At 39.6% G+C, this 72,089-nt stretch overlaps 2 protein-coding genes across 4 annotated transcripts; both read right to left on the reverse strand.

The window, feature by feature from the left end:
- Nucleotides 1-26,463: 26,463 nt before the first annotated feature.
- LOC131248861 (acireductone dioxygenase 1) lies at nucleotides 26,464-42,053 on the reverse strand. Its single transcript, XM_058249351.1, is given in 5 exon segments — nucleotides 26,464-26,789; nucleotides 27,686-27,925; nucleotides 28,789-28,883; nucleotides 41,603-41,690; nucleotides 41,901-42,053. Coding segments are annotated over 5 exon segments (564 nt in total). The 5' UTR covers nucleotides 41,913-42,053; the 3' UTR covers nucleotides 26,464-26,660.
- A 2,158-nt stretch (nucleotides 42,054-44,211) lies between these two features.
- LOC131248860 (ETO1-like protein 1) lies at nucleotides 44,212-65,390 on the reverse strand. Of its 3 annotated transcripts, none has more exons than XM_058249350.1 (6): nucleotides 65,224-65,390; nucleotides 64,176-64,353; nucleotides 62,337-64,064; nucleotides 61,567-61,858; nucleotides 47,263-47,572; nucleotides 44,212-44,746 (listed from the first exon to the last, which is right to left on the reverse strand). In XM_058249350.1, exons 2-6 carry the CDS (start codon nucleotides 64,298-64,300, stop codon nucleotides 44,526-44,528), a joined length of 2,676 nt encoding a protein of 891 aa, XP_058105333.1. In that variant the 5' UTR covers nucleotides 64,301-64,353; nucleotides 65,224-65,390; the 3' UTR covers nucleotides 44,212-44,525. The 3 variants fall into 3 exon arrangements, with proteins under 3 accessions (XP_058105333.1, XP_058105332.1, XP_058105331.1); XM_058249349.1 differs by having other exon boundaries at nucleotides 64,176-64,530; XM_058249348.1 differs by having other exon boundaries at nucleotides 64,176-65,390.
- Between the last annotated feature and the right edge of the window lie 6,699 nt (nucleotides 65,391-72,089).

A 72,089-nucleotide genomic window follows, 5' to 3' on the forward strand; every position in this document is an offset into this window, starting at 1 on the left:
GGAAGACTGTGATAGGTATATAAACTGATATAAGTCTCCAAAGTGTGAACATGTTACCAGGTTAAGTATATACATGTATACTCCAAAATGAACAAAATGAATATACATGGGTGGTCCAAATGTGCAAAAATAATAAGTGTAATGGGGTCTAATCAGCATCTCTGTAACCCTGTCGATCAGATCACGGTCTACATAGACCCGCTTGATAGCTGCATGTAGGAGAACTCCTCCTCGTCATCGTAAAAGTCCGGCTCTGCCTCGAAAGCATCGCCATCATATGCATCTACAACAGGGTCTAGTTGGTGTTTAAAGCACCATCCCAGAACGTGGGAGTGAGTGATCAACTCAGTGAAGCTATAAGGCAAAGGTTAATATGTTATCAATTCAGTCAAGCAGTAATGAAAAAGCAATACAACAAGCATTCCTAGGTACTCTAGTTAATGCAAGGATGATATATTATAATGATGTATGCCCTCGCCTGCACTCCCTCTTGCGACAACATCTTATGATCGTGACTTGCACCCCTTCCTCTATGCTCAACTCCAATGCCAAAAGCACATGCAAATGCGGTGCATGTACGTGATTAGCCAAGTTCTTAATTAGGTCTATTCATACAGCAGGTTGGGAAGCTAAGGTACCTCCCTTTATATCATCTACCCAAATGATGATCCATCTATGGTCGTCAATCCTAGTTAATCACATACGATAGACAAGTTCTAGGTCGCTACGGAGAGGCTCGTCACCATCAGCGCAGGCCTAGTTCATACTCGAAGCAACTATGGAAAGACTCGTCACCTTAGTGTAGTCCTAATGTATACTCGAGGTCACTACGAATGGCTCGTCACCTATTCGTAGGCCGACAGCTCGAATATCCCATACCACCGTATTCGGTTCACGAGTTTGGGTCGCTCACTGGTCACTACGGGGAGGCTCGTCGCTCCAGCATAGGCCGACAGCATGACCACGGTATCCCATACCACTATGCCCGGCTCATGAGTCTTAGCGGATCGAGGTACTAAGGTTAAACGGGCTTTGCACTGGTAAGTTAGTACCTTAAATTTAAACAGTAGCGTCCATACATGGTGAACATACATTAGGCCAATCGAGTTGCTTGATAAGCTCGACTGGTATAAGCGTACGTCAAGTTAATCAACATGGAGTGCGTAAGCACTCTGCGTGGCCTAACCACTGTCCACTAGTAGCGTACGACTTGGATTCCTTGAACCTATCTGGTGTGGCGAAACTACTCGGCCACTAACTCGGGAATCTTACCGATCGCCTGGACTAACTCGTAGCCCTAAACACACTCCAAGCAATTGTATATGCATGTAGTAGCCAAAGACAGCATGTGACAACTAAAATCAAATATAAATCTTACTTGAGCAATTCAACCAAACACATATTACACATGTTACCGCACATAGGCATTTCATCATTAACTCACATAGTAGTAAGATAGGTTATATAAAGGATACTATAACCATAGTTAAGAAAATTGAGAATCCTATCTCAGCATCCTCATTACATGCGTTTAAACAAGCATTTTCACATTCAGGCATTTTATCAAACACTTAGGCTACACATATCATATACATGCAATAAAGTAGTTATAACAGGTATTATAGTATATCCCTTTATAAAGGGTTCACCATACGTACAACAATCAAGTATTCTCAGTCAATGAACATGGCAAGCATAAATCATAATTCCATACTCATTCAATCATTTCAACAAACACGTGGAATGCATTAAAATCAACATAGTCTACACACACACACATATATATAATATATGAAAAATGTCGTATCTACGTACATGTGACAACAATCAAGTCAGTCATAAATCATTACTAACATTGAAAGCCTTGAAAACCATAACCTAAACATTTATAGTCCACACCTTTCGCCGATAGACTCGTATTAAACTCAGTTTGTACACTAAGTCTTCCCCTACGGTACAACGGCTACCTATTGCATGAAATAGGTTAGCTATTTCATCACATACTCTATTTGAATTCCTAAAAAAGATTAGGGTTAGGATTTTTTACCCAAGTACAGAGTTAGAATCACTGGAATAGCGATACAGTCATGGTGGTTAAGCACGTGGAATGGCAAGGAAGGATCCCAGGAACAATCCGCCACTCTCTCTCTCACTTTCTCTCTCTTTCCTTCTCTTTCTTCTCTCTTCTCTCTCCAGGGTTTGCAAATTCGTATGTGAAGGGAGAGAGAGGGTTTAAGGCCCTTACATAGGCCCAAAACAGAACTCAATGGCCCCAAGGCCATGGTATACTTAAGTTATAACCAAATAGTGGCCGTTTCGGTCCAACGGAGCTCATCTGGAGGCCTCTTTTCTGCATACGGTCCGGAGTAAGTCTCTTGACATTAGATCTAGCTCAAGTTAAGTTTTCGGTCCGATCAGATTTATAGATTGACTGCGCGAACTTGTTTTAATTCAATGGTCACCGGTACTCGATCAGGGTCACAAGTGCATTGACATGTGTTAAAAAATTTTCCTGATCCGAGGGTATAATTGGGTTAGAATTTGACGGTCTGAATCCTTAGATTCGGCCTGCAAGCAAACGACTCAATTCACTTAAGTTTCAGTTCATTTCTTAAAGATATTCGCGTTTCTCACACACTTCGCTTCGGGCTCATATTATGCATTTCTAGATGCCTTTAGGACTTGATTTCCGAGATGGTTGCCAAGTCCAGCAAGGCGGTCATAATTGTACAGTTTCGCGAGAATCAGACTTTCGACGTGTGGTCCAGGCCCGATATGGAGTTTCGCGATGCTACCAAGAGCAACTGGGTTTTGAGATGGATCTTAAGTTCTTAGGTAATGTAGCGTTAACGATTCTACCCATTTTGGGTCTTACAGATCATATTTAAAGTGATTAGTCCTAATTTTACAGGTAATCTAGTTTAACACTTAGTTAATTCTCGTCTGGATTTGGTCCTTAGTGATTTCTACCTGAGGTGGTACTCGGGTCTTTGTTCGAATTTTTCGAGATGTTACACTTGATGATCGTAACGCTTAACCTAAAACAATTTAAACATCCATATTAACTCTAATAGGTAAACCTTTTATTAATCATCCCTAGCCATATGAGCTTTATTTGATAATCCATATATTGGCTTTAGAGGTCCCACATTGTTGAAAATTCTTCATGATTTTAGCAACCTTCAGTCCCACTAAACCCACCTTTAATTTGACCGAAATCGGCTAAAATAGGACAACGTGTTGTGGAAGAATTTCAGGTAATTCGGCTGCAACCGAATGCCACATTCGGTCCCATCGAAGACCATGTTCTACGCGACTGAAGACCACGTTCGGTGTGATCGAAAGTGCCTATGGCTATCCAGTGGCTTCTCTGACTAATTCAGTGTAAACGAACTCCAAATAAGTGCCACCAAGACTAGTCATTTTTGCCCATTTTATGATCATTAAAACTTATTTCCTTTATTTAGAAAATTTGGCCTTTAGGCATTTTAATGGGTTTTTGGTGCAATAGAAGCTTAGGTGATTTCATAATCATATCCCACATCTCAAGCCTTTAAACCAATCAGTTCTACGTCATCTTTCTTGAGATTAATATTCTAATGAGGATTCCAACCTCTAATTTAAAGATTGCTCGAACTCCACCTTTTTTTAAAGTTTAGATCCAACCTATAAGTATATCTTTTTCTAAATCTTCTAAAAGACCCATCTAGGTGAATCGCCTAGACTTATAACATTCCCACTTGTTATAGGAGAATTCATCAACCTCCCATCTCCTTGGTCACCGAAAGAATCTTGACATGCAAGATGGTTGATCTTGGAGCTGAAGCATTAGTGACACATCAACATTATGATAGAGGGAGGAAGAGGAGCTGATTGAAGCACGAGAGAGGATCGATCAAGTAATTCGCGAAGGAGCAACAAAAGGGGCTCAATCCAACAAGTTGTCATTTGAAAGAGTCCATGTACACTCATTCCTTGTGTAGGATTGAGTGTAGACTTTGAAATGCCAAACTTGATTAGGTTTTTGTATAAGACCTAAATCAAAGTCCTTGTGTAGGCCACCAGACACAAGTGTGTACGTGTTAGTCTTCAAGGAAGTCTTCGGTGCGAGTGTTGAGGCACAAAAATATTTCAATCTCATTACATGCACATTGCATTAACAGGGGAATTCCACTGTGCAGATCCTTCCCAGAGTTGTGCGCCCATAACAATAGAGAAGCCTTATGAAGAGTTGCTCCATGTTAAAAGAGGTTGTGCGCTCCACAATCTGGGATAGAAGAATGGACAGATGTCATCTGGGATGGAAGAATGGATGGACATCATTTGATATGGAAGAATGGATGAACATCATTTGATATAGAAGAATGGATGAGCATATTTTGGTATAGAGGAGTGCATGGGCATCATCTAGTATAGAGGAGTGCATCGGTGTCATCTGGTAAGGAGAGGAGGTGCACTGGCAGTTTTGTCTTAAGGAAGGAAGGAGGATTATGTGTTATTTTGTATGAAGGGAGAAGTGGTGGTGATCATCACTATTTAAGGAGGATTGTGTGTTATTTTGTATGAAGGGTGAAGTGGTGGTGATCACCACTATTTAAGGAGTGAGGATCTTGGGGGGCCTATAAATACCCCACTCCTCATTTGAGAAAGGGTTGGAAGACAAGAAGGAAGGAAGACAAGAGAGAGAGAGAGAGAGGGTTTGCGTGACCCCGCACAATGGAAAAGAGAGAGAGAGGGTTTGCGCGACCCTGCGCAATGGAAAAGAGAGGGAGAGAAGGTTTGCACGACCCGTGTAATGGAAAGAGGGAGAGAGGCCATGCGCCACTTTATGTGGATGCTGTCTCAATGCAAGGCTTTTCTTCTCTTGATGGAAGCCCCTTGCGCCACTTCTCTCTCTCCTTTGTCTTAACACAAGGCTTTTCTTGTCCTGGAGAAGAGCCTTCTTGCACCACTTAGTGTAGAAGTTGTCTGGAAGAAGGTTTTTGCGTGACTGCATGCAACCACTTCTCCAGAGAATCTCTTCGCGCAACTGCGTGCAACCATTTCTGCAAAGAAGCCCTATGTGCCACTTCTCTCTCTCCTTTGTCTTAGCATAAGGCTTTTCTTGTCCTGGAGAAGAGCCTTCTTGCCCCACTTAGTGTGGAAGTCTGTCTAGAAGAAGGTCTTTGCGCGATTGCGCACAACCACTTCTGCAGAGAATCTCTTCTCGCGACTGCACGCAACCATTTCTGCAAAGAAGCCCACTTCTCTCTCCTTTGACTTAACATAAGGCTTTTCTTGTCCTAGAGAAGAGCCTTCCTGCGCCACTTAAAGTGGAAGTCTGTTTGGAAGAACCTCTTTGCGTGACTGGGTAACCACTTCTACAGAGAACCTTTTGCGCGACTGCGCGCAACCATTTCTGCAAAGATGCCCCATGCCCCACTTTGTGTGAAGATTGTCTTAATGCAAGGCTTTTCATGTCCTAATGGATGCCCCATGCTCCACTTTGTGTAGAGCATTATCCTAAAGACTGGCTTCTGGGCCACTTTGCATGGAATCATGTCCTGAAGACTGGCTTTTGCACCACTTTGCATGGGAACATGTCCTAAAGACTAGCTTCTGCACCACTTTGCATGGCTTTTGCGCCACTTTGCATGGAATCATGTCGTAAAGGCTGGCTTTTGCGCCACTTTGCATGGAAGATTGTCCTGAAGGAGGGCTTTTGCACCACTTTGAATGGAATCATGTCTTAAAGACAGGCTTCTGTGCCACTTTGCATGGAAGATTATTCCGAATGAGGACTTTTGCACGATATTCCATAGACTCTTGTCTTAATGCATGGATCTTGTGCCATTCTCCATGGATGCAAGCATTGTGTGTCATTCTCCATGGACTCTTGTCTTGAAGTTCGTGAAGTTTCCAAATACTCCTAGATTGTGCACCAGTATTCTTGCCGAAAATGCCCCTTCTTTAATCAAGTGCGCCAATTGTCGGATTCATGAAGAGAAAGTAAGGGAAATGTGAAGCATAGAGAGAGCTCCAGGAGAAAGAAGGATTCGTCTATACGACTGAAAGAATGAGTGGAAGGGCAATCAATGCCTATCACACAACCCATCTGCCTTTGCAATGAACATTAAAAGCGCCGAAATGCTGCTAAAACCACCATTAGACTACTTTCTCTTTCATTCATGCGTTGATGGGTTGTACTCTGTTTTCAGAATCAAGAGAATGCGAGGATGTAAATGAACTTATAATAAATAAAATTTGGTGATCATTGTTCTCTCATCTTTTCTTTGTTATTATTAAATAATTTTCTCAAATCGAATGCATTTGTTTCTTGTTGAAACAGCGAGTGAATGTAGGTCCTTGAAATATGACTGAGGTTTGTGACGAGCCTATAGAAAACTATTTAAGTCTCCGAGTGAGCCGATCCTTGTGTAGGATTGTAAAGGTTAGATGTGAACCTGATTTAAAACCTCCAACAGTGAATTCTAATACACTCATGGGTTGAGTGATTACGCCGGGAGTGGAGTAGGAAAACTGAACTACTACACATGGTTGTATTTGTGAGTGTCTTTGAGTACTTGTTTAATTATGTTTATGTGATTAAATGCTCAATTATACGTATGCATTATTAGATGAATGTTAAGAGTTTATATGTAACACATCCCACATACACATGTACACTATCATTTATAGACTAGTTGCTTGAATACCATGTTATTTGTAGTCTATGTGATTGTACCCTCTATTAGTTTGGAAGCCTTAGAGTTAATTGCTTTAGTTTAATTTGCATATTAGTTTAAGTAAGCAATTATATTTAAAGGACGAAAATTTTATTGTCTTAATCACCCCCCTCTAGGACAACCTTTATTCTGAAGCTCCACCAAACTTCCGCACACATAACTCGTGGTATCCTATTCTACACGTAATTTTATATTATATCCCTATAGACTAGTTGCTTGATTGGCATATCATTTATAGTCTATGTGATTAGAACCACTTTGGCTTAGAAGCCTTAGTGTTAATTTGTTTGATTAGTTTTAAATTGGCAAATGATTTTAATTAGGAAAAGAATTTTAAAGTGGTCATAATCACCACCCTTTAGGACATAGCAATAATTCTAAGCTCCACCAAGCTTCTGCATTTGCCATGGTAGACTATTCCATGTAATTTCATACCATACAATAAGAAAAAGTAATGATCGACCATTAATGGATTGCATAATTTTGGATCAAGCTAATATTTATTTTTTCCCTTCACTTAGGTATATGTGACCTTATCAACGTGTTTAATGAAAAAAATACATTAGGAAAACATTATGGTGGGCCTTGGAAGTTTTTGGTGGTAGTGCATTCAATAATCATTGTTCCCTATATAGTATGATCGACTTGAGATTTAGATCTTCTTAGTTTTGGGGCTCATGTGCTAAAATGATATGAAAAATGGATGAACGGTGTGGAATAGAATACATAAATAAGGTTGGCCCCGCAGTAAGGGCTGCACCATCTTGGGTGAGGTAGGGTTGTACCTAATTTGCTCTAGTGCATCGATATATGGAATGTGGCACATTAATTCAAATAGTTCAAATAGTGGGTCTCGCCATTGAATATATGTGGATTGCCACCCACAACATATTGTAGGAACTTCCTACAATAAGAAGTTAAATGGGTCCCATCATGATGTTTGTAAAAAATTCATCCGTCCATCCGTTTTGCCAAATCATATTAAAACATGGGTCCAAAAATGAAGCACATTCAAAACTTAAGTGGGCTACTGTGTTAGGTCTCTAGCATATAAACGCAACAGAATATAGTACAATACAATTCCATTACGGGACTCATCCCAAGAATCCTTATTTGTAATAGCATTAAATTTCTACAATATAATAATATATAAATGGTGGAGATCATACCCACACGTGATGTGTATGAAGCAGATGTCTGCGATGCCGACCTATTGATATTAATCTCTTAAACCAAGGAGAATCTATCCTAGTACTAGAGAATCAAGATAGCCCAATGTCTAATTCTCTTATAGGTGATGAGGAAGACGTATAACATCCACAAAAGTGAGCCACATGTGAGGATAATAAAAGATGATGGAGTGAATCTCTGCTCTCTTTCAAACTTTCTCTCACACTTACACGTCCCATGGGGTGGGGACGTCCAAGGCTAACTATACCTTCTCCTCTGAGATAAGATCATATTAATAAGTAGGGGTTAGGGTTTCAAGAGTGCACTCGGTATGGTGGTCTGCTATCCTACAGACTTCGGTGTAACCACTGTAAAGAAAGTTTGTCAATCCACTTCATCTATGCATATACTCATAATTCAATCCCTCCACTACCATGACATATCTACTAATGATCATATCCCATGACAATTAGAAGTAGACCATCAACTTATCATCAAGTGCAATCAAAGTGGTTTTGATGGTTGAAACAAAACTTCAACAGTTAAAAACCTTTAAATATTTGATTAAAACATTCAGAGTGTTATGCCCAATAGAAAAATCACTAGATGAATCTTTGAACTATCTATATCAAATCCATAATCCCTTGTTAGCCCTTGCAAGAATCAATAGCTCTTGATGAAAGTGCCTAGTTATGTTTACTTTATTGGCCTATGGATGGACCTCATAGGAGAGGCAAAGCCGACTAGTCAAGATCATGACCTTTACATGTCCATAGGTTTAAGGATCAAATTATCTTTCATGCATCATCAAGTCTTGAACTCACAACCATATTCCAAGCTAATGAGCCCTCAGACCGTTGACCTGATCTCGATTCACCAATATGAGTGACTAAAGGTCCAAACCTGAATCCTTTATTTATGCCACACTCACACTCTTATGCAGGGTAAGGGCAAGGCATAAACCAACACCAAGTTGATTCTCACAGGAAGAGCCAAAGCCGACTGGTCGAGATCATGACCTTTACACATCCTCAGGTCTAAGGATCAAACTCTCTTTCATGCATCATCAAATCTTAATCTCACAATTATAGTCCAAGCTAATGAGCTCTCAGACTATTGACTTGATCTTGATTCACCAATGTAAGTGGCCAAAGGTTCAAACCTGGATCCTTTGTTTATGGCATACTCTTACTCTTGTGCAAAGTAAGGGCAAGGCATAAACTGACACCAAGTTAATCATCGGTGTTGGAGATTGTCCATCCAGACCTAAGTCAGTTCCCTCACACGAGATGACCGTGCATTTCATGAACCAATGTCCATAGGTGTGTCCTACGCACCTGTGGTGATCATGGACTAACTGTGTACTGAGATCCATGAACTGCAACTCTCCCAGGTAAATAACTGTCATATCTAATCTTAAGTTCCCAAGTACTATCAAAGGAATCACTTCTCGACAAACTTAATGGACATAAGAGAGAAGCAACACTAAATATTTCTAAGGTATATCATATTTCCAATCTAGGACCCATAGTCACCATGATCAATGATTAACATCCACATAGCTAATAGATCAAAGTATGGATCATTTTTTAGGACACTGACGGCAACACACCATGATGTTTATGTGTCATTCATACTATTCTTAAGGTCATTCTTACTAGAATGAATTGAAAACACAAAAATATTTGCCTGATCTCCTCATTGTTTCTTATCATGCGACCCACTTGAGTTTTAGATCTACCTCATTTTGGCCCATGTCTTAGCATGATTTAGAAAAATTGATGGACATGGTGGATTTTTCATAAACATCACGACAGGCCCCACCTAGCTTCCTATTGCAGGCAATTCACCTCCCTATTGAATTGGCCACCAATGAATGACATACATTTGTTCAATCTGTACTATTGCCTTTTCATCATTTCAACTCTCCCATTTGATGGCCACCAAATATATAGCAGAACCAAGCGGTCAATGCAAAAATTTTAGAAAAAATTACCAAAAGTCCCCTAAAACATTATAGTATGACAACAAAACCCTAAGTTTATTTTTATCATAAAAGAACCCATCTTCGTGAATATTTATCAAAAGACAATCCCTGTCATGAGAAGGCCCGTACCTACTATTGCAGGACACAACGATTGAATTTAGGGTTATGTTTCAATGATCCAAGCCATTAATTCGATGGGCTTCCTTGTGGTTTCTGAGAGAGTTGCTCCAATGCTCTTAGAGCACTATAAGTTATAGCACTCCTAGTTGCATTGGACACTTGAACACTCTAATTAATTGATCTAGACTATTCATTAGGTCTATACACATTCATAGGCTACCATGTAAATATCACATCGATACTATAATCTTAACTATCCAATTAGAGGCCTCTAATATGGATGGCCAAGATCATTTGTATGAAACTATGTCCAAACAACAATTCATTCCATATATTTGATACCTCCATTGTGCATTGCTTATCATTATAAAGAATTTATCTATTTGATGGTTCTTACCATGATTTTTTTAAAGCAAGAAAAAATACTCTTACTGAAATTGTGAGGATTATTTACCACGGCACGCGGAAGCTTGGTGGAGCTTAGAATTACGGCTAAGTCCTTTGGGGGGGGGGGGGGGGTGAATAAGACCACTTAAAAATTCTTGTATAATTAAAGAATTTACTAATTCAAACTAATAAAATACTTAACATTTAGGCTTCTAAGCCATTTGGGTCCAATCCCATAGACTATAATAAATGCATCATTATAAGCAACTAGTCTATAAAAGAGATAATGATATTGTGTGTGACAAGTAATCAATTAGATGCCAACCATTTAATCCATTCAAGCATTCACATAATTCAATCAATCAAACTCATAAGCACAAATGTGCATAAATAACAATCCCAAACGCAAGCATATATAGTGGTTCGGCTACTTGCCTATTTTTCGGTGGATGTACTCATACCGAAATTTTATTATCAGAAATTTTAAATCAGGTTCACATCTAACATTTACAATGGTTTCTCCTAGGCTTACCATTAGCTTGCACGTGCATGTTGAGACTCAAATATTGCATATTTATCCTCTAAGATGTATTAGTTTTTCATGCATTGAAGTATTAATTTGATCTATTGGATATGTTTTATGCATGCGAGGTGATTTTGAACCTAAAGATGAATATATGCTTAAAATAATAAATTAAGGCTGAAAGAAATACAATTGAAGAGTTGATGATTTGGAAGCCGAAATTGAAGACTTGAAGATCCAAAGACTTAAGGAAAAGAAGTACCAAAGTGAAGAAAATAACTGAAGATTAAAAGACAATCAACAACAATCGATTGATCGATCAATCGAGGAGATGCATCGGAAAACATCAAATTATCTCTGGAGTTCATCGGACATTTTTTATACCCATCGATTGATCGATGGATGGAGTTCGATCGATTGAAAATCCTTGATTTATTCGAAAAGCTTACTGGACATATTTTGCTGTCTTCGATCGATCGATCCAATATCCAATTTTAAAATGAAGTTGTTGTACGTTATTTAGATTCATCGATCAATCAAGCATTAATCGACGGTGTCGGCAATTGTGTAAATTTGAGAAGATTCTGAGGCAGTACGAGAGTTGGGTTTTCAAACCTATAAATTAAAGTGTTTTGGACATCCCCTATTATCACCATAGAGTTTAGAAGGGATAGATAGTGGAAATGAAGCTTTTCTGACGCTAATCTTTTGTCCAAACTTCGGTTCTAGTTTGATTTTCTATTTTTTCTCTTTTATTTTGTTTAAGATGTTAGTCATGCTAGGCTAATCTCTTAACTAAGGCTAATGGATGAACCTCTTAATAGATTTTGATATTTAATTCATTTTTAATTAAGGCTATTGGTTTGTGAAGTTGAATTTTGATTGTGTGTGATTGAATTCTTAGATTGAGGAGGGAATCAATTTATAAAATTGATTGATTTATTATGAACTTTGGGTACAATAGATGCTTTTGATTACTTATGATTGATTACCTAGATCTTCATAAGAGATCACTCTATCTCGATTCTTATTTTATTGGATAATTGTTAATTGATTTTAATGAATTATCTTCCAATTAGAACTAATTGAAATCCAGTTCTAGTTGAGTTATCAACTTGCGAAGACATTAATTTTAGATTCTATCAAGTGAGGATTCCTGAATCCTTAAATTAATTATTCAAACTCTCTTTTTACTCCGCCGGATCAAAAACACGGACCACCCAGTTAGTTCTTATTATGTTCTCAACTACTCCCTGTGAAACAATCTCAGTCTCACCAAGTTATTACTATTGCGCAGTCCTGCACTTGGGATTGTCACAACAAGTTTTTGGCACCGTTGTCGAGGAGTTACTACACTGAAAATACATTAGGTTTAGATTAGAGTTTAATTTTTTTTTCCTAAATTTTAGTTTTCTAACCTAGGCTTTTGTTGCTTTAAGGTTTTGTTTTAGAACTTCTAGTTAGAGTTTTTATAGATTTTTTCTAGAGTACTAATATTGAAATTTAATTTCTGTTTTATAGAATTCCCCAATCCCTAGCATCCCTAAGTGCGATCTGAACCGTTCATCCAGCTTGGATGGGAATTCTGACCAAACCCACAACCCATTCACACAATTTCACGCACATGCATGCACACAACAACGTGCACAAGTGGAGTGTGTACTTGGGTGATTTCTGAAAGCGAAAACTCCGTTTTCCTCCTTAGCTGGCAATCCAAGTGTGGAATCCTCTCTCAATCTAGCCTTTCATGCAAGAAAATCCTAGCCATCCACTCTCTTTGTGTGGTTTAGGGTTTCCATCGTTTAGTAAAGCCATTGCAGAGAGTATCTTTTGGTTATGGCTGGCTGGAACAATCCCAACTGTTCCCTCCCTTCTAGAAGCCTTCTTAGCTTATCTCAGGTATGCATTTTAGGGAACTCTAGAGCTCCATTTATAGCTATCATGAGTTCTCTTGTGAGATCTAGTCAACTCAAGATGGATCGCTCATAATTGAGCATCTCGTTCACCATTGAAATTTCGTTGATTACACTCCATTAGGTGCGTACCATAATGATCCCTGGACCGATGTAGACCACCCACGTGACTCAGATTGAAGGATGGCCCACTCAATCAAAATCCACCATGGACAATCAATTCACCTTCCTCCATTCAGAAAAACCCATCATCGTCTGGTGAGCCTTGTTCTCTAATCAAAAGCTTTCATTTGGTGGCCCATAGCACCTTATGTTTGTTCATAACAATGGATTATAGACATGCAATCAAAAGCCCCTATTACCATTTCAAACTCTCATGATTAAGAGTTGTTAGCTCGTAACCAATCCAACTATTAGAAGTATCTAGAGATTGGTTAATAAAGCCCTATTATAGGTTGCATTTTAGGGCAGCCAATTCCCAAAAATAGAAAGTAAGAGAGAGAGAGAGAGAGAGAGAGAGAGAGAGAGAGAGAGTTAGCTTGGGCTGTGTTGCACGGGTCAACCCGTCGAGTCTCCTAGGAAATTCTGTTCGAATCGGGTTGTGTCTGGTAAACTTCTAGATGCAGAAGAAGAGAAAGAAGCATATGAAAAGTAAAGAAAAGAGAGGAAGAGAAATTGAGTTATATTGAGTTGCAACTCACTGACTCATTAAACGGAGTTGTAGATCCAGTGATTTATTGCCAGACATGTTTGAGAGAGAAAGAAAGGGAGAAAGACTCCCATAAGAAAAAGAAAATCAGAGGAAGAGAGAGAGAGTGGTGTCTATGTGGTGCCACACCAACCTGTTGGAACAAGTCCAGCTTGCTACTGAGTCAAGCATGACTTGGGTTCTAGTTTGGTCTAGACTCCTTGCTGAGTATTTCTAATAGTGAGAGAAGTAGAAGAAGGAAGAGAAATGAGGAGGAATAAAACAAACAAGAGAGAGAGAGAGAGAGGTTCGAGTTTAAGAGTGAGTCGTTGACTTAACTCAGCTAGGGGTCGATTTGAGTGGTTGGGTTATATCCAGCAATGGCTAGTGTCTCAAAAGAATAAAGAAGAGATTGGAGAGAATAAAGAAAGAGGAAGATGAAGGAAATAGGGAGACTACCAAATTTAGGCAAGTCGACTTGGTGATCGATTGAGTTTGAGATATATCAAGTTGCACAACCCGGTGCTAAGTTGCTCATTTACTGCCATGATATGCTAGGTAAAACCATTTACTAACTACCTCTGTCCTTACTCAACAGGTTGAACTGATAAATCGATTTAAAACTAAGTTGTCTATCTATTTTCCCATCTAACATGTCATTGTTCTATTGAGTTGATGAATCGGTACCTTGAATTGTGACGGGGTTGGGTTTGGTTTAGCCATCAGACATTGTAGTCGGGTTTACACCGAGCCGAATCTGGGTCAACACCAAGTTCGATCGAGTCATGAACCGAGTTGGATTCAAGTTAAGTTCAAGCGAATTTAAGGACTCGATCTAAAGGATCCTACACACATTTTAACAAACCTTAGAAAGGCAATTCATACTTCCAAGGTGAGGTTTTTCCATTTAAGCTTTTCACTTAAGTTTGTTAATCTTGTTCTAGATGATGTTTTAATTCCTTATATGTAGAACCTCTTGAGTTACTTGATTAGCCTACTTGTCTCATTATATGAATATATTAATTTGTTGCGCAATTGCCTCTTGAATTGAATAATTGACATGCCTCTTTAATTCTAGTAAGAATGAATGATTTAATTGCTACATGTTATCTCAAGTTGAAAATTGACTAATCAATAAGATGTTTACCACTTGTGATTGCTTGATGATATTTTTGGAGGTCCTCGAACTAGTGGACATTTCTATCTAATGGCTTAAATGGAATTTTTTGTATACTTACCATCTTATGGATCATTTGTTCCTATGTGACTTTTGGTGGTAATCCCTTTTTATTGCATCCTTTAATGGACTATTTGCCCTATGTGGCTTTGATGAAATATTTGTCATTTGTGGCTTTGATAGAATATTTGCTTTTTTTGGCTTTGATGGTTTATTTTATATAAACTTATTGATTTTCGTGTCATTATATGGAGTTCGTTATGATTTCCAAGTGACTTCGAAGTTCACATGCTGATTTTTTATTAATATTTCGAAGTTCACTTGTATTGTGATTTCTGGGTAAAGCTGAAGTTCACTTATTGATTTTCTAGTTACTTTATGGAGTTCTATATGATTTCTGGGTAAACCTAAAGTTCACTTGTTGATTTTCTAGTCACCTTGTGGAGTTTCATATGATTTCTAGGCGAAGCGAAAGTTTACTTGTTGATTTTCTAGTCATCTAGCAGAGTTTACATAAAACGTAATTTCCAGGTGAAGTAGAAAGTCACATATTAATTGTCTGATTATTTTGATATGTTCACTCATATTATAAGTTATAACATATTTTCTTAATGATGGAATTATATTGGTTGGCTATATTCTTTGTATATATCATCATGAGTTAAAATTTCATTTTGAATATATCTCTTTCTATGTCTTGTGAACTATAATTGATTATGAATGTTAGTGTGTAATCTTAGAAGGTATTTCTCATCGCGATAGCCATTGACGCTATCAAAATATATCAGTTGATGCAGGTGTAAAGCGATCTGACGCCATGGAAAGGATCGAATAGTTAGAGAACTAGATGAGGCCCCAGTGGAGTATGTTGAGTTTCATTATTAGTTGATAGATTTTCATTTCAAATTAATGTACTTTTGGTATTTGGGTTGTGTAAGTCCTGTATGAGCACTACATTAGTAATGGTTATTATGAATGAAAAATTTTACTCAATGCATGGTTTATTCCGCTAATAATTGCTGCTAACTCTGAATGTCGACAAAATTGTTTAAATTTAGACTTTCAATTTTAAGGTTGACACTCGGGATTTCGAAAAAAAAGTAGTATATTCAAGTTACAAAAACCAGAGTGTTACACTCGACCCTAAATCAAGTAGTGTATGCTTAATCCAATGGTCCCCAATCATCCATGAGATGGTTGGGTTACCAGGATCTTTGTATTTTTGGGGAACATCTTGTTTAATGATAGCACTCACTTTTTATCAAAAATATGTTTTTCTAGACATTGTGTCATCTCTTGGTCGTATAAAGATCTTCTAGGAATTTGGCATATGATGGGATTTGTTTTATGGCATCTAATAGAGAGATGTTGATTTTCACGCTTTTTAGAACCTCTAAGATATCCCGAGTGCTAGGTAAAGGTTTTTGTGAGATCAACCTTTGTGGGAATGGAGCAATCGACTTGTATTCTTTTTTCGGTCATTTCCCATGTGTAATGTCATTAGGCCATCATCTCTCTTAGATTCTTCTGAATCCTTGGGCTTCTCAGCCTTCGTCAGGATGTTCTTGTCGATTATTTTTCCACCTCTAAGAGTGATGATAGACTTTGCTTGGTCAACATGTTGAGATGAAGAGCTCGGGTCACTTATCTCGCATTGTGGCTTTAGGTTAGGTAGAGGTTGGGCTGGAAGAGTCCCCTTCTCCCTAACAATAAGTTATGATTCCAACATTTGAATAGACAAAGCAAACACTCCCAAGGATGTTTTAATATTCTAAAATGCTTGTGAGGTATTCTGATTGAACTACTCTTGATCGTGCATAAAATTTTAAACCATACCTTCTTGGGTTCTTTTCTAAGTAGCGGAATCAGCATCGAAGGAAGAGTCCTTGAGAATTTTTGTCTGCATTAACTGTTGGCCCAATCCTCCAACTGAGATTTAGGTGATTCTGCCAACTAGAATTGTACATGCTTGATATGGGAGCACTGAACGACCTTTGATTATTGTTTATGGCATTGTATTGCTTGTGTAACAATTCTTAGAACATAGGTATTGTAGGACACTCCTACATTAAGTGTAAATTACGTGTGTAAATACCGCAAACAGTTTCAACAGTCTCCTCAGGCTTAATGTCATCCTTTTCTTTTAAGACGTATATTCCTCCGTTCTCTTTGTACTGAGTCGACTTGGGATTAGTTGGCTTTGCTGAAGTATCCTATGACTGCGCGTTTTTAGCTAGCATATCAAAATAGTCACACACGTCATTGGGATCTTTTTTCATGAATTCTCCATTACATCTTATCTCTATGAATTGGCGCATGGGTGAAGTCAGTCCATCATAGAAAAGGTTTATGACCCTCTAAACTTCATAGATGTGATGTGGGCATGCACTTAGGAGATTCTTAAACCTCTCTTAGCATTGATAGAAGGTTTCTTCCTCTTTCTACGAGAAGTTCATAATGGCCCTTCTAAGGGTATTGGTTTTATGAACCGGGAAGAGCTTTTTAAGAAACTCCCAGGTCATTCCAACCCATGTCTCGATCAATCTTGGTCTCAAGGAGTGAAGCCAAGACTTAGCCTTCCCCTTCAATGAGAAAGGGAACAATTTTAATCTTAAGGTGTCGTCTAACAAATCATTAAAGTGTAAGGTCGCAACGATCTCGTCAAACTCTTTGAGATGTAGCTATGGACTCTCAGAATCTAATCTATGGAATTTTAGAAGTAGTTGAATCACTCTCGGTTTAGAATCCATGTTTCCTGCATTATGTGGAAAGATCATGCATTAAGGTGTGCTCATCCTAACTAGTTGTAAATAGTCACATAAAGTTCTACCTGGTGGGACGTTTTGCACCTCGTTATCATCTTGTTGCTCAACGACATGATATATAGATTCTTAGTCATATTCTCAGCCAATTCAGAGGATCTTAGGTGTTGTCTAATCCGGCGATGGATAAACAAACATTCAACTAATCCTCTTTTACTTAAGAGATAGAGAGTGTTATCACGAACCCACTTGAGCATGAACCACTCTCAATCTTAATTCTAAAATTAAACCCACTTCTGCTGAAATAAAAACTACAGAAAAATAAGAAATCTGAAATAACTAGATCAAGAGGATTGGAAGGATAGTACCTGATTTGTGATTTTAAGTTAGATTCTACAAAATAAAAGAAATAAAAGCAAGATTAGTATCTAAAAATTTCAAAAATCCTATTGTAGAAATGTAACAAAAACTAATTCTAATCCTACACTAATTCTAATACTAAGGTATTTCAGAAAGATGCGGCCAAAGTCCCTGACAACGACACCAAAAACTTAATCAAGACAAACCCCAAGTGCAGAGTTGTGATATATTAATAACTTTGTGAGATCGAGGTTGAGCCCAGTTGGACTTGTATAATTTCTAGAACACTTTAAAACTAAAACTAAAACTAATTTATGAATTTTGATTTAAGAAGTAATGATGTAATTAAGAATGAAATCAATAAAGATAAATCATTAGAGCGTCAATGATCCACTTATATCCATTCTTAACGTTTAATTCACTTGATTCAATTAAATTACTCAATTGGAATCAAAGTCTTATCCTATCCAGCTGGATAAAAGAGATCTTAGACCATCATTCACATACTAACATAGATTTAAACTTCAATTGAATTGATTCGCCACATAAAGTATCAAAGTATTGATCGCAGGAAATGCAAAGTATCTATTGTGCCCTTAATCTACGATAGATCAATGAATTTTACAGATTAATCTCTTGCAAAATAGACAAGCAATTACTATTAGCTTTCATAAGCATCCAATGTGCCCGGAGTCGACAATGGATCAAAGTCAACTAAAAATATAACTTCATTCAAACCAAGTATTAATAATTGTTTAATAATTAAATCAATTACTTGAATCAAAGTAAACTAAGACATTAAAAACACTATAATTTTCACCCCTTAGCCATAGTTAAGAGATTTAGCCAACCATATACATGATTGAACTAAATTCAAAGGAAAAACATGAAAACTGAAGAAGAACTGAAGGATTAGAGAAGAAGAAGGAATCTGTAAAAGCTCCACAACCTCTTACTCTTTCTTTTCTATCCCAATTTATGCTTAGGAAGGCTAAATTCATTCTTTTAACAGGAAAAATTCGAACCGATGATAGCTTTCGGTTATAGCCGAACATACTTTTGGTCACATCAAATCCTCATTCAATTGCAGTCGAATTTCACTAAAATAAATCTAAAGTCTCTGTCTCCCTCAAATCGCACTGAACTCTCCTTTGGTGGCACCGAACATGGCTTTGGTCACACCTAAGTATCGAGCCGAATTTTCTCTGAAAATCACAGTTCCTTGTTGGACTGTTATGTGCACATTCAGTCGGACCGAACCAACCTTACGTGGGATTGAATAATTTGTTATTTCTGTTAATATATTTTGTGATTTTTTTAGTCTTTTCTATCTCTGTTGCACTTGATTTTCTCGGATCTTTGGCAATTAAAATCTTCATTAATCACCTACAAATCTCCAATTCTTTACTCGGTCATTTTTTTAAACATTAAATCTCCTCTTTAATCATTCTTTTTATCTCAGCTCTTTAAATCACCTCGCATAGCAAAATATACATAAATAGATCAATTAAACACATCTATACATGTAAAACTAATGCATAATAAAGAGAAAATATACACTATTTCATACTCAACAAGAAGAAACCCACACCCCAACTTAGGAAAAGGTCACACACATCATGAATTGCTTATGATTTTAAAGATTGCTTGTGTGAGGTTATCAGATCAATGGGTTGGAAAAAGAATGGCTACAAAAATAAAGCCAAATCTAGGATGGATTTGATCATTCTATCGTACTTACTTTTGCATGGTAGCCCTTGAGATGCGGAGAGTTTAAATCAATCTATTTGAACTGTCCAAGTTATTTGATGCAACAAAGAGCACTATAACTTCTGATTAGAGCATTTCTCTTCTTTGAAAGTTTACAATAATCTAATTGAGATTCTCAAGATAGCCACCTTGTCGGTTGAGTCTGATTTTCAAGTTGACTCAACCAAGACTTTGAGTTGACTTGACTTATTTGGACTTCTAGTGGAGTTGATTAAGCTTTGCAGTCAGCTCGCAACAAAGAAGATAAATAAAAAATAAAAAATAGAGAGATCTTGAGCTTCTTATTTTTTTCTCCATATCCTGGATTTCGAATTCGAGGAGGGTCTCAAAACATATTTTCCAGCATGAGATGCATTATCCGATTACTGTTGCACAAAGCTTAAACACCAACCCAGACCCTTTTGCGAGATATTTTTATGTGTGTCCATAGCTTCGAGCCTACTAATTAATGCTGAAGTACAAAAAAACTTCTCTCTCGACATTAACGATCTTACATGGAGGAACCGTCTCTACCCCTGCATCCCTTTCTCCCTACAACATAAGAATTTCTTTGTCTATAGCTCGAGTCAGGCCCTGAGAGTCTACTTTGATTTTCTCGAATAGTGGCGGTTCGCATCAGAGAGTCTCATGTGAGCCATGCAACGTTCCGAGGTAGGAACTACTCCTTTCCTTAAGCTCCCTCAGTGGGTTTGATCTGCAACTACTACTTCTCCCCCTGTTGATGCCGATTCCCTATCCTAGCATGTGGAAGCTTATCTCACCCACACCATGGATGGCCTACCTAATAAAGTTTTCGAGTTTTTAAACTATGGTATGGACGATTTGGATAGACTAGAAGATTTTCAAGGTAGCCACCAATCTCATTTTATGAAAGACTTGGATAATTGTAACATGACCTTAAATCCAATGCTAGAGCTCTTCTATGTCTTCCCAAACGAATGAGTGCCCCTTTGGCTACTTGTATTTAGAATGTATTGGAATCCAAATCACAACTACACTGGAATTAAGATGATTTAAATCCTTAATTGTGTTTACAGCTTGTATTTGGATTACAATGGAATTCAAACCTTCCCCTTGAAAGATTGCATTGGAATGCTCTGGAATTCTTTACCATACACACAAGACCTGAAAATTAATTAACTAAATTAGCGTTAATATTTCAAATTTGTATACATATGTAATATTTGACATACTTTGGCGAAAAAATGAGGAAATTCTTAGCCTAAGGTGGGCCACAAATATAACGATCACAAACGAGCAACTCATTTCTTACACGTGTGACTCTCTAGCCTTTAAACAATTGAATTATTCTGGAGTATCATCAGTGTGTCATGTATACAACATATCAATAGCCAAGCAAGCACCTTTCTTACACGTGTGACTTTCTAGCCTTTAAACAAGAATTAAAAAGAAAGGGTATTTCGCTCCAAGTGCAGAGTAAAACGGTTAGATTTCAAAATTATTAAAATTGTATATTTTAAATACCTTTAATTTCATTTACCTCTAAATACAGAGTAAATTTGAGGCAAAGCCTCCCCAAATACACTCAAATATGTGACAAACAATAATGAGAAAAAAATTAATGGAAATTGGTAGAATCTCCCTCTCTCCACACATGAAAACAGTTACTTATTTTGCACTTGCCAATATGGCACACAGATAGCATAGATGTGGGCCACTCATTGGGTGGTTTACCATGGAAGCGGATTGCCTACTGAGTTAACTCTGTAGGGCCCACACAGGATTGTGTCCCTTATCCATGCCGCCCATACTTTCTTTTTCTTCTTCTTATTCTTCATATCACTTTACGGCATGAACCCTAAATTGAACCATGTCCAAGTCTCAAGTGGACCACACCACATGAAACAGTAGGGATAATGACGCTCACCGTTGAAACCTTTCTGGGCCCACAGTGATGTTTATTTATCATCCAACCTACTCATAAGGTCATACAAACATGGATGATGGGAAAACACAAATATCAGCTTTTCTGTGGCCCTCAAGAAGTTTCCAAACGGTAATGGTGTGAATAGAATGCTATGGTTATATCCACTCTGCCTATCTATTTCTCTGCCTCACTTTAGAACATGAGCCCAAGAATGAGGGAGATCCAAAACTCAAGTGGGCCACACCATAAGAAACAGTGGAGATTGAATGTCCACCATTGGGACTTTGGTGGCCACAATCAAACTGATGGATGAGCATCTATATGACGTGCAAACAAACACCATAGAGGACTATAGAGCTAGTGCTTAAAAATCAATACCGTTTCTAAATTAGGTCAGGCTTAATCCTGGCCCAGCCCATTAGGGTCCCTCTCTCCCTCTTCTAAAATGCCTGTTTCTCCCTCCCTCTTCAATTCCAATTCTAACTTCCAATCCATTTCTCACTTCATCTCTTCAATCCCTAAAAACCCAGAACCTCCTCTTCAAATCCCCTTTCACCGGCATTGTTGAAGAGATGGGCCAGATCAGTTTTGCCAAGGACGGCGGATTCGAGATGAAGACAACATCATGGCGTCATAGTTCATGGTTGGCTCGAGTGTCGAAAATGATTGATCAGGGAGTTCTTGCAGAGGGTCTTGGAACCCTGTATAAACATGCCGGGCCAGGCTCAGGGTAGACTATTTTGACCCATCATAGGCCCAGGCCAGTGAGGACTTATATTAAATAATATGGGCTAGGCTTGAACAGAGATTGGCCCGGCCCCAACCCAGTCCTCGTCCAGTGGGCTCTCTTTCTCTTGTGCAGATTGTATTGGGTTTTAACCCTGATTTGAAGGTTGGTACTGGGCTCGGGTGGTAAATCATCTACCCAACCTGAGGTTTAAGGACTCAGGCAACTCACCTTGTTTGGTACACATCCATCCTTTCTACTTTTGGAATACAAAAGTTCTACCATTGAATTACCAAACAAATTCCCAAAGGTAGGAAAAAGAAAAAAATTAGCAACTGAAGAGTCTTCAAAGACATGGAATCCTTCAAGATCTAATCACAGTGGGCCAATCCTACTCCACAATCTCCATCTTAAATAAGAACTTAATCTCCTCCCTCAAATAGCAAATTCTGTAAGTTTATTTCCCCATTGGGATTCTAATCTACGCTAAGGGTGTTTGATTTTTAAATCCGTCTTTGGCTCTATTAGGAAAAATAAATAAGAAAAAAAATGCAGGAAATAAGTTATTAATTACTTTGTACAAATGTTTAAAATGGAGATCAGTGAAAGGGCTGACTAAAAATTATGGGCCCCGCTGTGATGTATGTGACTTATCCATGCCGTCCATCCATTTTACCATAACATTCTAGGGCATGTGCCAAAAATTGAGGCAAATACAAAGCTCAACTGGACCACACCACAGGAAAGAGCAGTCTTAAAGATGTCCACCATTAAAAGCTATTTCCTTCATCTAACCTGTTCATAAGGATACATAGACATGGATAAAGTGAAAACACAGATATCAGCTTCATCCAAAACTTTTGGGGCCACCATGAAGATTTCAACGGTGCCTTCAAATCCCACTGTTTGCTGTGGTGTGGTCCACTTGAGCTTTGGATTTGCCTCATTTTTCAGCTCATGCCCTAAAATAAGCTTGCGGAAGGGGTGGACGGCATGGATAAGTCACATACATCATGTGAGCCCCACCATTTTTACGTTTTCCACCTGATTATCACATTCAGATTGCTGCTGGAATTACAAAAGTAAATAATTTTACACATTCATGGGTACCCCCTTAGGATTTTTGGTCCAGGATTTCATGTTTATGAGCCTTGTTTGAATAGCAAGTGAGAACCTAATATTATTGAGACAACGGTCACATAGTTTCTTCTTATATGGAAGAATACAAATTATGGAAAAGGGCATTCATTGATTTGTGGATCCTCCTTTTTCTTTGCTATCCAAACATGGAAAACCTTTGCAATTTACATTGAATTCAATGGAATTGGTGATATCCAAACATTGGAAACCAATGAAAGAACCTTTCAGAGCATCAATACTCCCATGTCATAGGCCTGATCTGAGGCTCTAATGGCTAATCAATAGATGGTTTACCACAAGAATAACATCTGCTTGTATTTTATTCATTTATTTATTTTTAAACACACGCACACACACCCCACACACTCACGCTGGTGGAATTTCACCACCTATGGGTACTCAAACCCTTGACCGGGAGTTGAAACTCCTGAGAGTCTACCACCCGAGCAAGAGTAAGGACCCTAAACATCTGCTTGTATTTAAACTACCAGTGTAAGTTCAGGATCATCTTTGTTTTTCCGACCAGACCCTTTAAAAAAAAACAACAATCCATATGTCCATCCCCAACTGTGCGTTCCTACTTCCACAACAGTGTTCCTAAGGTCTCAACTATTGTTGCAGGAAGCGTGAAGCGAAGCAGCAAAAGATTTGGGTGCAAGAGCAGGGAAGCATCTGTTTTTTAACATTTTGGCAAGTATAAATGACTAGGAAATGGGAATGGGAGCATGATTCTGAAGCACAATTCAAAGTGGAAGCAGCACCTGATTAGCAGGAATCACAGTCATAATCTCCTAAGACTATAAAACAATCCTACATGCACTCTATCATTGTACACCATATATGTATGAGATCAGACTTTAACAGATGACCACAAGGTCATATTGATCAGACAACACCGAGCACCTGACTAGAGGAAATTTATCCATAGAATATGAATAACAAGGTAGTTCCTTAATTGTACTTTCCTAATCCTCTAAAGTCCTCCCATCTGATGGTTAGGAACATAGGATTGCTTGATTTTCTTTTTATAATTTTCTAGGCCATACCATCCATGGTAGGCAAACCATAGTTTATAAACCCAAAAACCCAACTCAACTCGATGTTCATGCAGATCAGGCTCAATTCAACTCGATATTTATTAAAATTATAAATTAAAAATATCTGTTATACTAGTCAGATTTCAAATAGTCATGTATAAGTATTATAGAATAAGAGAACTAACAAAGTAGAGCATCGTCTAGTGGTTGAGAGCATCACTTCGCCTTGAAGAGGTTGTGGATTTGAATTTATTATATCCCATATTGAAAAGACAAATAACTTGGCTCGAATCACCGTGAGTCGCATCAAGTCAATAGACCTTTTTTTTTGGTAAAAAGTCAATTGACTTTGCCTGTCAACTTGACAGGTCTTCCCGAGTCTGGCCCGAGTCAGTTACAAAACTGAGTTTCCTAAGGACTCAACACGAAATCTCGCTGAGTTGACTCAGCCAAGTTTTGAGTCGAGCTAGAAAGTTTTAGAATTATGGTGCAAACAGTGAGACTCGTGTCCATCATCCCACTGTAATACACCACAGTAAAATTTATATATATATATATATATATATATATATATATATATATATATATATATATATATATATATATATATATATAAAACTACAGTGATTGCATAACCATTATTGTTCTAGTGGTTGCTTGAGGATGGATGATGAAGAAAGGTTACAAGTCATTCACATGGACTACCCTATCTAGGTGGAATTGGAAGCTTGGTTGCACAGACTCCTTATCAAAGTGCCACTCCCACTTTGAGTTGTGGTCGAACTCCTGCTCCTGCTTCATAGCTAAATTTATAACTGTGATATTTTGAACAGATGCTTCCCCAATCCTACACCCGAAGCTTTTCCTCACATTTTGTGTTAGCTGTAGTTAAAGGTAAATACTCAAGAGACATAGGGCTGTCAACAAATCCATTCAGATCAGGAAATGGTTTGCCTGTATCTAGACTTGACTAAGGGAATTGGATACTGTTCAAGTCGGATCTTGACAAAGGTAGCCAAGATGAGGTACTAATCCAAATCTTATTGGATTCGGGTACCACCATAATGTCTTATCGTGTTTGAACAAGTGTACCCTATATGAGGCACTAGATCCAACTCCCAACTAGATTCAGGTACCCCGACAGGTCCCGTCGCGTCTAGCTTCGACAACCAGTTAAGAGTTCAAATGGAAAGCATCCAGAATCGGTCTTCTGTATCCCTACTACAAAAATGCCTTTTGTACGGTTTTCATATAGTAAGTACAATTAAATAAAGGAAAAAACAAGAAAAATCCATATTTGGGTACCTGTTTGACTCAATTTCTACTTGGATCCTATTGGAAACCGTGGAAACACTCAGTGACGAATTAAGCAAAGTACACACAATTGCACAACCAAGCCCAAACAAGAACAATCCGAATTTTACGTGGAAGAACCCTTGCGGGAAAAAACCCACGGTACAAAGCGACGAGTAATGCACTATGAAAGCAGAAGTTACACGATATAGTAGCTTACCGATTCAAACAAGCCTCGAATCTCTTTTCACAAGCCGTAAGTATGCCCTTGAACCCTTAGAAAGGATTTAGAAAGCCCTAATACACCTCTCTCTATCCCAAATCACGATTACACTTGGTATATATAGTGTTACAACCGAAATAGGAAACAACTTGCACACTTACGCAATTTTGTGCACATCTTCGATGGGACCTTTGATGGCATCGACACCCCATCGAGGATTTTGTCGATGGCATTGAACTCCTTCAATGCCATCGAGTAGCAACTCTAAAACGTTCCAGCAACCAACATGGATTTTTCAGATTTTCTCGATGGGATCGAGCATCTATTGATGGCATCGACATCTGCTCAATGACATCAAGACATCAACGACAGATCCAACTCCCATGTACTCCAACCCAACCGAATTATTGAGCAGGCACAGAATCTTGATCCAATCTAATTAAATCGGATCAGATACTTCCAGTATCCATGGATCTGGGTATCCATTGACAACCCTCAAGGAGAAGTGAACTCTATATCTTCTAACTTGATGATGGCATGTTGAAAACAAATGAATTTGAGGACATTTTTAAGTAATAGCTAATGTATTTGGTCCATAGTTATCAATTAGATACTAATGGAGATGACCATGCATTTATTTTAAAATGGCATCAATGTACATATACAGACAAAGATATAATGGTAGGTATGCATGCTCACTAACACAATCCATTGAAAATACATAAGCTTTTATAACTTGGTCTATGTGGTAGGCTTCACCAATATCCAAACTAATGAGCCTCAAGAGCAAAACCTACCTTCTCTGATAGACTCTTGATATACTCCTTCCTTGCTGGATGATCCTCTTGAGGACGGTTATAAGCAGTCCAAACAGGCTCTCCGACAAACAAGCGCATCAACTGCAAGCATACATATCAACACATGAATCCATGGATGAGCAAGCATGCATACGCACATGGAAACTCAATTTCCGCGCACTTAATCTTGCAAACCCAAATACTATTTGTAAAAAAAAAAAAAATCAAGTTGCACAAGTTTCATACCCCAAAACTATCATTGAAGCTATATAAAGAACCCTTCCTAAAATACAAAATCATGGTGCATTCACAACCTTATTGGATCATTTATTTTCAGTAATGACCTCATGGTCTCACCACTTGTATAAACAAAATCCACTCACACCCATTGTAGTCAAAGGCGACCCAGGCGCACGGCTGGGTGTTTTGGGCATGTTGCGCCTTGCCTGGACTATATGTGTGTGTGTATGTGTGCGCGCGCGCACTTTACCACGGATGGTGTGCTTATCCTGCCACACATGCAGTATCCACCTTAATCAGATGAGAAAAGCCGCCTGGTCATCCCAACCTAGCGTTGTCCACCGCCCAAAAGTCACTTCCATTATATGCTACAAACATCTGATTAATCAATTGTTTTGGCCATTGGAGTATGGATTATAGCCTATATTTTTAATTTTTGACCATGCGTTTAACTGTATTATATGTATCAGGATCAAACTGCAGGTCAAGGACTCCAGCCCACTTTATTGTCCAAGCAATGCATTCTTGCAGAGACTCTTGTCACTTTTTGTTTCAGCCATTCATTGCCAAGACACTGATCAAACAGCCAGGACTGTCCAATCATTGTGAACTTTTCACCCCTGGCCCAACCATAGTGGTGCCACAAGAGAGATGGTATGAATCTCTACATTTGTTCCTGCTTGTAAGCAGGAGTGGGTGGCATGTGCAAGGACATCCCTGAAGTATAGATGCATGCAAGCTTACATGCTATGACTCACCTTCACATAGTTCCCAGTGTCTAATGTGAAGCGATGGTAGATCCCGGCCGGCAAAACAATCATGTCCCCTTCCTTGATCCAGATTCGTATCCACTGGTCGTCTTTGCCTCTCACATCGAAATAACCGCTGCCTTCCAGACAGTAACGTATCTCTTCGTCTGCATGTATATGCTCTCGAAAGAAGTTCTTCAGCTTCTCCTCCTAATTTTCCACTTTCTCAGGACACAAGTCCAGAAAGTCCTGATACCATGCAACCACAAAAAATAAACAAAGCTAAACTTGAAATTTCTACACTGAAATTTGGTGTATAAGCCATCTCCACAGACCAAATGGTGTGCGTGCATCAATTTAGGCCGTTCAATTCTTCACCTCTTGCATGGGCTCCACCAAAAATTACAGAGAGTAATCCTGCACCTCCAAACTTCTAGGAACACAATGTATTTGAGAACTGTGATGGCTACTTGCAGGCTGTGTCCCAAGCTAACGAGTGAGCAAGACCCAGCATGCTCATCATGCGGGCTGCACCTTGTGTATTCCACAGCTTGAAATTTAGGCAGGTCTTCTCATTAGGTGGGCCACGCTTGTGCTATTAAATATTGACCATTATCCAATCCTTTTTAACCAACCACTGTCCTCCTAAATGTGCCCCACCTGATGCTCAGACTAGCCTGATGTCCAATGCCGCTTATGCACTGTGTAACACTGTGCCTCATAGATGATATGATCCATCTCAAGATGCCAGGATCCTCTACAACTGATGTACATGAAGCTTAGCCTACTAAAAACTTATTCATATGCATGTAGACATAAATGCCTGATACTTATTCATTTGCCTATAAAACTTATCCACATGTTTGGGTGGTTGTACATTCTTTTCGATGGTGTGGCACACCAGATGATAGGATTGGCCTGATTCTTGGTGTGTCACATTTTAATGGTAGGATGACCCTGCTAGACAGGTTTGATGCAATACACAAACCATGGTGGGCCCCACATGCAGCTATTTGCACAAATTCTCACCTACAACAGTTGTATAGGAACTGGCCTCTTATCTAAAAATATAAAAATTACAAAAGAGGAAGAAAGCAAGAGATGGAGCCCACCATATAATTATAGCCCCTGCTCTCTCGGATTTTCCGCAGCTCCTCATCATTATCATAATCTTTTGGATTCAAGTGCCAATATAACACCCCCAGTTCTGCAAAAAGAAAAAACAAAAAAAAAAAAAACATATAACACCCCCACCCTTCGATTGTTAATTTGGTCATGCTAAGATTTTTGTATCTATAAAATATAGCAGCCAGAAATGATTTAGTGCTCTTATACCATTGTAAGTTACGGTGCACCTTGCCGCATGTGGACATCAGTTCACCCCAATCATTTTATCTGAACTGTCCTTCAGGTGCAACATGGGCTACTTACTAAAAACACAAGAAGTAGACAAATCTAAGCATCTGAATGATGATCAATAGAATGGATGGTCAAGATCACTTATGGAAATGTGGGTCCAATGATCTGAACCATCTATGTGCTTTGATTTATTATGATCGCTCATGGTTTCAAAGATTTCACTTCAATCAGACCACCCTAAGCATCACATGACTCCCATCCATAGCTTGGGAAATGGATGGTTATATAAAATAGGCAAATTACCGATGAATCAGATAACCCGATCGGTGTAACTTTTTCTTGGTAGCCGATGAAACCTGTGATGCACCCAATGGACAGCCCAGACCAATTAGCCCAACCAATGGCTCCCATAAAACTAGGAGCACAATAATTGTAATGCTCTAAGAGCAGTGGATTATTTCTCTATATGGGCACACTCAAGTGGTACCTTGATTTGGTTCCAGGCAGATGTGGGTCCCATGTGATGCATGCATAAAACCCAACATCCATCATATTCAGCACATGTTACCTCTACGGCCTTCAAATCAGGCTGATCCATGAATCAGCTGGGGCCACCCCACAGGGAACAAGTTGGGAGGGATGTCCGCCCTTGATTTGGGTGGAGGGCCCATGGTTTTGTTTAGGAAATCCAGGCCATCAGACCCTTAATCTGGTCAGGATGAAGGGTCGGGTCAAAAAACAGGCTGTTTCGAAATTCAGGCGGTCCCCTGTGTCAATCAAGGGTGGGCAATCCATCTCACATTCTTCCCTGCATTTTGGCCCACTCAGTGTTGTATCAAGCTGCTTTTTGCCATTTTGGACTAATATGAGGTGACCAACTGATGGACAGGTTGGATAACATTCATACATCATATGGGGCCCAAATCAACCCAGGACCACCATAAGCCCATGATACTGATTTTTAAGTTTGAGAAGTGATCCAGTGCTCTCATATATAGAACCATTAAGTTAATAGTTGCTTCTAGTTGCATTGGGACACTTGAAACTCCAGTCGATTGATCTGAACTGTCCATTAGGTGCAGCATACATTTCGTGCATACCATGTAAAATTCAAACCAATTAGACATCCTAGCATCCAATCAACGGCCTATAAAATAGACAGCCAAGATCACCTACTAAAAGTTAAGCCCAATAAATAATTCAAACAATCTATCTATTGCATCTTATAGTCAACACTTAAAACATCCTAATCTTCCCATCAATGGATTCAAAATTGAATCTCTATTAAATAAAAAAAGCCAAATTTCATATGGATCTAATAATCCAATCAGTGTGATTTTTGCTCCATGAAACGTATGTTGTGCCTAATGGGCAGTCCAGATGGAATGATTGGACCATCCAATGGTTTAGGAGCACTATAAGTTTGATGAGGACACCCGGCCATTTAGAGTATACCAGAGGAGGAGGAGATCGGCCCATCCTTCACTTTGGCTTGATGACTTGTACATGGGCCCGGGTGGGCCGCACTGAGGACTTGAAGACCCAACATGTATGATTGTGCATCTTCAAAGACCCTACAGTAGGAAGATGCATGTGGGTTTCTTATTTGAGGAGTTCTGACCATTGGATCGTGAAGATACAACGATTGGACTATTGGATTGTGTCGATCCTTTGATCGAGTGGTTGGATCATTGTGATCCTTGATCACTTTGCTCATTAGTATTAGGATTACCTGAATTTATATTTTGATGGTTATTTATAGTTCATGATGAGTTATTTTCAGTTATTGCATCATGGGACATCTAAGGTGTGTTTTTATTGAGGGGTATTTTTGTCAAAACATGTGTTAAGACTACGTAAGGGGGGACGTCCAACACTAGCTCATGATGATGGAATGAAAAACAACTCTTTTGCTTGAAAAGGCTCCTCTCATGTGATTTGAGATTCTCTGGTGAAAAGAGACTACTTGGTGTGAATCCAAAAGTGTGAAGCCTAGTTATCCTTTTTATCTAGTTATCCTTTTTATCTCTATCTTATTCTCTTCTAAAGTTTTTTTTTTTTTTTTTAATCCTCATATTCTTCTCAAATCCTTCTTCTCTTCCACTTTTCTTCTAAAAACCCTATAACCCGAATTCCCCAATATATTATGAAATCCTAAATCCTTAATTCCCAAACCCTAACTCTCGCATGTTCCCCCAAAATTCCCAAAACCCCTTGAAACCCTAACCATAGAATTGTGCAAATCTGCCCATTGAATTAGAACCATACATATGCTAACGTGAGAGTTCGAATCTCTCATTGGGCCTTAGATTTTCATACTTACGTGGTTTATGCTTGTGTGGGATTGTGATTTAACGAAAATCTGAATTTTTTTTATCTAGTTGGTACTCTTTTAATCATGGTAGAATGGTATGTTATTATATTTGATTTACTTTGATTAATCCATTAATAATCCCCTGCATACAAGTGGTAAGATCATGTCCTGCATCAAATTTTGGTATTATAGCAAGGAGTTTAGCATACGTATGCATAGGGTTACCACATTCATCACATCTAGAGTCTTGTTAGTGCATTCATTACATACAGAGTCTAGGTTCGTCACTTTTCCTTTGTCATAACATAGTACTTAAAGTCTTAAGTTTTAGGCCCCTTAATTTGTCCCTTGTGTATGCCCACACGTTTTGGGTGAGGTTTTGGTCTTCACCCTACCACAATGAGACAAGATTTGATTCTCAATACTCTTAATGCCATAACTAGATGAATGGAGGCCCTCAAGGCTCAAAGCAGAACCATAATTAACCACCTGACAGCGACTAACAATCATATAGCTCAATTGGAGACTTCCCTTCAGGCAAACCCAGATAATGGAAAAGATGGTCAGTCTCAAGTGGGACGTGCAGAAGAAGTTCGTGTGGGAGTTCACGTTGGAGGACGTGGAAGAGGTCGTGGCCGAGGTGTTGGCCATAATGGGGTGCGTACCCAGCCACCCCTTGGAAAGTATCATGCTTGTTATAATACAGATGAGGGGATTTTGAAAAGAGTCAAGATCGAGACCCCTAGTTTTGATGGTCATCTGGATCCAAAGGTTTTCCTCGACTAGCTTGCGGATATGGACCACTACTTTTGAGTGGTATGAGACGTCTGATCGTTATCGTATGAGGTTCGCCAAGATGAAGTTGGGGGGCCAAGCTAAATTGTTGTAGACCAATCTTGAGCGCACGTTAGAAAGGTCTGAGCAAAACCCAATCGTAAATTGGGTCGAGATGAAGGAAGTGCTAAAGGAAAAATATATTCCTCTCATATCGCTAGAAATTATTGAATTAATGGCAATCCCTTCGCCAGGGAATAATGCTTGTGGTGGAATACATCACCAAATTTAAAGAATACAATGTGAGATGTAATGTCGAGGAGGATTCACTAGTGACTCTTTCTCGTTTTAGGATGGGCCTCCGATCCGATATTCAACGTGATCTACTCTCTCGGGATGTTGGCACCCTCGAGCATGCCTATCAGTTGGTGCAAGAACTTGAGCAGCTTTAAAACCGCAATTTGGGAGAGGAATTGGCTTCCGTGAGACCAATGTTAAGACTACTCCCCAGGCAACTAAGTCTTACTTTAGGAGTCAACCCAAACCCTTTTCTGGCATACAAAGTAACCAAAAAGGCTTCAAGGGTAAAGGAATCACTAGTACCAGTTCATGAGAAGGCGAACCTAGGCGGTGCTATAATTGCCAAGGATATGGCCATTTCGCTTATGAGTGTCCCACAAAAGAACGACCTAAGGCCCTCGTGATTGAAGAGCATGACGAAGATGAAGATAACCAAGATGACTGTGAAGAAGAAGAATATCACCTTGTAATTGGTGCTAGTGATGTAAAAGAAGATGAGGAGGTACCACTTGCAGTTGTTAAATGCGTCTTAGCTCAGTCTAAGGGGATTGGCGATTGGTGCAATAATACCATTTTCTATAGTTATGCCAAGTGTGATGAAAAAAAAAATATGCAAAGTGATCATTGATAGTGGCAGTTGTACAAATGTGGTCTCCAATAGCACTCTCTCTCGTTTAGGCTTGAAGCCCACTCCTCACCCTCAGCCTTGTAGAGTTTCATGAGTTGATGAGTCCTCTATGCCAATCTCACAACGTTGTCTTGTTCCCGTCTAATTCACATCTTATAAAGACTCATTGTAGTGTGATGTTTTGCTTATGGATGTCGGCCAAATCATCTTGGGCAAGCTTGGCTCTTTAATTGTGATGTAACAATATTTGATCGCTCGAATGTATGTTCCTTCATGCATGAGGACAAGAAAATAAAGTTAAATCCTCTTTCGCTCAAGAGCACCTTGGAATTTAATAAAGATGGTGTTAAAAATGGTGGACAAAAGGATGTGAGGAAATCACAGCCCAAGTCTCTCCACATATTGAACACCAAAGAGTTTGGGCGGGAGACTAAGGAGGATTCGATGATGTATGCCCTCGTGGCTAGGGAGGCTACATCCGAGGTTAGTACAAAGTTGTCACCCGAGGTGAGTCCGGAATTAGAGGAGTTTAATGATGTTTTTCTTGAGGATTTACTGGACAAGCGTCCACCTATGAGGGACATTTAGCATACCATTGATCTTCTCCCTGGGTCAACTCTAATAAACCTTCCTCATTATCAAATGAACCCTACAAAGCATGTGGAGTTGAAGAAGCAAGTAGATGAGCTCCTTAGGAAGGGTTTTATTCAAGAGAGTTTGAATCTGCGTGCCGTGCCAACGTTTCTTACACCTAAGAAATATGACACTTGGCACATGTGCGTGGATAGTTGGGCCATCAACAAAATCACAGTCAAGTATCGATTTCCCCATACCGCGACTTAATGATATGTTACACATGATGGCAAGTGACACGATTTTCTCAAAGATAAGACCTCAAAAGTGGGTATTACCAGATTCATATTTGCCCGGGGGATGAATAGAAAATGACCTTCAAAATGAAGGATGGGCTCTACAAGTGGTTGGCCATGCCTTTTGGTTTAACTAATGCTCCGAATGCGTTCATGCGTGTGATGACCTAGGTATTGAGACCTTTTATAGGGAAGTTCTTGGTGGTGTACTTTGACGATATTCTCATTTATAGTACCTCCAAGGAACTACACCTACACCATTTGAGGTAAGTTTGCAAGATCCTTAGGGCGTGTTTGGGCGGTGGGATTAGAAGGGATTAGGTGGGATGGGATTCAAAAAACATAATTATTACCCATGGCAGGGATTGTCCCCTGTTGCCATGAGATAAGATTAATGTCATGCTTTATTGGTAATACGGTGATACATCGAATGGATATACCCACCATCATTTGAAATTACTGAGAATAACACACGTGTTATATCTAAACTGTTCATTTGTTTTGTAACCTCATTTTATGGCATGGGCTAAAAATGAGGTAGATCCAAAACTCATGTGGCCCCAAAGAAGTTTTTAACGGTAAGTATTCAATCCCCGTTGCTTTCTATGGTGGGGTCCACTTGAGCTTTAGATTTACCTAATTTTTTGGCCGATGCTCTAAAATAATCTTGAAAATTTGGTGGACGGTGTGGATATAGCCCACACATCATGGTGGGACCTACACAATTGCAAACATTGGGTGAAATTGGCATGAGACCCAATGCAATTCCATCTAATCTAATTCCAAGCTTTTCCATTCTTCCCAAACATGGAGTGGGATTGGCATAAGACCAGATGAATCCCATCCCACCTAATCCCTTCTAATCCCACTGCCCAAACACGCCCTTAGGGAAGAAAAGTTATATGTAAACCTCAAGAAGTGTTCGTTCATGTCAGATAAAGTTATCTTCTTAGGTTTCATATTTTATCAGAAGGGATGTCTGCGAATCCGAAAAAATCAAGGCCATTGTGAGTTGGCCTAAGCCGCGAAACATTTATGAGGTACACAACTTTCATGGCTTAGCTACCTTCAATAGGCGGTTCACCAGAGGCTTTAGTTCCATTATGGCCCCCATTACAGATAACATAAAGAAAGGGGAGTTCAACTGGACTAGCGATGCGTCAAAACTCAAAAGCATTTAAGGAGATCAACGACAAGATGATAGAGGTTCATGTCATGTGCTTTCCTAACTTTTCTAAAGTCTTCAAAGTTGCTTGTGACGCCTTTAGGGTAGGTATAGGTGGAGCAGGAGGGACACCCCGTTTCTTTCTTTACTGAGAAGTTGAATGAAGCAAAGCAACGATACTCACTCTACTAATGACAAGGAATTCTACACGGTAGTCCAGTCATTACGTCATTGGTGGAATTATTTACTATCACAAGAGTTCATTTTGTTATCAGACCACGAGGCCTTATGTTATCTTAACTCCCAAAAGAAATTAAACTCAAGGCATGCCAAGTGGATTGAGTTTCTTCAAGAGTACTCGTTTGTTCTGAAACACAAGGCCGAGGTCGAGAACAAACTTGTTGATGCCCTTAACCATAGAGTGACATTACTTCAATCTATGAGCATTTGAATCACTGGATTTGAGAGTTTGAAGGACGAATATCTCATGTGCCCAGATTTCAATAAAGTATATGCTTCACTTTTGGATGGTTAGATGAATGTTGGTGGTTTTGTCCTAATTGATAGTTGTCTATTCAAAGGAGACAGACTTTGCATTCCCCGCACATCCCTACGAGATTTCCTTCTTTGGGAGCTTCATGCCGGTGGAGTAGCCAATCGTCTTGGTCGTGAAAAGACTATTGCCCTTGCAGAGGACAAGTTTTATTGGCCAAGTCCAAAGCGAGATGTAACCAAAATTATAGGGCAATATCGGACTTGTCAGCTAGCAAAGCAGAAAAAGTAGAACACAAGTTTATACACACCTTTGCTAGTGCCATACGCTCTGTGGCAAGACCTCAGTATGGACTTCGTGCTTAGGCTTCCCAAGACAATTAAGAAGCACAATTCCATTTTCATGGTAGTGGATCGTTTTTTTCTAAAATGACCCATTCCTACCATGCTCAAATGCACCCGATGCCTCCAACATCGCGAAACTATTCTTTGCAGAGGTAGTTTGTTTACATGGTTTGTCGAAAACCATCGTGTCTAACGAGGATGTTAGGTTTATGAGTTATTTTTGGAAGACACTTTGGCACATGATGGGCACAAGATTACAATTCTCGTCGACATACCATCCTCATACTAACGGTCAGACAGATGTAGTCAATAAGAGTTAGAGAACTTGTTACGATGTCTCGTGGGTGACCATATCAGGACTTGGGACGCAATCTTACCTGTAGCCGAGTTTGCATATAACAGTTCAATCAATAGGTCAATGGGCATGAGTCCCCTTGTGTGTTTGGTTATAAGCCCAGAACACCTATAGACCTTATTCCCATGTCAGTCTCCCATAGGCTTTCAGAGTCTGTAGATGCATTTGCACGCCACATTCATGACTTACATACGGAGATTCGAAAATGTCTTAACATAAGTAATGAAAAATATAAGAAACTAACGGTTCAAAGAATATCAGATAGGTGATAAAGTGATGATAAGGATAAGGCCTGAACAGTTTCCACAGGTGACCTTTAAAAAATTACACGCACATAGTCTAGTCCATATAAAAATTTGAAACAATTAGGTCCCAATGCGTACTTGGTGAATCTTACACCTAGCATGGGTATTAGTGCTACATTCGATGTGGAAGATCTAATGCCTTTCCAAGACCCCTCTCCTGACCCAAATGATAACACACCTGACTTGTCCCATCACCCATAGACCTTACCTGACCCCTCTTCTCAGCCTCCACCACATTTACCATACATACCTATAAGCAAAGTAGATATAGATGATATTTTGGACGAGTAGGTGGTTTCCACTTGACATGGGGGTTTGAGAAATATCTAGTCAAGTAAAAACATCAACCAATTTCATATTGCACGTGGCTCACAAATAGGGGTGTACACCGAGTTGAACCGAGTCAAGCTGACCTCGACTCGACTCAGCTCGGCCACTAGCTCACCCCAGCTCGAACTCGGCTCAGCTTGGTCCTTGAGCCTGACTAGCTAGCTCGGTTCGGTCAACAACTCGGGCTAGTTCGAGCCAAGTTCGAGCCAAAATCGAGCCTCTGCAGCATTTTCACAAACAGTGTACTTTCAATTTCTCACTGTATGTAAAATAGCAATAGCTGTTTACAAGTATTTCATCAAACAACTTACAGGCAATATCAAAATTAAGAAAAAATAGTATTTGTTTCATATACATTCCTTCCTTGCCACTAGCCGACACTTCGTTGAGTCATTTCATCAAACATTTGGTGAGCAACATCAATATCAGAGTAACCGAGTCACCAAACTAGTTTGATTCGAGTTCGTTTCGAGTTGGGGTTCGATCCGAGTCGAGTTGAGCTCGGGCAAGCTCGAACTCGGTTCGAAATTTTTTTCGAACTCAAAAAATCAGCTTGGCTTGGCTCGAACTCAGCTTCGAACCGAGTTGAATCAAGCTTTTTCAAGTCGAGCTAACTCGGTTCGTGTACACCCCTACTCACAGAGGAGAATCTTCAGCGACTTAACCCGAATCTTTTGAAGCGGTATTGCAGCTTTATTTCGCCAAAGGTATCTTCTCAGTTAGGGGGGAGATTATGAGGACATCCAACCATTTAGAGTATACTAGAGGAGGAGGAGATTAGCCCGGCCTTCACTTTGGCTCAATGACTTGTACATGGGCCCAAGTGGGCTGCACTAAGGACTTAAAGACCCCACATGTATGATTGTGCATCTTCGAAGACCTTACACTAGAAAGATATATGTGGGGAGTTTTGACCGTTGGATTGCGAGGATACGACGATCGGACCATTGGATCATGTGGATCCTTCGATCGAGCAATTAGATCTTCATGATCATTGATCACTTTGGTCATTAGTATTAGGATTAACTAATTTTCAGTTTTGATGGTTATTTATAGTTTAGGATAAGTTATTTTCAGTTTATTGCGTCACGGGACATGTGAGGTATGTTTTTATTAAGTGGGGGGTATTTTTGTCAAAACACGTGTTGAGACTATATAAGGGAGGACGTCCAGCCCTAGCCCATAACGATGAAATGAAAAACAACTCTTTTGCTTGAAAATGCTCTCTCATGTGATTTGAGATTCTCCTGTGAAAGAGACTACTTTGTGTGAATCCAGAGGTGTGAAGCCTAGTTATCCTTTTCATCTCTATCTTATTCTCTTCCAAAGTTGTTTTGTTTTTAATTCTCATCTTCTTATCAAATCCTTCTTCTCTTTCACTTTTCTTCTACAAACCCTAAAACCCTAATCACCCAATTCCTTACGAAACTCTAAATCCTTAATTCCCAAACCCTAAATCTCCCATTTTCCCCCAAAATTCCCAAAACGCCTAGAAACCCTAACTCTAGAATTGCGAAAATCTGCCCATTGACTTAGAACCATACCTATGCTAACGTGAGAGTTCCAATCTCTCATTGGGCCTTTCATACTTATGTGGTTTATGCTTGTGCGGGATTGTGATTTAACGAAAATCTGAATTTTATTTTTTATTTGGTACTCTTTTAATCATGGTAAAATGACATGTTATTGTATTTGACTTACTTTGATTAATCCGTTAATAATCTCCTGCATCCAAGTGGTTAGATCACATGTCTTGCATCAAACTTACAGTGCTCTAAGAGCATTGGATCATTTAATAGAGCTTTTTAATTTTTAATGAAAGATTTTAGGTGCATTTGGTACCAAAAATACACCCTTTGGTAATGAACATAGTTCTAAAACCCAATAACTCGACTAAGCAAGATTTCAAGTTGAGTCATAGTGAAAACTTAGTTGTAAGCCTGACTCAGCCTCAACTCGACTCAACATGACTCATATTTTTAACAGAGTAAAAATCTGGATTTCAAACACAAGACCTCAAGCAGAAGAAGCAACACTCTAACAAACAAGATAAGAATCATTTTTTGGCTTTCCCTTGGGTCTCTGGTCATGCCCCAGTGGTAGACTCACAAGAGTTTCAACACAAAGGCCACGGGTTTGAGTACCCATTGTAGTGTGTAAGAGTGTGGGGAAAAAAGGCTTTCCCTTCTATTATTTTTATATTTTTATCAATATCAGTGTGAGAAATGCTCCAATGCTCTCAGAGCACCATTAGTTATGGTGCGCCTAGTTGCCTTGGGACATCTAGATAGTCATATACATCTTTCCAGACTGTTTGTATGTTCAATGCAAATTTCATATGCTAACATGCAAACATCACACTGATCCAACAAATATTAATCATTTCATCATTGGACTTTAATATGGATAGGGTCAAGATTATTTACACAAAAATAGGTCCAATCAATAATTTGATCCATCCATTTGTTAGGAATTGGGACCCATCATGGATTCTAATGATTTCAAGGAATCACTTTTGTTAGGCCATATAACCATCCCATCCATGGTTTTGGAAAAGGGTTGACTAGAGAAAATAAGGCCAAAACAAGGATGGGTTGGATCATCCTTGATTTGGGTGTGTGCGCATGTGAAAATAAAAAAGGGATGGATTGGATCATCCAATCAATGCAATTTTTGCATGGCAGTTCACGAAATGTGTTCTGGAGTGAATAGACAGTTCAGATTGATCGACTGGACTGTCCAAGTGAACAAATGCAATCAGGAGCAATATAACTTAGCTGAGAGAGCACAAGAGCATTTCTCTATAACTATTTAAAATATTTGATAAAGATAAATGATCCATTGGTCTCAAAGAAATATAAGTTATAGTGCTCCTAGTTGCATCTGCCACTTGGACAGTCTAATTGATCAATCTGAACTGTCTATTAAGTCAAGAACACATTTTATGGGCTACTTTGCAAAAATCGCACTGATCGGATGATCCAAAACCTCTCTGGTTTGTTCTTATTTTTATAGCCATCCTTTTCCTGAGCCATGTATGGGATGGGTAGGATTGTCTAACAAAAGTGACTCTTTGGAATAATAAACAATCTATGATGGGCTCCAGCAAATAGATTGATCAAATTATTGATTGGACCTATTTTTGTGTAAATGATTTGAACCGTACAAGTGAAAGGCTAATTATCAGATAAATCAAATTGTCATATCAGTGGGATATTTGCATGGTATCCCATAAAATTTGTGTTAGAGCTAATAATGTACATTGTGAATCAAGCAATTGAATTGTCTAAGTGTCCCAGTGCAGCGAGAAACATTATAACTTGTAGTCCTTTGAGAGAAGTGGAGCATGCTTCATTTATAATTTATAGGCAATTTTACAAAAAAACTACCTACTTGGCAACTTAATATAGAATTTATATTATGGTAACCATTAATTTAAGCAATTTTCATTGGAGTACCTTCCATTAGATTTCTTAATGGAAGTTGGGGTTGGCCATGCAAACAAAGGGGGTACTGGCTCAGGTGGGCCCTATCGTGATGTTTATATGAAATCTACTCCAACCACCAGGTGCTTCAGCCCATGTTAGGCAGGCCCAAAAATCGGACCCATTCAGGTGGGACCACACAATTGGAAACAGTGCAAAGGACAATGCTCACCCTACAAACAGTTTCCCTTAGCATGGCCCAGTCTTAATCATGAATGAGCCTGATTTTTGAGCCCCGGGGCTAAATTTTGTGTGGCATCTAACGCTTGGAGTGGATTTCATATAATCATCAAATGGGCCCTGTAAAAATCAAGGATGGACATCTCTCTCCAAATTGTTTCCTTGGGTTTGGTCCACCTGAATCACAAGTTAGCCTCATTTTTTTGCCCTATGCCTAATGTGGGATTCTAATGGTGGGAGTGGATTTCCAATGCATATCACTATAGGCCCCTTCAAAAATCAAGGGTGTGCGTCCCTCTCCCAACCGCTTCCCATATTTCGGCTGATATATTAGGGGGGACTTGATTTTTGGCAGGGTCCACTATGATGTTTATGTGAGAGATACACTCTAATCATTAGACTTGTAGTCCCACGTTAGGCCAGGCTGACATTTGATTCAGGTGGGCCACAACAAAGGAAACGGTTAGGATAGAGACGCCCACCCTTGATTGCACATCATGATGATTATATGAAATCCCCTCCAACCATTAGATGTCATACCAAAATTTAGGCATGTGGCCCAAAAATCAGGCCCATCCATGATTCAGGTGAGCGACACCAAGGGAAACAGTTTTGAGGGTGAGCATGGCCATGTACACTGTCTTGAATCATGTGGTCCACCTGAATCACAGATGAGGCAGATTTTTGGTCCCTAGGCCTAACATCAAGTGACACACCTGGTGGTCAGGGTGAATTTCACATAAACATACTACTTAGGTAGCTAATTGAAAACCTTTTCGAAAAAGGCACCAGAATCTAAATTCTATATTAAGTAGGTTTTTTTTTTGTAAAATTTCCTGATTTATATAATTTAATTATTAAATATCAAGTCGACTAAAGTAAAGACTCGTTCGAATCTTTGAGGCAACCTGACCCAGCTACACATCAGTTCTAAAACTATGGTAATGACCAAATTACCCTTTTTGGGTGGTGGAATTATCAATTTTTAGGGAGTAGAAGTTGAAGATAAGATGAGAAAACAATACCTGCAAGCTTTTCTAAGGAGACGAACTCCTTCGGGTTTCGGTGGTGAGGGAGTCTTTGATCCTCATCGCTTTCTTCCGTCAACCAAGCCTGGAATTGTAATTACCGTCATGTACAGGGGCAATATTGCAATGGAATTTTAACATCTACACCCTCCCCGATTGACTGTGCATACATCCATTTTCCATGTTGGGAATTGAAATGGTGCAACCCAATTCCCAAAATGGGTGTATGCAAGTAAAAAAAGGGGTGGGGGCGCATGTTAGCAAAAGGTTCGGTGAAATTGATGAGCATGCGCACCTCGATTGCCATGGTAGCTAATCGTGCGCCACTGGTTGCCTATTGTGAAGATGTTATCCTGCAACGAGGCTTCCAAGAAGGAAGGGGGCGTATTTATAGGAGAGTTCGAAGCCATATTCTAGTAGTTTCTTCTTCGTTAATGTACTGTGACTGCTCATTTGCTGCCACGTGTATGGTTTTGTTTGCGATGGATATGTGTGGTACGTTTCGCTTGGGACAAATCTAACCATACAAATATCCAGCTTGTATCTATCTTACGTGGAAGTGGGAACTATCCAATGAAATACTCAAATGGGGTAGGCTGGTTTATGAAGGTTCAGGATCATGGCCCACTTAAGGGATGAATTAGAAAGATTGACACTTATTAACATGGATTTCATCAATTTTTCAGCTGGGAAATGGGAGGCCTGGTTTAAGCCAGGTCAGTGATATGTGTATTTAGATACACTAGTGCCTTGAAAAGCTAATGTTCAGGATACATGGTTGCACCTAATTGAAGATTAGAATAGCATAAATTTTTTTAGAATGAAAGATATGTACATATGAAGTGGGGCCGCAGGTTAGGCTGAGCTGGTCAGGCTAAATGACTAAAGCCTGAGTCCATCCCAAATTTTGATTAGATGATAGTCCTAGAGCTATACACGAGCCGAGTTAGCACTCAGTTGGAAACTGAGTTCGAGTTGAGCTGATTTTTGGAACTTGAAAAAGTTTCGAGCTGAGTTTGAGCTCGGATCAAACCTCAACTCGATTCAAACTCAGATTGAACTAATTTAGTGACTCGGTTATTTTGGTATCGATGTTGCTAACTAAGTATTTGATGAAATGACTCAACGAAGTGTTGTTTCAAACTCAGCTCCATGTGTTTGAGAAAATGCCGCACAAGCTTGAACTTAGCTCAAACTAGCCTGAGCTGCTGACCGAACCGAGCCGAGCTGGCCAGTCAGGCTTGAGGACTGAGCTGATCCGAGTTCGAGTTGGGGTCAGATGCCAAACTCGACTCAGTTCAACTCGTGTACAGCTCTAGATCACACAGCCAAAGCTAATAGAGCTGGTGGGCCACGCTTACTACCTGGCCCATGGCCAAGATGGAGAGGCATGTAGGCTAACTGCAGTAAAGACATCCGAGTCACCAGTACTCTCCAAAGACTAATTGGGTTGGTAGAATCGTCGAGATGCCGGAAGAGTACCACATCACAGGCACCTATATATGTTTCCATGCAGGTCGTTATCTTGGCCGTCCAAACAGTTGTCCCCCACAATGATCAGGTCATGAAGCAAAAGTTCTAACAACCGGACATGATTCCACAAAAAGGAACCATGCTGGTAGTTCATGTGTTTGGTACCCCCATGAAGAGGTTGTCTGGAATAATCACCCCCGGTAGAAACAATGTGAGGACCGTCCACATATAGAGGGAGAATTTTTGGAACGGTGGTTCTCCCACCAGGGGATGGTCACACTCACTATGCGGCCATAGAAGGATACATGCCCCACGTTCAAAATACAACCAGAGCATCACCTTCGAAGCCTCCAATAAAATTGCAAGACGATCCTCAACCATCAGATCTTGAATAGAGTTGTCAGATACTTAGTAATTGGTGGGTCCATCCTATCCATGGATCAGACTCATCAAGAAATTAAATTACAATATCGATGTTTCAGTTTCTGGGGCTCTCGGTTAGATCTAGGGGTGCACACAGAACCAGTAAACTGGACCGGAACCGACCCTACCGCACGGCTTGGTCCAGTTCTAAAGTGCACCAGTTCCTGTTCTGAAAATCAAAGAACCAGTTAGTTTAGTTCGGCTTGGGGTTCTGTGGAACCGGACTGGCCGGACTGTGAACTTGACCGTAGAACCGAACCCAGAACTGAACCCCTCGGTCAATAAATATTAAATTATTTTTTAAAACATGAAAAACCAGACCATTCATCAAATGGATCACAACATGAATAGACGTTGGTAGCAAAATCATTTTGGGAACCCAAAAGGTTTGAAAATTCAGTAGAGAAGCTTGGGCCAGATTATAAAAACAAACTATGCAATTGGGCTGGATTACAAAAAGCCCAGAACCGTGGAACCGAACTGGTTTTTTACAGTCCGATTCCAATTCCCGTGCAAATGGTCCGGTTTTCACCCCAAAACCAGACCAAATCGAACCATGTGCACCCCTAGTTAGAACAAGTGTCACCCATGGTTCAGTGATCATAACCTTCAATATGATAAGCGCCATGCCCCAAAAAAATCTCCCAGACAAAATCCTAACCGTCCATTAGTGGCCCACCAACAACAATTACCCAAAAAAAAATAAAAAATTAGAGCAACTTTTGGTATTATTAAACCAGAAGAGGCCTAAAAGGAACAACAGTTAGGATTTTTCCATCTAGAATATTCTCAGTACATCAGAATCCATAGGGCCCGCCATATCAACGGTTTGGATCACTGAACCATGGGTCCACCAGTTGTTCTTCAAACTGGAAGTCATATCATTCATCATTTTGAGAAAGATTTGGCAAATTGAGCCCACATCGATTTTAACTGGAAAATCTTAAGACATGCATAAATTACACAAAAATCAAAAGAGACGCGACAATGACAATAGGGAACTACATCAAACTAGTGTACATTTTCAAGGTTCTTGGCTGTTTACACGGCTGCGAAGCTCGAGCATCTCTTGGTGATTGGGATCAACAGACAGCGCGGCCCGGCAGTCCCGAAGGGCACCCGTTACGTCCCCTATGTGCTCATGGAATGCGGCCCGTAAATGGAGGAGATGAAGGTCAGCTTTGAATGCAATCGCCCTTGATAGCTCTGCTATGGCCTCTTTCTCCTTGTGGCTGTCCATCAGCACTGCATCCGCACCAAGTTCCATGTCAGCATATAGAGGAAAACTTCATATAGATTATGAGCTGATTGGGGTAATTATAATGCAATTTCATTATAACATCGAATCCAACTCGACATTGGTTGTGATAAACTCAGTTGAATCATGGTAACGTTTTCTTTTGTTAAGCTAATCAATTTAATAATTCATGGCAATATTCAAAGATAGACTTGCATAGAGATCATGAGAGAGGTTAAAACTTTCTCGGGTTGTGTCACATCTGCATTCCTTCCTATACACGTAGGACACACATCCGGATTGTTCATTTGGTGGGTACTACCACGGAATGGCTCTACCCCAAATTTTCATTGACCAGACCATTGTTCTAAAACTCATTGACACGATTCGAAACTCAACTCGGCAGGATTTCAAGCCAAGTCATTTGGAAGCCCAGTTGTGTGAGTGACTCAGCCTGACTCGCAAAGAGTTGCCAAATCCACTTGCTAACTCAGTCTGGTGACACAGGCTGAGTCAATCATCTTGTCAGACTGCTTGTTCATTAAAATTTAAAAAATAAAATAAAAGAAAAGAAAAAGAAAAAGAAAAGGAGAGAGAGAGAGAGAGAGAGAGAGAGAGGAACATGCGGGAGTCAAACATGCAACCTGTTGGGTGTTCCATATCCGTTACGATACGCCCGTAAAGGCTGATACGTATAGGTAACGACCATGACCGTCACGCGATACAGGGGTGAAACGGGATGGTTTTTTAAGACCATATCAGCCGTTACGGTGGTCGTAAAGGCTGTTACAAGGCATAACGATCGTTACTTCCGTAAAGGTCAAAAAACGACTGCTTTTTTTTTTTTCTATGTAAATAAAAATTTCTCATTTTTTCTCTTTTCTCATTCCAAAAGCTCCCCTAGATCATTTTACAATTGATTCCGACCACTCTTATTATAGTTTTTAATATTCAAACTGTAGATTGAAGTGATTTGAACAAATAGAACCTCCAAAGGCCATTTTTTTAATTGAAATAGTATTTATGCATTTTTCTGATTTCTAGTGTGCTTGATTGTGATGTGTAAACATTAGAGACTTATAATCATGTTCACAAATTCACTAAACAACCCGATACTCTCACCAAAGAGTAGACCATTACACTGCCATAAATATGTTCAAAACAAAAAATGAATGCGTATTTAGAATATTTACATTATTCTGGATTTTCTAAATAATTTTTCAGAATTTTTCGGACAAATCTAAATTTTCAACCATTACGATCCCATAACGGTCGTTACACCCCCGTATCAGCCATTATGACCGATACCTGTATCAATAATGGTGGTGACCGTTACGGCCACCGTTACCGATACGGAATACACGTTGCTGCCAACAAGAGAAGCGGATTGCGTGGTGTGCCACCCCACACACCACTGACCTTGGCGGTACCCAATGGTGGGCCCCACCATGATGTATTTGTTATATCCACGCCATCCATCCATTTTGCAAGATCATTCCAGGGCATGAGCCCAAAAATGAGGCAGATCCAAAGTTCAAGTGGAACACATTGAAAAAAAAAACAGTGGAGATTGAATGACTACCATTGAAAACTTCTTGGGGGCCATAGAAGTTTTGGATCAAGCTGATATTTTTTGTTTTCCCTTCATCCAGGTCCGTGTGACCTTATGAACAGGTTGGATGGCAAACAAACATCATGGTGGGCCCTAGGAAGGTTTCAACGGCGACCGTCATTGTCCCCACTACTTACTGTGGTGTGGTCCACTTGAGCTTTGGATCTGCCTCATTTTTGGGCTCATGCCCTAAAATGATCTTGCAAAATGGATGGACGGTGTGGATGTAATAAATACATCATGGTGGGGCTCACAGAAATTGGTGACATCAACACACCACCGAGGTCGGTGGTGTGTGGCACACTGCACACCACACAATCCACTTCCCTCAACAAGCAAGATATACAGTTGTTTGCTGCTTGTTTTCTTATTTTATAATAATTGCCAATTTCTAACTATTTCATTAGTTTTAACTGTTCCTAATATTTTTAGTTTATAGTCACCAACTATCAAATCAAGTCAGTTGAGTCAATCCAACCCGGATGAACAACAAGTTGAGTCCAATTTTCAGCATTTTTAACTATGGCACACAAAATCCTAAACTGCTGAAGGGAAGATTTACCGCTAAAACTGGACTGCTGGACTTTTTTTCTAACCATCTATTTTCCAGTCCTCGAAAGTCCACTGACAAATGATTAAGGCCATTCACTGATGTGATTTTGGGTATGGTCCACTAAATCAAGAGTCCAGACTGCTTCCATGTAGGAGTGCCAGATATCTATAAGAAGTGACACACCAAATCCTTTACCATTTTGGCAATTGGGTCTTTCACCTATAAATAGCTAAATCATGTATGTAACAATAACAAAATCTGAGGGGAAAAAAAAAAAGAAAGAAAGAAAAAATGCAGCTACTTTTGCAAATATTTTAGGCACAGATTGAAATAGAGGAAGATAAGGAAACGAATGTCACCTGCAGCTCGGTATCTGTACGGATAAACTCTGAGTGGATCTAATTGAGTTACCCTCATCAGATCTTCCTTTGTAAGATCGCGATCACAGTACTCGGACCGCTTCTCGTACGCCGATGCATTATTCCTCGCCTTATCAATCAACTTTGTCATTTCCGCGTATGCAGCACTTCTATCATGCTTTAGGAAGTGGACCCGGGCAAGGCCCTGGTGGGCCCTGGTGTGCCGGATTTTAAGGGCGCTGATGTAGCAATCGGCCGCCAAATCTAGTTTACCACAGTCGACGTAGACACTGCCAAGATTGTTCAAGGCCTGATAGTGGGAATTTACAAATAAATGGAACATCAGAAATATGATTTCACTAAAAGAGACTGTTGAAGGCCTCACAATTATATTGTTTACAGACAAATGACAAAGAGACATGCTCCAATGTTCCCAGAGCACTACAAGTTATAGTGCTCCTAGTCGCATTGGAACACTGGGACAATCCAATTGATTGATCTAGACCATCCATTAGGTCTAACATGGATTTTGTGTGCAAAAATGCAAATATTACACCAATCAGACAAACATAACCATCTGATCATCATTAGCATTTAATATGTATGGTCAAGATCATTTACACAAAAAATAGGTCTAATCAACAACCTAATCAATTTGTTTGTTGCGGCCTACCATAGATTGCTTACGATACTAAAGAATCACTATTGTTAGGACATCCTAACCAATCCATCCATGGCTCGGGGAAAAGATGGCTACAAAAGTAAGTACAAATCAGGGATGGATTGGATCATCTGATCAATCTGATTTTTACAGTGGCCCATAAAATGTGCTCTTGACTTAATCGTCAATTCAGATCCATCAATCAGAGATTCAGAAGTGACCAAACGCAATACAACTTATAGTGTGCTCTGAGAGAACTAGAGCATTTCTCAATTTAATAAAAAAAGGCCAAATGCAAGATATATTTCATTATATTTTCTTGTCGGCATCTTTTAGACAGCGCTCTGCATACAAAAACTGCTGCTTTTTCTTTCTTTCTTTCTTTCTTTCTTTTTTTCTCTCTTCTTCTTCCTTTTTTTTTTTTTTTACAAAAACTGCTGCTCATTCATTCATTTGGTGACAAGGAGTAGCTTAAAAATCTACACGGTAGTACCACAAACTTCTGCTTAGAACTGCATAAATAGGCTGCAAGAACCCTGTTAAGGGTGCTTGTGTGAATGTAGCACATGTACTTGAGATCCAGACACCTTATCAGGTGGGCCCCACCAGGTATGTGCTTTGGCCCAGAAATAGGGTCAGTCTGACCATCATGGCCACAAATGTACATGTTGAATGTGGAGATGAGCCAACTGAAATCATACCCCTAGTAGCCTTCACATTTCACAATAAACATAGCTGAGCAACTCAGCTATGAAGAGTCCCAATCACTGGATACAGATCTAGAAGCCGGAAAATCTTAACGGAATCTTCAATTAAGCTTAGATTGCAATCTATTTATTTTTATTTATTTTTGAAAGATAAGCTTAGATTGCAATCTTTTTATTTTTATTTATTTTTGAAAGGTAAGCTTAGAATGCAATCAGCAAGAATCAAGAAAAAAAAATGCCAATCAAAAGAAGCAAAAAGGAAGATGGCAATGCAAGTATCGGTCCAATGTGGGTTACAAAGTTAGCAACATCTCCAAAGCTTTTAATTGACACATGGGATATTCGACCATCAAATTGAACCTTCCATTCTTTTGTACAATTAGGGACAAGCCATGGTGCAAATATCATGCCAATCGGATCATCCTAAGCATCCAATCAATAGCATGGAAAATGGGCAGTCAAGATTGAGTGGAGAAACAAAATAGGTCCGATCATCATTTTGAACCATCTATCTGATAGATCCCACTTTCTATTTCCTTATTATTCCAAATAGCATTTTGATTTGATGATTCCAACTGTGCAATCTATTGCCCTCAAAGACAGACGGTTGGAACAAATTGGCCTCATTCATAGGGTTAGGATCATCCAATCAGTGTGAGTTTTGTACCATCGCTTGCTCCCAATGGTACTATTAAATGAACCATCCTGATTGACAATCGGGTGTCCGATGTGTCATTCAGAACATTAGCAAAATCCTTATGTGTCACACACTGGGTCAGCTAGTCCCAGCAATTTGGGATTGGCTTTAGGCATCCATATTTTGCCAATCAGTCCTAAGGCGCTATCCTCAGTAGGTGAACAAGCCTTGATATTCCTTCTCAGCACCTCAATCCAAGTCATTTTATGTCTTCCACTCATCCTATTTTCATGCCCTTTAACCCCAACCAAAGTTCCTTTTTATCAGAACCAGCCCCAGTCCTCGTTCCACATGAACGAACCATCTCAATATGCTCTAAATCATTTTTTTGTTATCATTCATTGTCACCACTCCTAGCTAATTTGAATGACCTCTTTGTTAATTAGTCTTTCCTTGTCTTCCCACACATCCACCTCATCGTCCTCATTTCTGCAATAAGTGTTGCCTGAACACATGGCATGGACACCAAAGACCCGTTTGGATACCACCAAATAAGTTAACTTTTCTACTTACAGCAGTAGATAAGTAACTTATTTCAGATAAGTTTGGTTTATGATTAGTTATAAGTAACTTTTTTACTTATTAAGTACTTAATCACTTCAGTTAATTTTTTTAGCTTTTCTACTTTTAATAAGTTGCTGAAGAGAGGCATAGAAGAGACAAAAGAGAGGAGAAGCTGATAAGTAGGTTGTTTACCAAACGTACTTATTTTCTTAATAAGTAGAAACTAAGATAAGTTACTTGTGGCATTAGTAACTTATGATCCAAAGGGACCCCAAGTGCCAAAGTGATATTTCCTTGGTAAGTGAACAGGTCTTTATATCCCTTTCACCGCCTTGATACAAGTCCTTTTAGGTCTTACACATAACATGGATGCCAAGTGCGAAAGTGATATTTTTCCTTGGTAAGTGAACAGGTCTTCTCCTTGCTTGCCTTCAGATGCCCTCTCTCTGTCTTTCGTTAGCTTCTTTTCTTGTCTTGTCTGGCTTTTCTTGTTTTGCTGAGCTACATAGTCTTCTTTCCACATGACCAAACCATCAGAATATGCTCTCCATCATTTTACTTTGTCCTATGAAGTATAGTGGGTCAAATAGGTTTCTAATAGAACGTTGTCACAAGTTTATCGCATACAACGATCACACAACACTCCAGGGACACATCTCCACTTCATTCACACAAACCTAATTCTATCAGAAACATCCTCATCAATCTCGCCATCCCTTTGAACAATAGTGCCAAGGTAACAAAACAAATTGCTTTTGAGGAATCTCTTGGCTATCAATTTTAACTAAAGCCTCAACTCTTATAATCTATTCCTCAATAAAGTTTGCCTTCAAGATACTCAGTTGTTCTTCTAACTTTTAAGCCTTTAGACTCTAGAGCTTTCCTCCAAACCTCCAACTTTGGATTTGCCCCTCACCATTGATCAACACCACATCACTCACAAACAACATACAACAAGGAATCTCAGGCAAGTTGAGATTAGTTGTTAATTCATCCATAACAATGTGATCCTTGATAAAGACGCAATGCTACCAGGAACTCATCAACTCACCACAGGCAATTCTCACTATTGAACAACAGCTTGATACATGCATTTAATGACGTCAGCATAACTTTTCTATGAATAACGAAGTTGGTGTATTTTCCACAAACAACATACAACAAGGAATCTCAGGCAAGTCGAGATTAGTTGTTAATTCATCCATAACAATGTGATCCTTGATAAAGACCCACTGCTACTAGGAACTCATCAACTCACCACAGGCAATTCTCACCATTGAACAACAGCTTGATACATGCATTTAATGATGTCAGCATAATTTTTCTATGAATAACGAAGTTGGTGTATTTTCCATGACTCCTTTCCTCATAACCTGGCACAGAACCACCTTAGGTACTCTATCCCATGCTTTCTTATATCAATAAAAACCATGTGAAAATTCCTCTCTTCATTTTTTCAGTCAATTATCTAAAAGTAGAAATTTTCCACGCTGATCTCCATGGAATAAAGCCAAATTGATGTTTTGATATCCTTGTTGATTGTCTTACTCTTTGTTCGACCACACTCCCCCTAGAGCTTCATGGTGTGAGTCATATGTTTGATTTCCAATAGATGGTGAACTGTGCGTCTTTTTTCTTGCAAATATGTACCATGATGCTTCTCCTCCACTCACTGGAAATTTTGACTATAAAATTGTGTTGAAAAAACTGATTAATTAACTAATGTGGTTTCACCTAGAATCTTCCACACCTCTATTGGTATAACAACTACCACATCCTTTAGTTTTCAAACCCTTGCCAGGGCTGCCTTTACTTTGGTGCCATCACAAGGAACACTTTTTTTGCAAAACTCAGATATATCCACACATCGAGTGGACCACACATGCTTTTCCATTTATCAATGGCTAAAAAAATTTTGATGGTGTGTAGCCCACCTAATGACTAGATATGGATGGTTTTTGCACTAGGTGATCCTCATTTTGGGGCCAATCTATTGGAAAGGTTGGATTTCACATACACTTAACCAGTTGGAAGTTATCTGCTCAGTGGATGGAACCTTGTGGTCCAACCAGTTTAACTTGAGACCACTTCCTTTTCCTTATATCATACTCTAGTGGCATGTGACGCTCCATATGCTTGCACTCTAAAAATTGTACATGTGGCATAAATGTACTCAATTAATTAATTAAATTATGGGACCCGTTGTTGCTAAGCCACAGTCCCAAAATCAAATTGTTTAAACAATCTTAACTGCTAATTTGTGGACACTTATTTTTTGAAATAGGACCATTGAATATTTTTCAATTCTTCATCGTCCAATAAATGTCCACCCAATTTGGGGCCAATTATATCAGTGGGATGAGTGCCAATAGATTGCATGAATTTGAGGCTGCTTTGGGCATCGAGTGGTCCCCAAATCAAAGACACCATTCATCTAAATTTAATTTCAATTTTTTCAAAAAATTTATTGGAGAAAATGATGTCAAATGGTTGAGGATGTGCATTAGTGGGATGGGTGTCATAGCTTGCATGAATTTGAGGCCAATTTCGGGGGGCATTTGAGGGGCCTCCCAAATTAGCAACACTGTAAATTTTATTTTATTTTTAATAATTACTCAAGGGAAGTTGTGTCAAATGCTTAGGGATATGCATTAGTAGATTAATGACATACATTATATAAATTTTGGGACAATTTGGGGGCATTCAAGTGGCCCCTAAATCGGCAACATTATTCATCTAAATTTAATTTCAATTTTTCCTTAAAATTTCTTGGGGGAAATATGTCAAATGCTTATGAGCATTAATGTGATGAGTGATATAACTTGCATGAATCATGGACCAATATGAGATCAATCTAAGCCTGTCAAATTAGTAAATCATCAGACAGGCCCAGATAGCATTCTTACCGACGAGTGGAACGTTACGCCACCAAAAACATGGTCAAAACCAACAAAAAAAAAAATACATATTTGGAATATTTAGAATATTTGAGGTTTTTTCTTGCAATTTTTTCGGATTTTTATGTGTTAAAAATATTTTTAAAAAATTAAAAATTAAAAAAAGACCGATACAGGGGTGTAACAACTATTACACCCCCATATCGGTAGCAACGGCGACCGATACAGCCACCGTTACTAATGCGACACACCTTGGCGGTTGCTCAGTTAGCGATAGAGTGTTTGACAAAGTGGGTGATGGAACTCAGGTCAAATTCTGGGAAAGATGCATGGAGTGGGGAGTTCTCACTTTGTTCAGAATTCCTAGTCTGGCTAGACTTTATTCTATTGCAAATGTATCCGTTGCCCATTGTTTCTTAACATTGGAGGATGGGAGTGTGTGGGTCCCTCCTTGTAAGGGCCACATGTTCGATGTGGAGAATGAAGAAATGGTGCGACTCCTTTCTCGATTGCGGGGGTTCAAGCCATCTGTAGGCATAGCAAATCGGAAGTCTTCTCAATGAGGTCCTTCTATACTCATTTTTCAGTCTGAAAATCATATTAACTGCTACTACACTAGTTTTGTCTGATCCTACAGTGCCCCTCCTACAGAATCAGCTTTTGCTTAGCTTGTTGGCAAGAATAGGGTCCTTATCATTAACAACCTTTGCAAAAAGGTTATGCTGCCGCAGAACATCTATATCCTCTGCTTCAAAGATGCGGAGTTGGTAGAACATATGTTCATCCACTGCCCCTTCGCCAGGGGTGTCTGGCCTGGGATTCTAGTTTCTTTTAATGTATCCTAGGTGATGATGAGCTCCATTTAGGGGTTGTTCTGTTCTAGGCACATTGGCGGTGCCAGGAAGAAGGGTAGGCCAAGGCGAAGTTTCACTCTGCTCGTCTTTCTTTGGATTCTGTGGGGCGAGAGGCATAACCATTGTTTCCATAATAGACGCAGCTGTCTGTTGGGGGCTATTAGTCGGGCTAAATTGTGTATCAAGGAGTAGCTTCCCTGAATGGCAGTCCATATTTTGTTTCCATTTGCTTTGTCCTTGTTGGCCTTTTGGCTTTCTTAATAATTATCTTTCAAAAAAATATACAGAAGTATGGTGCACAAGAGGAGCAACAAAGATAAAACACTCTCCCAATAAAAATCCCCTACATGCACAAGTAAAAAACAGAAATATACACACGCAACATTCTCTAATTCATAATTTTTGTCTTTTTTCTAATCATGACTAGATTGATTGAATAAAATGTTTATATCTAAAGATTGGTCAAAGCTAAAACTGTGAAAATGCTAAATGTGATGGAAGCTAAAATAGCAATGACAAATGCTTCCTTTAGAAGAAAGTAGGATCAAAACCCCCTTATGTAGGTGTTTACAATTGTAGATAGCAACTAGAAGTAGCCAGCAATGGCTACATATACAATGCTATGAACAAGGAGAAGATGACAATTGCTAAAGTCAACAATAATGACAAAAATGGTACCAAAAACATTGGAACATCATCAATCAGGGGTGAAATTCAGCTTTCCACTCTCCCCTGCATGGTTTTTTATCTACCCATGCATTTTTTTTTAAAGGATAACCCATGCATTTGTTTCGATCTGATGTTTCAAAAATTCTGGAGATATAGAAATTCATCACCATTCTTGAGGGATATCATATGGATGGACAGATTGATGCTTTTGAAGCGGAATATTAAGATTGATAACCTGAACTTTTGATTTTACAGTTTTTTTTTTTTTTTTGAAGCGTTCTTATTATTTGCATTCCATTATCATCATTCATAGCCCTGTCCCATCTTAAATTTCTAAATAATTTTGAAGTTTTGGGAAGTGTTTTGTGAGATTGTTGCAATCAAGGACCTTGGAATCAAATAGTGGAAATCACATAATAAATCCATCAGGTCATTCAAATACCATTTGTACTTCATAGTTCAATAGTTAGCATTTTTATTATATCATCATCAACAGCATCATCTAAAAGCCTTATCACAACTAATTGGGATCAGTTAATGGTTCTAAACGTCGTAATCAGGGCTTTACTGGCCTCATCAAAAAATAATACAATACGAGCATCATGTCCGCATCAAACCATATCAGCCATTTTTTAAAGCAAAAAGATCAGTCTAAAACTATCAGAAAAAGGGAAACAAAGAAGTTTAAGAATCTATCTTTGGTGTGTTTTGGACATATGTATAATGGTGTATCAGACCATTCTTTGATAAGATTTGTCAACTTGACCTGCTAAAACCCAACCAAATACACTAGCCATAAATCTCCTTTTTCTTTGGGTGCAAGGAGGAGGAGGAGGAGGAGGAGGAGGATGAGAAGCAGAAGCAGAAGAGGAGGAGAAGGAGAAGGAAGGAGAAGCAGAAGAAAGGAGAAGGAGGAGGAGGAGGAGCAGAAGAGAAGGAGAAGAAGCAGAAGCAGAAGCAGAAGTAGAAGCAGAAGGAGAAGAAGAAGAAGAGGCAGAAGAAGTAGAAGGAAGGGAGAAGGAGGAGGAGGAGGAGGAGGAGGAGAAGGAAGGAGAAGCAGAAGAAGAAGGAGAAGCAGGAGGAGGAGAAGAAGGAAGGAGAAGCAGAAGAAGAAGGAAGGAAGGAAGGAGCAGGAGGAGGAGGAGGAGGATGAAATATGATCCCCGGATTCAGGTGTGCACAATGTAAACCCATCGGATCTATAGCCCAAAACAATACAATATTCAAACTAATGAGACTGGAAAAGACAACGAAAAATCAAATATCCCGAAAGAGAGAGTATCTTAACACCTCAAATAGCGTAAAGCTTTTGATTCGAGAAGAGTGCGAAAGAACTTCACGAAGACCCCAAGAGCACCTCTCAAGTGATTTACGAACACAATATGAGTAAACGAACTAGAACTAGAGAGCATACCAACAAGGTGCCAACAATTATCCATCGTACAAGAAAGAAGATCTAATCCCCCAGGAGGAGGAGGTAAATTCTTTTTTCTGTTTTATTTATTTAACTTATGTGAAGAAGAAGAAGAAGAAGACTAGGAAGAGGTAAATTCTTTTTTCTGTTTTATTTATTTTAATTTATTTTTTATTTTTTATTTCCCCTTAACCACACCCTTTCCCTCCATCTCTTTCTCACTTTCTGTCCTCTTCCTTCATATCTCTCTCCCTTCACCACTCCACATGTCATACCCCCTTTACAAATTTTAGAAGGTTTATGTTATTCGGGGTGTTTTCTTTTATGATTCTATAAAAATTTACATAGTCCAGATTAAAGTCTTTTTCTCTGCTTCTTCAATAAATTTAGAAAGTCCGGATTATATTTAGATTAAGATGGTTGAGACAAAATATGAATTGTGTCTGCACAATTCGTGTAAGGGTCCATGGGCATACACATGGGAAAGTTATGAAGAATGTTTTGAAATAAAACAGAGCTGTCTTTGTATATTCCTGAAATGGGAATTCTTCTCTATTGGTACAATGCCACTAGAATCCTAGGGTGTGATGACTTCGACCCAGGTGAAGCAATTTCAATTAGTTGTCCTTCCTTCGGTCTCCCATGCTTTGATGTTAGTTTCTCATATTACAAATGGTTTCTTTCCTTTCAAATCTAGTTGTGTCAAGTTCACTGCATACTCGAAAGAAGTTTTCTTCTTTTCTTCCTTTCTTCCCTTTTTTTATTTTTTATTTTTATTTTAAAAAAGGTTTCTTATTTTCTTAGTGATCTTACTCGCATCTCTGAACCAGAACCCTTTCCAGCTCACCATATCTCACCTGCAACCCAACCTTGCAGTCAAATCTTGAATCCAGCCCTTAGAAATGATCTCATTCTCAGTAGCAGGCCCATCCCTCAACCCTAATCACAATCCCAACCCTCCTCAATCACAATCACAATCACAGCCCACATTTCACTCCTAACCCTAAATTCAAACCCCTTTCGGCCTTTCAATCAAACCCATCAGGCATACCTGTGCGCTCTTGCAGACACCCGGGCAGTTCTTAATTACATCAATTTTCACAGCTAAACCCATAACCAGTACTCAAATCTCAGTTACAGTTTGTATGCAGCTTTGACCTCAACCAATTTTACACAAAGCAAGTCTCCCACCTGATTCAATTTAATCCTAAATTGCAACCAAAATATGTTCTTTACTGGTCCATCTAACTGAAATTCTGTCAGGACCTCAACACAGCCCAAAAACATTAACTAAAACACCCATTTCCTTCATGGATGGTTTGGATTGGTACTATTCTGGATACGGCAAATCATTATATTAGATCTAATGTATTTATTCTATCTAATAAGTACCTTGTGTCAAAATTGAGAAACTCAGTAGCTCAAATCTTTAGTGTTCCCTTATTTACTACCTGTGTCTACAATTTCCACGGAATACTATCATCTATTGTCACTAAGAAACTGAAAGACACCTTCTTTTTTTGGGATAAGTAACACTGCCAGGGATTGAACCCTGGATCACTCACACACACGACACTGTCGCTACCAGCTTATCTAACGAGCAGAAGACAAACTGAAAGAAACCTGAGAAACAGATGAATGGAGGAAAAGCGAATGGTAAAAGAAAGATAGAAAGAAAATAATTTGAAAAATCTTATCTCATGATGATCACATCTATCTATTATGCTCTTCTGCATCTAGCATTGCATATACCTCATACAATAACTGTCCTAGTTCTACCATATCTTCTGTAGCATTTCTTTTGGAACACAAACACTTTTTTAAATAATGGATCTATTACCAGAAATTAAATGCACAATTTGCACTGTAGTCCTGCAGCATTATAACCCATATCTGCCCAACCGCAGTCCAATCATCCAAATTCCGATTCTACGGCCCATCATAGCAACCTAATTGCACCTTACCAGTCCATTTTACATCCCAGCACAACCAAAACCTTCCAACAGTCCTCTAGAATCTAGATCGACCTTTGAGTCCTTAAAAACTGCCCCAAAATCAGTTTCAAATCTTAGCCCATTTACTAATAAATCTGTCCTCAAACTATCACCAAAAATTCCCTTTTAACTGATACACATAACCAACCTATATACCTAACCCAGTCCTCCTTGGAGACCCAAAAAAAATCCCAACTTCCATTTCCCAGCCTTTGATCAGCTCCCATACTACAATCACCTGCCCCTATATCGTATTATAATTTACAAAAGAAAATTCGAAGCTAAAGAAAACTAAGGTAAACCAAGATAAAGATGAAAGGGGACACTTGACCAGAGCCAATATTTGAGGCCCAGCCCATTACATCCAAATTTACCCTTATAAAGACCTCTGAACCCTGCCCACTACAATTACAGAAGCCCTCCCCATAAGGCCCAAATGCCCTTCTCAACCATGAATGTACCCTCTTCTAACTCATATCCATTCCAAGCACTTCGAATAGTTTATCCCCACAAGAAACAGAACATCTTATGATCCTAAGATAAGGCTATGGCCATACGCATGGGACGGTTATGAACAATATTTTGAAATAGGGCTTGCAAACACTTATGAAGAATACTTTGGAATAAAAAGAGAGTTCTCTAGTGTTTTCCTGCAATGGAAATTCCTTCACCAGTGGTGTGATGCCACCTCATATGGGGATCCAAACTGCCTTCCTGAAATTTACTAGATTGCTCCTCTGTGCATTTCAATCACTCCAACCTATTTCTCCACCCCACCCAACCCCCCCACAAAATTGAATATTTTGACTGCCCAAACTAATGCCAAATGCTTCCTAATTAGTAACTACCCATTTACCCTTCTAACTAACTATTCAAAGGAAATCCCTAAACTACCCCTTCCTAACTTCAAACTTGAATTTCTTCAAGAGACTTCCCCCACAACTGAATTTCCATCCAAAGTCTCCCATTTACTGTTCTATCCCTAGATCTCTTGATCTCCTCATGCCACTTGTAATTTGCCTTAACCTTTTGCTCATCATCATCATCAAGCCTAACCCCAATTAATCAGGATTGGCTACATGAATCTTTTTCCACCATTCCACTCTATCAAGGGCCATAACTTCAGTTTTTTTTTTTTTTTCTTTTGGGTTAGCTTGTTAGTACACACCCATGTTAGTACACACACTCCATGTTAGCCACCCCCGCTAGGGATCGATACCAAGACCTCAAGTGTTGGTCTGCCAGTTGAGCTATGGATCTGGGTGTAGGGCCATAACTTCAATTAGACCATAGGTAATCAAGTATTTTCTTACTACCTCCACACATGTCCTTTGGAGCTTTCCACTTGCCCTCTTAGAGCATTCAATTTGTACAAAATCACTCCTAACCAGCGCAGTTCTTGGTCCCCATTGCACATGATCAAACCATCTAAGTCTAGTTTCCTTATCTTGTTACTTATTGGTGCTGCTCTTAATTTCACTTGAATGCATTCATTTCTAATTTTATCCTTCCTTATCATGCCCCTCATCCATCTCAACATCCTCATTGCAGCTATACTCATCCCATGGACAACATTTTGTCCTACAAAGCATGGCTGGTCTTATAGCCATCCTATAAAATCTCCCTTTCAGTTTTGAGTGGCACGCGACAGTCACATAAAACTCCATAGGCACATCTCTATTTCTTCCACCCCGCTTGAATTCTATGGGCAACATCTTCTCAATCTCTCCACTCTCATGAATTATTGACCCAAGATATTGGGAGTGGTCATTTTGGGAAATTTCTTGATCAACGATCTTTACTAATTCCTCTTTCCTACTCATATTGTTACTAAAATTGCACTCCATATAATTTGTTTTAGTTTGACTAATTTTAAATCCTTTAGATTCTAAAGCACCTCTCCATAAATATAGCTTTGCGTTTACGCTCTCATTCGTTTTGCCAATCAAAAATATGTCATCCGCAAACAACATACATCATGGGATCTCTTCCTACAAATGCCTCGTTAACTCGTCCATAACCAATGTGAAAAGGTACTGGCTCAATGACAACCCTTGGTGCAAGCCTACAATAATTGGGAACGGTGCAGATTTCCCAAGAACATGCTATCCTAGCAAAGGCCAACGAAACGCTGGCTTTCCATAACCTTCTGATTGCTGCATCCGAAGACCTGGGGTGAGGATATGAGCTAAAGATTTAACTAGAAATTTCCCAACTAGTTCCTTTGTTCAGATTCGTCTATCGCTGCCTTCAAACGGAATGTACACCCAATTCGCTGCTCCTTCAGGTTATGACAAAAGATTGGCCACCAGATAATTTCACCATTTTGCCTTTGGTAATAATCTAAAACTTCTTCACCATTTTGCCTTAGGTACTAATCTAAAGCTTTTGCCTTATCGACTGTAATAAGGAAAATGACTTCGACCTCTCTCAAAGCAGAGAATCTCCACACCACAGATCATTCCAGAAACTTATTTTTTTCACCATTACCAACCAAGAAAAAGTGCATTGCTAAAACAGATGGCCTGGAAGGCTGGAATTAGTTTGTTAGAAGAATGCAATTGGTTATCATTGAACCATGTCTAGTTCTATCAACAATACAATTTCAATGAGTTCTAAAAATATTTGCAATTCAAAAGTCTGGACAGTCTTTTACCCTGCCTTGAGAACATTGATGTGATATGGATACTCTTGGTTTTAAGTCGCATTTGAATTTCACATATTTTGTAAATTTATCAAGGTTATGCTTCAATATCAATTAATGTAAACAATTTATGAATTCCAATTGCACAGTCTGTTTGGAGTCAGGTGAAGTTATATCTGAAGGAGATGCTGACAGCATGTGACTTGCTGTCAGCATATCCCCTGCAATGTAGCAAATTTACCCACTCTTCTCTTGAGAATAAATCATTTACCTTTTTCTACAAGGTTTTCACATCCGGGTTAATCACCTGCAGTTTGGTAGCTAATGGAAGCTGAGATGGCATGTAATGATTGCAAGAAATCATCACCCCCTCATACTAAACAGGCCCTTAATCTACTATTTGATGCAGCATTACACTAACCAGTTTGCAAGTTTCCCTCCTGATTACAGACATTGCCAAAAGGAATTTTTGTGCTTATATCCCTTCATTCTTTTGTTTTTCCCCCTTTTATATTCCTCTATTCTTCAGTTTCTTTTCAATTCTCAGCATGTGAATGGCTGATTGAAATTAACAATATGACTTGAAGAAGCATGTATAGTAGCTAAAGTGTTCTCTCATCATAAGATTAAGGATGTAGATTACAAGCACTGACACAGATTAACCTTTTTTTTATCGACTGGTACTGACAGAGATAAACTGGCAAAACATAGGTTGCAGTTATCAGATACAATTGGCCATTTCATTCATTGTACCATGGGTCTCAACAGTCAACAAGGATCAATGTGATAACCTTTGCCAGTCCTCTCTTTCCTACCTATGAGAGTGTGGTACTCCTATGCAATTAACAATAGTTCAAGAAACCCTGAAACGTCATAGTACAAGAAAACATAAGGAAGTGTTAATAGCTATATCATCATCATCATCATCTAAGCCTTATCATAACTAATCAGAGTGGGCTACACAAGTCATATTCCACCATTCGACTCTATCAAAATGCTTTTAGAGATATTTGAACCAAGGTTTATAGGAGAAAACCAGGCTTCTTAGCCACTAAGGTTAATCACAATAGTAATCTCTTAGAAACTATTTCCCAGAGGATCGTTATCTATTCCCTTGTATTATAAACAACAGGATGATTATAAGATATGAAAGTCTTTTCCAGTGGTTGCATCATGGCAGCTTGTGTGCTTTTGTACATACAAGGGCATTTTTGCACCCAAATAAATAGTGATGGAAAAGGTGGGTGAAAGAACTCAACATACCTGACCCTTGCGAAGCCTATCTGAAGGGCACTTCAAGGCATCTTCAAGAAGTGAAACGACAGTTTGAGAGCATGAAGAGTCGAGGCTGGAATCAGCCAAAGCATAGGCCTTCAAAAAGAAAGCCTCGAATGATCTTTGAAGGCGTATTGACTCCTCCGCTTTCTGAAGCCCTTCCTTGCAATGACCCGTATCATATAAAATCCATCCCTCGTAAACCAGACGTTCATGTTCAGTCGCCGCATGCTGGCGGGCCAGTTGCAGACTGCGCATGGCCGCTTCAGGACAGTTCAATCTGGTCAAGCACAACCAGATTTTAATTCATGCATAAACATTACTTTGCAACAACAATGAGCTGATTGAAATTGTAAATAGAGCTTTGCTAGGGGCCCACATGCACCTCTATCTACAGTCACGCATGACAAATCTGTACATTTGTAGGGCATCTGAGATGTGCAGCAGGTAGGCCTGACTGCATAGATAGACTGGCCTGAAAAACAGGCCAGTCAGCTCATAAGGTGGGCCATGCATGTACGAAAAAGTAGATGGTAAAAAAATCACATTGAATGACCAACGTGACCTGCCCGATGAGTAGACAGGCCTGATTATTGACAGGGCCATTTACTCCGGGGGAGCCTCCTGATGCGTGGCTCTGGTTTCCAGCATAGATGTCAGGCCATCGCATGTGGTCACATTTAGACCTTAGACGTGAGTGTGGGGTACCGAGCTTTAGTAGAACTTTTTTAAACATGGCGCAAGATAAAGGAATATACCTAAGGAGAAGCAAAGACTGTCTGAAGTACAGCACACCTTTCGCTGCATCTGACTCAAGCATTTGGTAGATAACAGAAAGGGAGCCAATGTCATCAACCGACGACCACCGCTCGTAAAGTTGCAGCCAACAATCTGCAGTCGTCCAAAGCTCAACATGCTCACGAACAAGAGTACGTAACTGGGATGCGGCTACTCGACCCTCAAACATCCTGTAATTGGGCGACAGCGTAAGAATTGCTTGAACATCACATAATGCATCCCTATAATTCTCAAGAGCCAGATAGAAACAAAACCGAAGCTCCAAGCATTCAAGCGCCAGCTTGAATCCAAGAACGCGGTTTATTTCATCAAGGGCAGCTTGTACATTTTGCTTTCTCATCAAAGATGCAGCTCGATACATGTAGGGGTAATTGAGCGTGGGCTCCAACTCCGTTGCTTTTTCAAGATCTTCCAGCTTCTCCTCGCCTTCACAGTACAAAGATCTCTCCTGATACATCCATCCAAGGGGGTTATAGGATGATAGCACAGAGCTCAGCTTCTTGTATGATGAAAGCCTATCTCCCTTGATAGAATTCACTCTAGCCAAACCAGTAATAGAATAAATGTGGCCTGCTGCAAAAGCATCACCAAAGAGGCGCTCTGCTTCATCGTATTCTTTCCTTAAAAGCCTCACACATCCCAGCTGATGAAAAGCCAACTGTTTTTGCCTGCTAGTCGTTGCCGACTCTACTAACCGTTCCAATAAACGCATTGTTATATCCGAACGCGGATCACCATTCATGGCAACCTCACTTAATAAACAGTAGAGTGAGAACGAGGCATGACCTGCCATAATTGATCTCTGCCATTTATTAGCATTGCAGAATATATTAACTACTTGCTCATCGTTCAAACACTCCGGAAGCTCATGTAAAAATACTTGCAGACACGAAGCGGCCAGGACAGGCAAGTTTTCTTCTAGTGCATATTGCATAAGGACGAATGCATCTTGCCTTGAGCAAACCAGTGTTGCAAGTTTCCGATCACAGGCATCTTTTAGCCTTTCGCAGCAGAACTTGTTAGCAAATATCAAGATTTCCAAGAAAACATGTGGAGGCAGATCACTCAAACTGCCTGTCTCACTGAAATCGCTGATGACCCTCATACCCAAAGGAGATATACCATTCTCGGACAAATCTATATCTTCCTGTAGCGACTCTGTAAAACACCCATTAAGCATGGCATTGAATGGAGCAGACAAAGATGCTATCTTCTGCCTATCGCAAGCTATCTTCTCTCCTCCAATACAAAAGAAGACTGTGTTGGAAACACATCCCACATTCAAATCATGGGTCTCAATCATCTCAACAGTTTCATTGATAGAATTGAAGTCCAACGGAAGCTGGGCCGAGATATCCACCGGCCCAAATTCCTGCGTGTATTCCCCGCAGGAAGCAAGCAAGTCGGAGACAAGCTCCTCTCCTTTCTTCTCGTACTTCAACCATGCACCAAACACAACCCTTTCATGGACAGTGCTTGACTTCTGCCAAGCAGAACGGAGGCTCCGTCGCAGCAATTTGACTTCCCCGAGACCCCTAAAAACTTGGAACTGTAGCAAGTAAAGGTCCGACCTTTCATGGGGAGAACATGATTCAAGTTCCTCATGAATTTGAGCTAGAACTTCTACATAATCAATGGGCTTAAAGAATGGGAGGATGGGCGGTTCGTTGACCTTGATGAGAGATTCACTACACGAATATATGCGAAACAGACAAGATCCAATTCTCAAAATAAATATGGAAAAGAGAGAACTATGAGAACCCAAATCAGGAAATGGAGAGAGGAAGAGAGCGACTTACATGGAAGAAGGTGAGTGAGAGGCGAATTTGTAGAGCTTTCCTCTCTCAACTTGGAGCCATGACTGTGGATTGAGGGCATGGAGTTGTGTTTCTTTGCAGGAATCAGGAAGGAAGAGATTTCTCATTGTGCATAAGTGATGCAACAAAGCCCAGATCTCCACAATCTCTAATTGGGTTTCTTTCAAGTACAAAACAGAATGTAATAAATAAAAAAGAAGACCCTGTTCAATAGCAAATCGCAAACTCTAATCGGGTTTCTTCTTGCAGCTGCCACCACATCAAAATTCCCAAAAAAAGGTGGGCAAAAAGGATCCTTTTTCGCTCACAAATCACAAACTCAATCTGGGTTTTCTTCCTACAAACATCAAAACAAAATTCAAGCAAAAAAAAAAAAGAAGACACTTTTCACTCCCTAACCACAAAATGTAAATGGGTTTTCTTCCAATTCCCCCTCTTCAAAATTCAAATAAAAGAGGAAAAAGCTTTTTTCACTCAAAATTTCTAAAATCCAAAGGGGTTTCCCCCCAATACCCAAAACACCAAAAAAGGACCCTTTCCTCTACAACTCAAAACACAGGAATGAAAACAAGAGATAACAAGTAATAAATGAAAAGATATATGGTTGTGGTGGTTTTCTTTCTTTTCTTTCCTTTTTTTGGGAGGAGGGGGGGAATAATGGCCTTTCTCCAATCAAAATCCTAAATAATTCCTTTCCATTCCATCAAAATCAAGGATCTATACATCCCAAAAAGGAAACAAAATCTATACCATAAACCACAGTCAAATGACTCTCTCTCTCTCTCTCTCTCTCTCTCTCTCTCTCTCTCTCTCTCTCTCTCTCTCTCTCTTCCCTTGCAAATTCCAAGTAAATCTCAAAAAACCCAACTCAGATTAGGCAAGATCTCTACCACCAAACCCACCAAATCCAAAGAAATCTTCAAAATAAAGACACCATAAAAGCAGAAAAACATGAACAGGAACCTACCTACCTTGCCTGATTCTCTAAAAGAAGAAAATAAGCAAAATTCCAAGAAATCCCATTCATTACCATGAATCTACAAAAAATCCATGTACTGAATTTCCAATCCCATGCAACATCAAACAGATGGAATCCAAAGCAAAAACCTCTGACTTAGCTTTCTTTTGTTCGATAAAAGGAAGAGTTTTCTTTTTTAATTTTCTTCTATCCTCTCTTTCTCTGTCTTTGGAGAGAGAGAAAGCGAGAGATTTCGTGTACAGTCCAGGAATTCCAAAATGAAACAGAGCGAGTGCACTTCTTTCCTACTCTCCTCTCGCACATGTTAATCTGAGCCGTTCATCTGAAGTATCCACCACTCTGAATTTTCTGTTTAAAAAGATCAGGCCCCTATCATTACCAACTACATCAAAATTAAAAAAATAAATAATTGGACGGTCAGGAGAGATTATCGAACGGTTCTGAACAGAGTATCCGTTTAAATCATAAGATGAGCCCGAATTATGAAATAAATACCCATCCCATGAGATATGCATGATGAGCGGACTGGATATATGCCATGTGTGAAATTTTTCTCACGTGTGAGACGCGAGTGCGAAAATGTGTACTCGCTCAAGCACTGAAGTGGAGGAGTTATTTCATTCGCTGGGGTAGTGCGACTCTCAAATCTCAACACGCGACTCACACTGTCCATTTATCGGACTCGGATTCGGTGGGGGTAAGTAACTGAGGACGCAACAAGCCTCCTGAGGAAACTCTGCGGGGTCGCCATTGATGAATGTGTCTAATCCACGCCGTCCATCTTCTTTTTTCAGACCATTTTACTCAAAATCCCAAAATTGAAGATATCCAAAGCTCGAGTGGACCACACCACAGGAAACAATGGGAATATTGATGTCCACCGTTGAAATTATCCTACGGCCAATAGCGATGTTTATTTGCCATCCAGACAGGGATGACGAGAAAAAAACAAATATCATCTCAATTCGAAACTTATGTGCCCAGAGAAGTTTTCATCTGTAGGTGTACAATTTACACTCTTCCATAGGTGTGGTTCACTTAAGTTCTGGATATACTTAAAATTTTTAACAGCATGACTTAAAATTAGATGATAAAATAGATGGACGGCGTGGATAAGACATATAGATCACAGTGGGCCTCACATAGTTTCCTTAGTACACTAGGGTATTGAGCCCTTTACGCGAGCCGACTAGGTGAGGCCCCGAACTACCGAGGTGGGTGGGACCTGACTGTGGGGGTTCATGTATCTGCCTTAAATCTACACAATCCAAGTCAACCTCTTTTGAAGGCTAATTTTAGAGGGTGTTTGGCGTGAATTAGGTGGAATAGAATTGCATTCCATCTCCTGCTATTAAAAGGTTAGGATTAGGTGAGATGGAATTGCATTCGGTCCATGTAGGATTTTTGCGGATTTTGAAATTCATTGCACATGCACGGCCCACATTAACATATGCGTTTATCCATGTCATCCATCTATATACATCATTCACACTTGACATTCTAGTTATATATGTGTACAAGTGAACAAACATCCATTGTGAATTTAATCTGTTGATTACAATTCCATGGTCCACTAAACATGATTTAGCTTAATCTCGTGTTTTCTCATGACAGAAATTTTATCCCAAACTTGGAATTGGATGGCTACGATACCGTGGTATTTCCAGACATATGGTCATTGTGCAATAATGATGTTAATCTCATCTGATACAATTCAATACCATTAGGGCCTGTTTGGCTGACAAATCTCATGGGATTAAGAGGGATGAGATGGATTTTAAGGCAATGATGGTGGTGTCAGTGGATTGGTTTAAGATCCATGGGATTGCTATATCCCGAGACAAGTTCATTGAGTCTGTTTGGCATGCCCAGCATATCCCGGGATTTTACCTTCCAATCCTTTCCAATCCGTCCAACCAAACATGTTCTAGTCATGATTGAATGGGATTAGGAGGGATGGGATCAATTTTAAGGTAATAACGGTGATGCCAATGGATTGGTTTAAGATCTATGGGTTTGCTATATCTCGGGACAAGTTCATCTAGTCTGTTTGGCTCGTTTGGCATATCCTGAAATTTTACCATCCCATCCCTCCTAATCCCTATTAATTCGCCTGGCCACTCAGGCCCCTAAAATCCCTGAACCAAATAGGGGCATGATAATAAAGACATAGCTAATTCAAATCTTAAGTGGACCACACTATAGGAAATATTCGTGATTGAATCCCGACCATTAAAAACTTCCTAGATTCCTTCGGGATGTTTATTTTCCATCAAACCTATGACAAGGTCCCTAACACCTATGATCTAAAGCTATTTTAACCACTAGAAGATTTTAATGTTTAATCACCACTGTTACCTGTTTGAGATTTGGAAGTGCATTTTTTCAATGATGCCCTACAGTGATCTTTCAATACAGTTGAGCTGCGGGGATGTAGTCACATAGATCACAGTGGGCCCCACCATTAGGGTCCCACCCACCTTGACGGATCTAGGGTCTCACCTTATATGCTCCCTAAGCTTCCTATGCAGCGACCTCTCCACTGCCCACTTTGATACGGTTAGAAAAGCTATATGGGCTGATGATGCTGTATGTGTGTATTATTTACACTGTACATTTATTTTTCTAATTCATTTGAGGATATTGGCTAAAAATCCAAGTACATCCAAAGCTCACGCGGACTGTGCCGCAAGAAATAGTAGTAATTGAACCTCCATCGTTGGAAACTTTCCAAGCTCCATTGCTATAATGTTTATTTGTTACTCAACTAATAGATTATATCACACCTTGATAAAGGAAAAACAAATATATGAAACTCATATTCTAGAGAAGTTTTAAATGGTAGATGTTTAATCAACATTGTTTCCTATGATGTGGTCCACTTGTGAGTTTGATATATCCAGCTCATATCTAAAATGAGCTGTTAAAATGGATTGATGGTTTAGATAAAATATATGCTCATGATGGGCCCACAAAGCTTTTTCTATCACATGTGTGTACCAGGGCCGGTACTAGAGGGATCACTACCTAATCCTAGCTCTCATTTACCATATACTCAGGGAGGTCTCACTACATTAGTGCCTTGGACCTACGACAATAAATATGTTTTATCCAGGTTGTTCATATATTTTACCAATTCTATCATGTCATGAGATTAAAAACAAAACATTCCAAAATTTAGTGGACCAATTAAAAATTTATTTGGGACCACGAAAGTATTAAATATATTTGTGTTTTTCTTTCATTCACATATGTGTAACCTATTTAAACATTATGGTGAATCCTCAGAAGTTTTTAATGGTGCCCACTTTCTTTTTATTTCTTATAGTGGGGTCCGCTGATATTTGGATTTGCATCATCTTTCGGCTCACGGCTGTTTCCTATGTGTGATCCACTTCCGATATTTGGATTTGCCTCATCTTTGGGCTCATGCCCTACAATAAAGATCCAAAATGGAGGTATGTATAAAACATGAAAATCATGGGAAGGTCCACAGAGCACGTTCCTGTCAGCATGCAAATGGCGCGCAGTTTACTGGAGGCACATGAATGTGACTTGTATATTCGGCGTGCGCGCGTAAACATGCACCGTCACAGCCCCACTGTCTATTTCAAGGTACGTAGAAAAACAGCGAGTTATTTACAGGAGTAGCCAGAGATTGGGTACGGGGTCCTGTACGATAGGGAACTGTATGGCATCCCAGTTCGGGCTACCAAATTGGTACAGTTGAGTCAGCAAATCGGTGATCCAGACCGTTGGTGGGATGGGACGCCTAGTCGAAGGTAAAATCTCAAACACCTCTACTATGCCCATCCAATCAAAAACTAGAGAGAAAATTCAGGGATATTTGGCGTTGGATGGAGGAGCCCATCTATACTAAGGACAGCTAGATCAATCATTTTGGATTGCCCAAAAGTGGGCCACGTTTATAATTACCAAGTAGCATCTCCACATGATGGATGGATGGATGGCTTAGATATTGTATTTGTGTTCTACGCTGGCAACGGCATATGTGGTGGCATGGGATTCAGATTGGGTAGCGGATTAGGCGCAGCCCCACCTCAGCGGAGGTTTGGTTGGTGACCCCCAACGCCAGCAAGCTAGCTAGTGGCAAAGCTCCGGGGGCCTATTATAATGTATGTGTTTTATTCAAACCGTTCATATATCTTATCAGCTCCTTTTAAGGCATGAGCTTAAAAAAAATAGACATATCTAAAACTTACGTGGACCACACCATAAAAAACGGTGAGGAGAATGATGTCGCGGTTATAACCTTTTTACGTCTTGCGGTTATAACCTTTTTACGTCTTATAGTAATATTTATTTATGCTTTATATCTACCTCTTTTTTGGCCTATGCCTTAAAATGGACTAGGGATAGCCTGGATAAAAATAAGACATGCTCACGGAGCCTTGACACCAACTAGCTGGTTGGCTGGTGCTGGGTCACCAGCCAAACCGGCCTCACCCAAGGTGGTATCAAAGGGACGCGGATTAGCTACTACTGACAGGTTGAGTAGATGACTTGCTGGTAAAGTGATGTCACCAAGTTCTGTGAGCCCTACCATGATGTATGTGTTGTATCCAAGCCGTCCATCCATTTGGAGAGATCATTTTAGAGCATGATCCAAAGAATTGAGGAAGATCCAAAGCTGGAGTGGACCTTACCGTAGAAAACAGTGGGGAGAGCGACATCCACCATTAAAAACTTCCTAAGGTCCATCGTGATGTTTATTTGAGATCTAACCTATTCATGTGTTAACTCAGACATGAAAGAAGGAAAAACACAAATATCAGCTTGAGCAAAAACTTTCGTGGCCCTCAAAAGTTTTAAGGGTGGATGTCACTCTCCCCACTGTTTTCTATGGTGGGGTCCACTCCAGCTTTGGATCTGCCTCATTCTTTGTATCATGAGCTAAAACGATCTCTCCGAATGGATGGTCAATGTGGATACAATACATACATCATGGTGGGGCCCACAAAACTTGGTGGCGTCACTTAGCAACGAGTCTCGTTGGGTAAGCTCTTATCGTACCAAGTAAACTCAATTGGGCCCACCTTGAATGTATGTGGTCCATCCACGCCGTCCATCCATTTTTCCATCTAACTTAAGGGGTTGATCCCAAAATTGAAGCATATCCAAAGATCAAGTGGATCATACCACAAGAAACAGTGGAGATAATGATTTCTACTGTTGAAACCTTGTTGGGCCCCACAGTGATGTTTATTTTTCATCCAAACTGTTGATAAGATCATATAGACATGGATGAAAGGAAAACACAAATATAAGCTTGATCCAAAACTTCGATGGCTCCCAAGAATTTTTCAACAATAAACATTGAATTCAACTGTTTCGTGTGGTGTGGTCCATTTAAACATTGTATATGCTTCGTTTTTGATCTCAAGCTATAAAACTATCTGAAAAAATGGATGGATGGAGCGGATAAAATATATAAATCATGGTGGACCTCACAGAATTTACTCTATACACTAAGCGCAGTGAGTTACTACGAAATCCGCTTCCTAGTAGCTAATCCACATTCGTATCAAAGTGGATTAGGTGAGACTGTGGACTCACCCATGGCCTGAGACAGTGTAGCCCTTACAGTGGGGCCCACCTTGTTGTATGTATTATGTATCCATGCTGTCCGTCTGGTTTTTCAAGGGCATTCTTCCAAAAATAAAGTAGATCTAATTATCAAGTATAATATACCATAAGAAACAGTGGTTATTAACCATTAATGGGCCACAAAAGTTTTGAAAGCAGCTGATATTTGTTTTTCCCCTTCGTCTAGGCTCAAGTTACCTTATCGATATATTGGGTGGAAAATAAAAACTACATAAGCAATAAGGTTGCTTCATTTTTAGGATAATGTTTTGAAATGATCTTGAAAAATAGATAGACACGTAATATATACATCAAGGTGGGGCCCATGGTAACCACACCCTAAGGGCCGAACCATCTTAGGTGAGGATGGGGTCTCACCTAATCCGTATGGCCCTCCCTCCCTTAGCATGAGTCATAAACTAAGCAAATTTAATTTTCAAGTTCATCATACCATAAGAATAGTAGTAATTGATGTTGAGGGTCAAATATTGCATATTAGACCATAATTATTACCTGATTTTACAAACATAATACTATTTAACGGCCTATTTTAATCGTGTTTGTGCTGCAAGGTGAATTTAGGAGCTTGGACTAAAAAGGGGTGCTAAATGCATGGATTTGACGCTCCAGAATCACCAAGGTAAGGGACGGACCCCAGGGGACCGAGATCGAAGAATTTACACGCCAAAGATTCGAGAAAATCAAGTGATTGGGTTTAAACAAGCCTGAAAGTGGTCCAGAATGCAAGATCATAGGGTTCCCACCATCCATTCGACTCAAAAACTTATATCTGGCCTAAGGGCCATAAATTAACCGTATACATCAAGTTTCAGCCATTGGATCATTGTGGAAGTGGCCCAACAAATATATCAACATATAAAACACTGATCTGGGGCCCACCGAATATCTGGATGTGATTCAAATTTTGTCTCAATACCTTAATTGAGGTGGTAAGATGAATGGACGGAGCAGATTCCTCACGAACATCACAGTGGACCCCACATGTACATCGCATGCACATAGGGTGCACAACATCATTACTACACTGAACCATGCAGTCTTGTCAAACGGGCTTTGACCGTGCTTTCCTTTAAAAAACCAAAAACGGATAGCGTTTTTACGCTGTTTGTTTGTTTTTTAGTAGTGGGGCCCACTCATCATACATCTTTATGATTTGTACCATCTATTATGTCCGAGGGGGGGCGTGACCCTCGCATAGGTGGTCGTTTCGCCCATGCAAACGTACACACGTGGATTAATGGAAAACGTAGGATGAACGGCAAGGTGAGTTGATATAGTGGGCGCACCAA

This window comes from Magnolia sinica, chromosome 6, assembly GCF_029962835.1.
Source record: "Magnolia sinica isolate HGM2019 chromosome 6, MsV1, whole genome shotgun sequence".
NCBI classification, from domain to species: Eukaryota; Viridiplantae; Streptophyta; class Magnoliopsida; order Magnoliales; family Magnoliaceae; genus Magnolia; species Magnolia sinica.

Coding starts and splice junctions, on each gene's coding strand:
- LOC131248860 (XM_058249350.1), bottom strand. CDS start 64,300: ATGAGAAATCTCTTCCTTCCTGATTCCTGCAAAGAAACACAACTCCAT. Junction 61,859..62,336: donor CAGTCTTTGCTTCTCCTTAG/GTATATTCCTTT, acceptor GTGCTTGACCAG/ATTGAACTGTCCTGAAGCGG. Junction 47,573..61,566: donor ATAGGCTTCGCAAGGGTCAG/GTATGTTGAGTT, acceptor TCCCACTATCAG/GCCTTGAACAATCTTGGCAG.